This window comes from Copidosoma floridanum, unplaced genomic scaffold (genome assembly GCF_036245765.1).
Source record: "Copidosoma floridanum isolate Cflo_tuat_1 unplaced genomic scaffold, Cflo_Japanese_pri ptg000014l, whole genome shotgun sequence".
In the NCBI taxonomy this organism is placed as follows: Eukaryota; Metazoa; Arthropoda; class Insecta; order Hymenoptera; family Encyrtidae; genus Copidosoma; species Copidosoma floridanum.
Genome location: NW_028321891.1, coordinates 8,564,556 through 8,625,503, shown reverse-complemented (window position 1 = coordinate 8,625,503; position 60,948 = coordinate 8,564,556). Strand labels below are relative to the sequence as shown.

At 36.2% G+C, this 60,948-nt stretch overlaps 1 protein-coding gene across 1 annotated transcript; it reads left to right on the top strand.

Annotated features, from left to right (window-relative positions):
* Positions 1–21,386: 21,386 nt before the first annotated feature.
* On the top strand, positions 21,387–38,675 carry LOC149374770 (cell adhesion molecule 2-like). Its single transcript, XM_089592131.1, has 6 exons — positions 21,387–21,489; positions 25,308–25,516; positions 30,897–31,032; positions 31,456–31,589; positions 38,201–38,465; positions 38,665–38,675. The coding sequence occupies exons 1-6, from the start codon at positions 21,387–21,389 to the stop codon at positions 38,673–38,675; spliced, it is 858 nt and encodes a 285-aa protein (XP_089448257.1).
* The last annotated feature ends 22,273 nt before the right edge of the window (positions 38,676–60,948 follow it).

Sequence of the window (60,948 nt, the reverse complement as noted above, 5' to 3'; positions counted from 1 at the left end):
TTTTTGGCTTGGATGAAAGGATGGAACAATCTAATAACACATACCAACACGTATACGTTTGTTTGTTCACACAAGTACGCACATGTACATCCTCGTACTTTTGTGTACGTCCACAAAGGGCCCTTAAGAATACATAGTAGTTGTGAAGACCTACGGTTAATCATACAATTAAACTCTCATGCTGTTACAGCTGTAGCGATTACATCAAGCCTGCTGGAGCCCATAATACCCATTGCAATGGTAACGGTACCAAAAGTAATTGAAGAATAGAAATCCAGGCTATTCGTGGATGGTAAAATTTACTCCGTCGAAAAAAAATTATAATGGGACATGATCAGCTTCACGATTCGTGAAGCAAAAAATCAAGGCTATAAACTCTTTGTAAATCGTCTTCTTCGAGTGACTCGCTTTCTCATTGAAAAACCAATACACAAGCGCTTGTGCGTTCTCTCACGGCTCATTGGAGTTGGCTATTCGGCTTCCCAGTGAATACCGATCTTGTGTGTATCGTTTATAGCGTTCCGGTTCAAATGTGCCCAACTCGCGTTTCACAAAATCACAAAGTAAATGTGCGAATAAAATGGGAGAAAAAGGGAAACATCTATCGGTTTATTCGAGTTGCTCACATTTTGGCTTACGACTGCATCGTTGGCTTTTCCATCCATGCGTATTACACATAAATACATGTGCATGGCGCAAAGTTTTTTTCGCTGGGTTGTATTAAAATGCGATTTGATGGCTTTTGCATGGCTGTTGAATGAAGTAATCGAATCTCGCTGTGCTTCTCCAATAACTTCTAACCAGTTGTAGCTTATACAAGCGTATCTTGACCCTCGACTACAATCAATTTCGTAATGGCCAGATTTGTGCGTATCAAATTCAAATACGTATCATAGATATATGGAGTCCGCTTGGAGCACATTACTGTCCACTGATGCTAACGAACTGAATTTAGGATGTAATACGGATTGAGTTGATTATTTTCGCATTAAATGCACATATTTAGCGGAGCATCGGTGGATCCTTCTAACTGATCCATCGGTCAAGCGATTATCAAGTCTTGATTGTATGGGCTCTGAATGCATTCGTCCATCTACGTATTATTATTATATAAGTGATGCCGCAAAATTCCTAATAAATATTTACAGCTCTAAAACATGAGCATCCAAACAAGATATTTGATGATCTCCAAGGAAACCTAGAGGAAATCATATACTTCTACAGATTGTTCGTATACTTAACTGCACATACTGATAACTGCAGAAGCATTAATATTCCTTATTTAAAACCAATTTTAAAAACCTCAAAAAATACCTGCTTTTGTGAAAGTAAATGCAATTCGACGTACATGTTTTTTTTCAGAGGAATACAAAAAAAAATAGCTTGAAGGATAAAACTTTTATTTCAACGACGACGACGACAGTGGAATCCAAATCAACCTTGTCAACAAAAGCCCCTTTCCCGGAAACAAACAAACAAATCCCCCTTTTTCTGTGTCACTCGTAGAATCACGTAACCCCAAAAGCTGCCGAAATAAAACCAAGACATCACAACGGCGTGGAAGAAAACACAGAGCATCAACACGGCAGATGCGAAGCTTGTTCCACGGATAAGCATTTATCATGTATGAAATGCATTTTTGGATTTGCTGTAGGGAATTCTAAAAACGACTCAGCATCACTGCGAACAAAAATTATCCACAAAATAAAATTTAAAAATTTTACCACGCTGCAAGTTATACCACTCCATTGCTTGTATTATTTACTTTAATAAGATTGTACTTATTATCTTCAGATAAATACGAAATAAAAATACGACCTATGCAATGATTGCGTAGATAACAATGATTATAATTATACGATGCATTTTCTCAGATCTGCTTAAGTTTTTAACGATAGACGTAGGTGGACAAAAATGGAATACAGGGGTCAAAACAAGTATTTTTGTCATCCCAACTTTTTCTTCTAGTGGCAGCAATACAGTCCTTCTTTTTTTTCTTTCTTACTTTGCTCCCTAAAAAAGTCAAATCGAACCACAGTTGTGGGTACAAAGAGACATATTGGGCAATAGGACAATTTCAGGACGACGGGATGGATAGAGAGGCGCGCCGATAAGTTGATAGCTACTGTTCCCCGCGGGGCTATACATCGTTCCCTCTTCCAATTGTGTCGCTTTACCTTCATCGGCTTTCTCTTGGCTATACATGGGATTGGATACAGGCATACCAATTTTTCCTCTCGCCACACTCTTTGCTCCTATTGCGACTACGCAACGCAAAATACACTACAGTATGTTTTATTCTGCCTTTTCTTCTCGTCAGATCTGTGATTAGAGTCACAATAAATATCAGATAATTGTTATCATACATTTATATACATTTTAAGTGATATACTTGACGTACAGTATGTACAGTATGTGTAAACTTTGATTTCACAAAAATAAAACAACATTTATATTAAATACTTTCATTCTTGTGATAAGTTGTGTGCAAAAATTTTTACGTTTATTTTCTTGCTGTTTCCTAACTGTGCCACAGAATAACAGAAAACTACGCCCTGTAAACAAAGAGAACTTCGTTTCTGGTATGAATTTTCCATTAATATGGCTGTTCATTTTGTAATTAATTCACAAGAAGCTAAAACTATGACTGCAGCAGTGACAGGATTTATATTATAGCAAGATATTAAACTACTGGTTTAGGACTAGGAGCACCGATAGCGAGCGTTAATATGGCTTTACCACGATAAATGGGGTACAAAGTGATGTATTAAAATTCGTTACTACTGGTCTTTAGACTCATTTCCCCCTAAATATTGCAATATCTGTAATTAATTTGAAAATTGACGTGTATTACAGGATAGGCCTTAGTGTACTTTCATTACCAAAATGGTTAGCCATGTATTAATGAAACAGAATTCGATCATTGGGATTTTCATTTGAATATCATTCTCCATTGAATACAATCATTATTTATTACTCGCTGGAAATGGACTACAGTAATTATTAAGTTACACAGTACAATACAATTATTGTGTTTCATGTGTAGATAAACTGAAACTAGTCGATTAAAAATGCAATTTTAATCATGAATTTTCTGTGGAAAATGGTTTTCGATGATGCTTCTGACAGTCGAGTTGACGATACTTTAAATTCTATGAATTTTGATAACTGCGATACAATGAATTCTTTTCAGTCGTACTTTAACTTTGGTGTCGTGAAAGGGAGTGTATGATTTCTGGTTAAGTTGGTTATTACATTCATACGAGTAGTAATTTAACGTGTAAAAAGTCTAATTCTTACGTACGTTAATTTAAATGAGACATTATCAACCTTTGATGTATAAATATATATGTACGCTAGTCATTACACTCTGCTTCTCTTTTGTTGTCTTTGTTAATTTTGTCTGAGAGCGTATAAGTATACATTAAGATCTTAGCATTTGCTAGTGACCAGTTAAAAATTTTCTAAATTACCTTTCATGCACTTGATTGTCAAAAATTTAATAGTCACATTCTTTAAATAGATTCGGATAACAGAAAAGTAGGATCAGTAGAAAAAAAAGGACTTTGTACTACTATCTTTGATGTTCCGAATAGCTAATAATCAAGAAGGGTGGGGATTCATTCTAGTAAATCTTATTTTAATTTTTTCAAATGAAGTTAAATTTAAAAAAAAATACTAAACAACAGTTTTTTCGAACCAAAACTAAATTAACTTGCCCATTAATTATTATTATTTTCTTTTTTTTAGAGTTTACTGTTTACTCATTTCGCAAGAGGAGACAGAAGCTGTCGAAAAGTTCTCAAACTTGTTTCTCCCAGTCAACGAAAACTTCATTGGACGTGGAAGCAAAGTTTTCCTCCAAACGGAGACACGCTGGCCTCCTATTGTTCGAGGCAGTTAATTAGAGTAACTCATATTTCTCTCTAATGAAAACTTAATTGCAAACTGATTGTTGTTTCACCAAGCATAATCGTCACACGAATCGTCTTTAACAAAAAATGCAGAATATCTTATCACCTGGGTTCTCATACTGATGCATGATTTTAATTTTTTTGTCCATTGACCGATCTTACGATGAAATACAACTCCAGAACGTTTTATCAAGATTTACCAAAGGGCTTTCAAATGGTAATCACTTTTACGAGACATGTGGGAAAAATTTTCTTTACAAAAGAAATTATCATTGAACAATGTGTCCGCAACAATACCCAAATACTTGCTTTTATTTAGTTAACGTTTCAGTTTGCTGCAACGTTCAATTTTTTTCGCCATGTAGACGAATTACACGTACATTCCGTATTTTTCATCGTATTTATCAAAAGCAGTCATGAATATTTAAAATAAAATGAATCACGCTTACGCAAACACAAATGTATTTTTTAAGCATTAAAAATAACACGCGACCAGGATCTTTCTAAACTTTAAACCTTTTCCTGGGGTCGAAATATTTTTTAAGTAATTATGGAGACCCGCTAACTCAGGCTGTACCGAAGACCCAACAGGCTGTGAACGTTGCACAGTGTGCACAGGGGGTGGCATTCTCATTACCGACAAAGCACGTGCTCGCAAGGAGAAACAAGATGAGACGCATCAGAAGGAGATGTCAGCGCGTTGTTCCGCATTCAGAGCCGCACGACACCCCGTCACGTTAAAGGAGGAGCCTCCCCTTCCAATATCGGAATGACGACGAGGAGAACTGCTGCTACCCCTTTACACGTGTTACATGCATGTACCGGGAGAAAAGGGTGGGAGGGAGGAATCAGGCTTGATAGGCAAAATAGAGCCTCACCAAATTTGTCAAGACGTGATACCACCGGCGTGGTTGCACCTAACTTTTGGCTTCCCTTCACTCTCAGTCTGCTCGGTGTACATCGGCCGTTTGTCACTTGCGTGGTGCATTGCTACAATTGTTGATCCCCTGCCTCTTTCCCTCCCTCTCCACGGTTTACTGCGGTTGATGCCTCTAATGCCGTACATTATGCGTCCTCTGGCATTTTAGGGGCTACCACCAGTGCGCAATAGCGCTGGATAGCTTTTCCCAAAGCGCTGAGCTGCTTCGGTAAATGTAACCATTTGTTTCCGCGGAACAGAGAGAAGAAGGAAGGTAGGAAGGAAGAGAACAAATGGTATCTGACGTGTATTTGTACGCGTAGCAGCGGGAACGGTGGTGTGCACGATTAAAATATAATGTCTTTTCGGACGGGGTAATTGGATTCCCCCCCCTGCCCCACGTTTGTTTCCCCGCCGCTCTGCGTAAACGTGATTTAGATCGTACACGGGTCTTATTTTGTGCTGCTCGTGTTCTTCTCAGCGAATTGATTTCGGAAAAGACGATTGTGTGTTTGTAGGTGCATATTTACTTGTCAGAAGCTTCTACGCGTTTTAATGGGTTTTATGAAATACCACTGTGAGATATTACAAAGGCCAATCTTTATTTAGGAGCTTAGAGTGGTTGTTTGTCTCGAGGATTGGCTACTGTATTCTTGAAATTATCTGATTTATTTGCAATTTTCTGCATTGCCAATTTCCTTATTTATCACTTAACCTCGGCGTTTATACTGGACAGGTGTAAATATTTTAATACTCGGTCCTCTTGATAGGTAAGTATGTTTGGAAGCGCTTTAATACATTTGTTTGATTAAAAAACCAGTCTGATGGTTTTCAATACTTTTTATCAAGAATCTAATCAAATGTGACTCTCCTACCAATTTAACCTACCACTTTTTTTCATAGCAAGCGTATGAACTAAATCATGTATGGAATTTAGAAACAAAAAAATAGTATTCATTTGTTTAAGCTGAAAAAAAATTTAAAAAAAAAGGTAGTGTGCTAATGAAATACAAAAAAGTTTTATCACAAGAAAGAGCGTGTATCTCTTAAATATGCAGAAGTAAACCACATCAAAGTAATCAGGATGAAGATGTGCTTGGAATAAAGAATTTCTATTTAAACTCGGTGCTCTCTGCATGTATGTTCGTATCTCATTCAGCATAAATTAATTTGCTAGCAATAGGAGTAGGAGTATAAAAAATGCAGAGAAAGAACAGAAAAAACATTTGCAAAGGTATCATGGATGACTGAAAATTGTCATTGTAGACATTTTTCTAAAAATCTTACGTCAAAAGCATGCATACTAATACATTGTGCAAATACGTACACCACATTTTCATTCGTTAAAGATGGTATAAAATAAAAATAAAAGTCTCATTGGTGACCTGACTATGACTTCTCTTTTCGACATTAGTATAAAATATACAAACGGCACAGTCAGACAAACGTTACCACCGACCCAACATGCCTCGTCTCCTTTCCTCTATGCTTCTAACAAAAAATACCCACTTTCACCGCACGAAGAGTTATACTGTACTAGCACAACGAGTTTTTGATAAAATTCGAGAGCCCATCAGAGAGTTTAGTCACGACTTCTGTGGCACAATAAATCTAGCCCTCGTATCGAGTGACACGTTATCTCCCAATCACTGGCTATTCTTCGCATTTTACCACGTGGTAGAAAAGAAGAAGCAAAGACACGTTTGGGATAAAACGAGTTGGCTCTGTTATACAGTGACGGGAAGTGGAAGGAAGTGCAGGTTCCGAGTGGATGTGTCTGTGCTTTTTCGATGGGAAAGGGACTCGACGTACGTGCAGCACTCACCAACGAGTGGTCAGAGGGTCTCGAGAACTTGTTTAGTTCTGAGATTTCCTGTTCTTTCTCTATCTCAGTGATGAGCTGATGAAAGCTATTTCTCGGGAAATTACAGGCTGTGCAGAATTTTTATTAAAGGACTGCCGTGTCCTTCCGTCCACTCTTTCGTGCTCAGCGTCTATTCTCTTTTTCTTGTTTTCATTCTAGTTTTCATTTTGCAGTCTCATTATAATTACGTTTGACTGGAGCAACAAGTTATTTAACTGTGGGTTTTTTTTCACTGTTCAAGAGAACTTAATTCCCAGTTTAACTGCCCCTACTCGAGATCCTGTCATCTTCTTTGAGACGACCACTTCAACACTTCTTTATTGCGTGAAAAAAAATAAAAACTATAGAACTAGGATCTTGACTTAGAATCCAGCCAAAGATTATATTTCTTGCCAGACTATGGTGTGATACAGCTACAAGAGAGAAGGTAAGTACTTCCTTCCTCTCAAACCTACCACACAATAGAGTGTACTTATCAGATACAAGGTTAAGCTACAGCCACCGTGAAATTACGCTTATTTAGATGCAGGACACCACAGTCCAACTGTCCCTTCTCTTGGGAGACAGGATAATAGAGCAGGATACAACAGAAGCCGCACACTTTCCGGCACAACAGCCGAGAGCTCTTAGCTAAGTGACTTCAGTTTCAAAATAATTGTGTTTGCTATTGTATACTGATTATACAGGGTGATACGTCTATATGTGCTGGTAGTAAAAAACCAAACTCTAATCGGTATTGACGAATAAACTCTGATTCACTTTGAATCCATACAGTGACCAGTAAAATTACCTTTAGCACCATAAAATCTACATAACTGTAGTTTGTCGATAACAAAGGAAATACCATCGTTAAAATGTGTCGTGAAATTTTCGTCAAACCACGTACATCCCATTTATCCTTCACTCATTACCTTGAATGATAAACAACCCTTACGTTGCAGTGCTATTCACTACACTCCATTAAACTAACCAGTATTTTCGAGGGATGCACCCCTGCATTGAAAATTTGAGTGGCAATGGTGCTCACTTCAAGTGCCATGCCAGATGAGCTTTCGAGTGCGCTGCTTAGTCTGGCTCAGTAGCCATGTAATGGTGCACATTATGAAACTACTCGAGTAGTAAGGAAAATAGGGAGGGAGACAATTAACGGTATACTAGTAAGTATGATGCGAGATGCTGAGGGTAATTTTGTAATGTTTTCATGCTTCTACTTCATGTGGGACTATTGCATTTACTGTCATTTTTTCGACGAGTGCCAGAAAACTTAAATTATTTTTAATTTTTGAATTTTTTGGCTTAGCAGATACGTAGTAATTGATAAATAAATTTCAGTTTAAGGTGCCTCGTGTCTAACCATATGGCTCTTACACTGCAATAACTACAGTGACAAAAAAGACAAATGAATATACTTGATCCATTTTTTTATTCAACACCTTCAAATCTTATCAGATTAAGAAATTGGACAACGATGACAAATGAGCACACGCAGTATTCTGAAGAAAAAAAAAAACTTGGAAACAGTTACAGTTCATAAGTAAAACCAATCAAGCATTTATCTGTTTAATAGATGTTGTCTAACTAAGTAGTGACTGTTTCTACTTGGCACTCGTAAAGTTATGCTGACATAATATTAATCTCAAGTAGAAGCAGCGAATATTTAGTCAGACAATATCTTTCAATAGAAAAATGCTTACTTTCTTCAACTAATGAACAGCACAACGAAGTGAGACTTAAACTTATAAAACTCCAGTTAATTTTTTGCACTCTATACCTTCCTAATTATATTGGAGCTTCGTAAATTTTTCTTGAAGACTTTGCTAGTCAACATCGTAAAAAAAAAAAAAAATACCATTACCAACAGATTTGAGAGTTGTAGTAAAGGAGCTATTCATAATAACTGTGGAGCCACTATACAATATATTATAACGCTCTGAAGTTAAATAAACAGTACCATTAAGTACGACATTGACATTAAAATATCTATAAGTAACTCATCTACATTGATAAGATCATCCTGTTTTAATGAAAGGAATTTTTCATGTCAGTATTTATTAAGTAGTGTAAGTAATATAGTATAGATTTGTATATAAAAGGACGGATTAAAAAAAAGGAGCTAACTGATAATAGTAGAGAAAAAAGAGAGAGAGGGAGAGGTAAGGTGGATGACAAAGAAACATACAGCGATAGCAGCCTATAGTAAAATGTCACAGGCAGCACTGAATTGAGTGGAAAACGATTTATCACATTATAAGCGCTCGTTTGAACTCCCCTCTTCTTTCGGTACCTCTGATCTTTCTATACAACCTTATCGCTTCCTCGTATACGTGTAGCTCTTGGTATCGAGTAACTTGGTCAAGTTCCGATGGTTTTATCTTATGGAGATTAGCAATACCCCCTTTTGAGTGTTTTATACCTCGAGCCTTTCATCCGATTACCGATTTTTTTATCGTTATTGATTTTTGTTAAAGTAATCCTTGTTGTTAAAAAAACAGTTAAGGAGTCTTTGGTTCCAAGTCTCACTGTAATGATGATGCTTTGATTTCATGATTCATAACCCTTCGACGTTATTCCTTTTTATTTGATGTTACTGTTACTTAATTTTTTTCTAACTACTAATACGTAGATAGCATTACCAGTAGTTTGTATGTATATGTTTATTACACACTAAAAATAAACGATATTGTTATTTGTACTTGAAAAAATTTTGCAGACCAGGTCCAGTTCAACAAAAATCATACGTGTAATCGTCGCTCTACATATTCAGGAACACATACTTGTTATCTTCTTTCAATTTTGTTATTTTTGGCTTTGAGTTGGAGTGCAAATGAAAATGACGAATTGACAAATCAAACATAAACACATGTATTTTGCCTACTGTGTTTATATTCTACAGCGTGACTTAAAAACTAGCGTGTGAATAAAACATTCATCTCAGAAATGATTTTAAGAAATAACAGAACATATCAAAAATGATCATTTTAAGATGATCAGTGAAATTCGTCAGTTGAAGTGTATAATAAAATATTAAGTCTTTTCAATCAACTGCAATATCCTTTTCAAATATATTTGGAAAGGTATTTGCTTCTTAGAGCCCTCCAGAAAAATAAATAGCATTCTTGACTCGCTTTATGTTTTCCCTCGAAAATTAATCTCTTTTAATACCTGACCCTTTTTCTTCTCCTTTGACCTCCTTCAGGGATATATTTTCTTGCTAGAAATCCTCGCTCACTCGAAATTTTTCCGTGCGATCTCCTCTAACCCTCGTTTTAATTCAGTTCAATCTTATATCAATTTTTTATTGATATGGCCCGTAGACGGCTCCTTGGAAGGCTAGAATAATTGTATTCCATATCCATATATTTATTTCGTCACACGCATGCACACGTAGAATCAGATTCAATTTTTTGTCCATACATACATACATACATTTAAAAAAAACTTCAGGAAAATTTCTAACAATCGTGCATCGTGCATGAGTGTATACATGTTTATGCAGGTGAAAGTATATGAATGTGTATGAGTAATATATTTAAGGAAGAGTGATGATGCCTCAGGCTGTGGAAAAGAAGGAAAGAGAATATACAAAAGCACTTGCTTTTTCCTCTGGCATCGCGTTTTTTTTCCAAAAAGCTTACTCTTTGAGTTAAAAGCAAGGCCGTGCGCAAGATCGTAACAAAGAGAAAAGGCAGAGACAGAGAGAAAACAATTTGAGGAAAAATAAGTGAAGAGGAATACACAGAGGCTAGTAGTCCAGAGAGTAACTAACACCAAAGAACGAAAGGTATAGGGGGGGGGGAAAGCAAATAAACAAGAAGTTACTCTGGTAGTTTAATTAATCTATGGGTTAGTTGGTTTGATCACATATTAGATCTAGAACTAAATATATTGCTACAACATTATTAATTGTTCAGAACATCTGATGTAGTTTTTTTAGAGTACCATAAATACTTTTTAAATAACATATTTTCATTATGTTTTAAAATAAAATTATTTAGACATGCGCTACTCAAACTCTATTTACTTACAAAAGTTTTTACACTGCAATTAAATTTCACTTATTTCTTTACTATATAGTATTTCTCACATGACTGCCTGCATGCAAGGCCTGTTGGGACGAAATACACTGCCTCTTTATTTGTTTTCCATTCAAGTGTATCCAGAAATCCTCGTAGATAGTTGAAAAGTATTATAATGAGCACTTCCATCAATACCAACATTTATCTCACAATTTCCTCAATATGAGGAGTTAACGAGAACAAATCTATTAAAAAATTGAGATCGTATCCATGGAAACAAAAAATTAAATTATATCACACTCCTTCTTCAGAGTGCACTAGTTTATTCCTCACAGTCTAGCAGTCAGGAGGATGCTCTAATTTAAAAAGCAGTAAAAAATATGACAAAAAGAGAAAACGAAAGAAAGAAAGCTTAATTCTATCAAATCCAAACAAATCGAAATCAAGCTCAACTCTAATAACGACAAAAAAGCTTTAGGCTACAAAGAGTGAGGTGAGAAAAAAGGCAAAGCTGCAAAAAAAAGGCAAAAGTATCGAGTCATATAATCCAATTCCTTTCTCCTGAAAGTGGCTCCTCCTGGAAACGATCATCAACAACAGTTCCTGTATACAACACATGGATCGAGCTCATGGCAAGCGCATACATGTACAGTCCTACTCATACCTACCCATTACTGTACACCTACATACCTCTTGTCTGCTATTGAACTTGTGGTGATACCCCCTATGAATGAACTCCTCAGGAGGAGCACCGAAGCAATCAGGTATTGGCAATTTTCAAACAAGTTTCTAAACAAACTTGGTCTCACAACTTGAATGGAAGCACTGAGCCCAGACTCACTTATCCGTTTTATATGTAACGTACACACATGCATCGAGCAATGGCTATGATATAAGCACATCGCTTTAAGATGAAGTACGAGAGAATGAGAAGGATAGGAAAGTGGGTGAGGAGGAATGGAGGGACTCTCCTTTTCCTTTACCAAAAGAGCTGCTGGAGGAAGAGGAGGAGGATCCCTCGTATTCTATATTTCATCTCTGCTGCGCTTTGTTTTCCGGTCCCTCTGTTTATGCAAGCGAGCCTTTGATTTCGGCTCCCCCTTTTCCCAGTTGTGCATTCAGCGGCAGTGGTAGCAGCTGCTTCTTTCAAGCAAAGAGGGAGATGTACCCGTAAGTTTTTCACCACGTGATAAAATAACGTAGAATTGTATTCACATACCAACAATACGCGACTTGCGATGCTCAATTATTTCGTTTTGATGCTTTGTGTATTACATGGTTTTTTCACTTCCTTTATGTTGTTCTTCTCTTTTATTGTTTTTTTTCTAACAGCATAGTGGAAAGGCTCCCGGTTTCCTTAGTACCATTGTGTTTTAAAATCAGTTTAATAAATTTATATGCTGTACTGTTAAATTAGTTGAATCTATAAAAAAAGCTTCACGATTTGTTAAGAAAAACTTTTACAAATATACCAACATCAAATTGAAGTTATATACCTACACATTGACCCAACAATAAATCAATTGTGTCATCCACTGCAGGAAAAAGAAAGAAATTATTACACTACACTGTACATTTAGCTCTTTGTATACCTCAGTATTTCAGCCATCGTAAGACGAGGAGTAATTAGGTGACCTCCCACCTTTCTCAAGTTTCGTTTACCTCAAATAGTCCAAGGGCTATTAGAACTCTTGGCTCATTTTCTCCCTCTTTGAACTTTGTGTGTTCCTTGAGCACACACTGGGCTCGTCTTCCTCCTCTTCATCTCCTGTCCAGTCTGCCCTATCTTAACCATCTCCTCCGTGAACCGATATTTTGTCTCACTCTCACTTTGTTTCACCTCGATTTCATTCCATCAACTCTCCTTTTTTTTTACTCCATCTTTATCTTTTGTACTCGACCATGCCATCTACGATACACGCTAAAAGAGATCTTACATCCATGTCAAGATTAAATAGAAATTTACGCAGGCACTTTAGTTAGATCTTCTATCTTCAAAAATTTAAAATCTTAAATAAATATGCACTCAATGAGTGTCTCCTTTCTAATGGCCCGCTAATTATTCAACTTCAGGTTTGTATTCTCTACATCGCGCCCAAAGATGACTTTTTCTTCAATTTTCTTTTTCTTTTTGTTCATTAGTTTTTGTCTCGTGGAAGCCTGATTTTTGAGTGATGAAGAGATGGATGAAATGCTGATTCAGTTAGGTTCAATCAAGGAGGAATTCTACGTGAAAGAGCAAGTATTACTTATGTGACCGTCCATTACTAATGAATCTTTTCGATCAATCTTCTAACTCTTGCAGCTCAGAACTTCCGGTTTTTTCTATCAAACATTCCTGATGATTTCCGCTTTCGTCCTTTGTACAAATAATAATTAGATCAAGGATTCATACTGATGTTTCTGTGAGTGCTTCTATGTAAGAAACGACATTTCATGATGATTTTTGTTTCTTTTTTTTCAGAACATTATGCTGATATCTTTTTTGTGAATGTGTAACGTGGCAAGACAAATCTCATCGACAGCGGGAGCGTTAATCACACGATACTAATAACCTACTTTTCCTCGTGCCATTATCTGCCGTGTTATACATCAACCAGCCACCATTTGTTGTTTTCTATTATCCCACAATAAATATAAGCTACTCCTGCGAAATTAATAGCGTGATAGGATGAGCTAAAACCAGTTGAATCAGAAATTCAGATCGTATGAATAATGAAACTGCCGTGCAAAGGGGAAAGCCAGGAGTCGTAATTTTTTCTCACATGACTGCGCAGAAAGTAATTGAAAAGGTTGCTGCAGAAGCTACTTCGTTAACTGTACAATGTCGTGAGCACTTGCCAGTTCTGGTCTCCTCTCACCGTAGATACATGTTACCAACCACGTATCATATGCGAATTCCGATGACTTTGCTTGCTTCAAACGTCCCAGGCAGTGGGCGCTTCAAGCTGCATGATTTATTGTTTGTTAAGAATATTCTTGTCAAAACAGTTTCGACGAAACTTTTTTCATTTGTAGGTGGGTTGCCTTTGACCTGTGAAAGACTCCCGCTGTCCTGTTTCACGTACCCTTTCAAAGTACACAGAGAGATTTCAACGATTTATTATCAACGGACTTCAATTCTAGTTTAGTCATTGATATCAAAACCTCTGGTAAAATAAAGCTGAGCAAAAGCAATACAATCAAAATATTGAAATTGGTGGGATTAATGGTCTCGTTTTTCATTAGATTTTCTTCTCATCCCTTGGAGTTAACCATATAATTATGTTGCAGTGGTTTATTAGACGTAACTTAACTCTAAGAGAAAGAAACAGAAAAAAGTGCCCTCGGGGTACATTTCAAACTAATAGGGTCTTAATACACAGAGAAAGAAAGCCAAGAAACTTCGTTGGGTAAAACTTTTCTCACCGGACCAACTCTGATTTACCTCAATTGTATCTCGTTTCTCAAGACACACTCATCCTTTTCCTTTTTAAACAAAAGCGTGCTTACATACATAAACAAAGAAAGATAAAAAGTCGTAAAATTTATGGTAAGAAAATTTAACACGACTACTAAAATAAGAATTCACCAATTGGACGACAACTATTTGGAGTGATCAATCTTCTACCCAAGTGACAAAGGTAAATATACTCACCAGCTGTGAAATCATCCTTCGGCACTTGAAGAGTTTTAGCCATACATGCTGAATCAAAATTAATCCTAGTTTAAAGACGAACTCACCCCTTCCATCTTTAATCAAGCACGTGTTTCTCATGAATCATTAAACCTTCCTCCCTTCGTCTTTCGAAAAGGTGCCCTTTCTGCGAGTGTATGCGACTGGAAACTCGAGGTCTCTTTCCCTTTGAGACTCTTTTCCACTTCCGCAGCATCGTCTGGAGAAGTTTGGGTGCAGGAAGTGCCTCGAGATGCTCAACATTTTCGCAAGCTCACGATTTCCATAAGACGATTCCGAACGAGAACTCACACTTTACCGTCACCCCTTCACTGCTCATCGCTCGCTCTGCGATTGAATTGAAAAGGTTCTTCCGAAAACTTTGAGCAAAAACGTTGCACTCTTATATGTGTTCATTTTTCAAACTTTCAAGTTATTTGGAGCACTTGTTTATTTTTACCTCATATTCATAACGTTAGTCATTCTTAAATAGTCATTTTTTTTCATTATTTTTTTTTCAATGTCATTCAATCGTCTTTATCTAAGTAGTGTTGGATTTCTAACTGTTAAATAAGAGCTTGATTTTTTTGGAGTCAAAGGTGATACATGTTTCAGATATGTATCAGTTTAACCTTAACAATCACATCCTACCATGTTCTCCGTTTAAAGTTTATTTTTTAAGATCTTACAACATACCTTTGGTTTAACTCCTGTTCCATTTTTTTAAATAATGAGACTTTGTATTCATTCATTCTTCGTTAATGAATCAAAATAAAATTAATGGTCCAAGTTAAGGGGATTGTTTGGTAGATCACTACTTTGTTTTCTAATCTAAATTTAATGAGCGAACCGTCAGAAGTTTCAAGCAGAAAATATTCCTTATTAATTTTGAGCTTAATATTAACAATGTTTGCATTGCAAAAATAATTTATAAGTGGCCCATTCTTCAGACAAACGATTGTGATTTATGTAAATTCGTTTGATATGTAACTCTACAAGTAACTACTGATTTTAAAGTGTAGTAGTTTATAATTTATCCGTATCGTTATTTACTCACGCAATTTTTCCATCACACGTTATCAGCATTTTAACGGATACATAGTTATTTTTCACTGTAAATAAAACGAAGATACAGTTTTACACAAATTAAGTATAAAAAACGTAGTGTACGTACAGTACTTGCAAATTGAATGATGATATAGGTATGCCTTGTGCTACAACGCGACTTTGTGTACATTTCCACACAGATGGGTATCTAACTGTCCTGTTATGTGTCGACTAATGCGCATGTCACTGGACACGAATTGCCTGTACTTACTTAGGAACGCAGTCCTCCGCTTTCTCTCTCCAAAGCTCAGTACAAATATAAGCTCGTGTTTGTTATCTGGCAAACATTAATGTCTCGCTCTTTTTTCTCCCATTCAAAGTAGTGTATGTACGTTCCAACCTTTTTTTTCAGATGTACAGTCAACTAGTGTGCAAAAACTAGATGGGCATGCTTGAAAGGAAAAATATTTTATTTTGTTGCGAACAAGTAATTGGAACTATGGGAGCTTTATTTCTCTTCTTGCGCACGTACTTTTGAAAAAGCAACCTTACCATCCTCGATAAATCACTTTGATCGCGTGACTTGTCTACGTTATAAAATTAAAAACATTAAGTCAATCCAAAAAAAATTCCTGAGCTCAGAGTCGGAGTCATCTGCTGTATGTTTGGGATCGTTAAGAGCGAATTATAATTGAAGCTTATAATAATAGTTGTTATCAGTGGTTCAGTCTACGTTTGTGACATATATTTGGTTATACCGTAATGAAATCCAAATATTTAAGACTTTAACTCTGTCATCTGGTTACAGGCACAGTCATACAAGTGAGAAGTAATTAGTACTATAGACTACCACTGAAGTATCATATGTAGAGGCCAAAGTTTTTTATGCTGAAAATTCTGCCAACGCGTACTTATACGTAGCTTGGAAAATAGATATCATAAAATCTCACGCACGAACGACTGGATAGAGTGCGAAGCTTTTATTACCACAATCCACCTCTTTTTCATCCTTGAACATGACAAACAACGCAAAAACGGGGCGTGTATATTTACGGAAAGTGAGTTTACGTCGGAAGAGTTTTACCGCATGTATATACGTATAGAGCTGTTTAAGGGGAGAAAAAGTAGAAGAAACAGATTTCCAATTCTTGGATTATTACAACTTTTTTATCTATGTTTACAAGTCAAACTTGAACGGTTAAGACAAATAAAAGTGAGAAAAAAAAGTTGCTGGGAAATTAGCTCGACCCGCATGCGAGTGGAACAAGCGGGCAAAAGTTAAATAAAAGTGGGTGGGGGAGTGTGTGGAGGCGCGGCCACTTGAGAAGGAAACGAGGGAACAAGTACGAAAGAGAGAAATGGTGTTTGCTGCTGCAGGTAGTGGACGGTGACGACGACGAGGAGGTGGAGGATGAAAAATAAAATAATAGAAAGAGGCAGACTCCAGTGCACCCGAACAACGCGCATAAACCAATTTAAATTTTCACCCCCACCTCTTGTTATGTACTTTTGGACATTTTCGGGGGTGCTGCTCTGTTCCCCTTTATTTTCCGGGCTACTCCTCGTTTTTCCTTTTATTTTCACTTGAAAATGGAATCCATTTGCCCGGAGCTAGGCTGTACCGGCATTTTTATCCGTTTTTTTTCCAAGGAAAGGAAGTTGGGTGATTTTTTTTCATGGGATTATATTTATATTCCTTGCAGTATATCACTGTAGTGTAAAACATAAAATAGGTACGTACTGGGATTTGTTTGCATAAGATAAAATAACGAACGTGGAAAAAATGGGACGTAGAAAAAAATGTCATGTGCTTGACCTTCATTGATACTAATTAGGCATTGAGAAAATTAAAATCTTTTAAAATTAAAATATATGATTCGTTTGAAAAAAAAAAAAAATAAAAAAGAAACCATGAAATAAAAGACTATGAAAGGAGCAGTCACGTGGCTACTATGCATTGGTACTTCTTTCAATATATGAAGGAACTTTACGATTTAAAAAAATTTTTTTTAAATCTCGTGTGAGAGAAAAAGAAAGAGAAGTTAAGGCTTGAAGCAGACACATACACACCCACACCCCTACAATTAAATAAGAGAGCTCGGGGAAAAAAGGCCAGTAAAAGGCATCAGAGTTAGGTGAGAAGGGGTAAGTCAGAACAAAAGCGGACTCTCAGCACCAATATTGCTGCGTCCTCATCTACCCCATCCACTCCGTTGTTTTGCGAAAATGCATTTGCGTTGCAGTTGTTAACATTCGCTTCACATGTTATCACAACATATTTGACATCAAAAAGATAGCTTAAATAAAAATTCATCCCAGATAGCTCAAAGAAGTACAAAGAAAAGAATTTACGTGCTCAAGAGGTCTCATTCCATTTCTGTAAATTTTTCCAAAAAATTTTCTCATTCTCGCAGGGTATGCATGTGTTTTTGAACATTTTCTCCAGTCCCCAAGACTTTTTCCCCGCAACTACAGAGTACGTGTATGCATCTGTGTGTCCAATAGCCTCGTCGGAGTCTCGAAAGTGTGCGACACAAGTGCATTAGAGGCGCGTGTACCTGCACTTTTGGACGGAGCAAAATGCAAGAAGCGGAACAGGGTTGAAAGAAAAAATGCAAGAGCTCGAGAGGCTCTGCCGCGATTTTGGAACAATTGACGCGGAAAAGCGGGGATGGTGGGCGCGGAGAAAAATAATAAAAGAAAAAGAGACGCCGGAGGAGAAGAGATAAGTTGGCTGGCGAAGCTGGAAAGAAGCGGAGGAATAAAAAAAAGGAGAGTACCCTGACAACGGGGTTGTATGATGGGGGTGGATGATATTATTTCAGTCCGTAAAAAAGAAGGGAAAGAAGGAAGAAAAGTATAACGAGTATAAAATATGCGTGAGGGAAAAACTGACGGAAAAATATAAATATGTAAAAGCTCGTCAATGTATTACGAGACCAATGCGTCAGGGAAAAAGAGATTTGTAATTTTCGACGTTTGCTCATATACATTGGGGATATTTGTTATTTCTCAAATTTTATTTTGTAGTACCTGCAGTTGTGCTTAGCCTTGAGGACAAAAAAATTTTGGACAGGCAAAAGCTCGTTTCTTCCTTCGCAAGTGTCCTGTGCATAATCTGATTATGCAGATATACACGCATGGAAAGATTCGTTTTTCTTTGTCACTATCGTAGATTACATTTTTCTTCTATTGCAAATGACATCCTATTTGTTCTGTTTTTTGCTTTGAGAGGGATTAAGCACAAACGACGAAAAAAGAAAAAAAATAGCGCAGGTGGGGAGCTGAATTTTGATTCGGGACGATTTTTCTCGGAGAGGAGCTTTTTTATGCTCAACGAACGATTGAACGTCAGTCGAATGCTCATCGATAATTCGAAAACTTCGACCCCAACGCTCGTACGAGCGCGTGGCTCGTGTTTCAGATAAGCTGTCAATGCTTCGCATGCGAACGATGGCTTCATACTCTTCCGGATGATAAATTTTTCCCTTTTTTTTTCTTTTTATTTTTCAGACGACAGAGCAAACTTCAACTATTTAAAATGGTTGCAAAGCATGAAAACGTCGATGCATTTTTCAAATTTTTTATTTTTTCAAATACATATTTTTTTTTATACTTGATTTTTTTCAAGTATGACACGTAAAGTTTTTATGCGTTTTTCATAAATTACAATTAAAAAGGACCGATTTTCTAACTCAAATAAATTACGTACATGAATTCATTAAAAATACGTTGTACAACACCACTCCAAGCAAAAGGGGCTAAAACTCTCCCTTAAAAAATCACTGTTGATAACTACAAAAACATATTTTTAAAGAATTGTGAGGTGATATTATCTTGACACGTGATATAATTATTCTATACTATTATTTTTCAATAGAAGATTGTCTCGATTCCAGATCTATTTCTCATATATATGAGTGCATATGGAGTAGTAATTAATACACCATCACCTGTATCTTCAAATGACAACACCCTCACATATTTTAGTTGCAGGAAGTTGATGGTAAAAACATGCAAAATCGAATACAAGTCGTTCAAGGTCATTTTAGAATCAAATGTAATAAATCGGTCTTTATTATAATTTCACACACTCGTATGTCAAGTTCATGTTAAGTAAAAGGTCAAAAAGAGAGTATACACATTTTCTTCTCAATAACCGTGGACGTGAGATAGTTTAGTTCTAAATTTAGCTGATCCAGTCTGACAGATGAATTGTACTTTATTTGATTTTTTTCACTATATTATTTTGTAAATAAGCGTCAGATAGGACAAAATTTCCTCGAAACTTATTTCTTGTGTAAACAAGCAGTCTGCTCCAAACTTCGTTATGCAACGTTATATGGAATTGTTTGAAATTACCCAAAATGTCAGTAAGAAAACAGGAAGTCTGAAGTGCAAAGTAAAGAACACAGAGAAACTTTAGAGACTGCCCGTCGAGTGCGTGGACGTGTAGGTAGGAAATACTAGAAACAAATGAAAAGCGGAAATGGTACAAAAATGGGACGGATTTTAAATGGTTTGACTAGTATGGAAAACATTTCATCGTAAAAGTTGAACTTTATAAAACTTTGTGAACATACTCATTGGAGTAGTTGCGAATTTTTCTCCAAAAAGCAATTGTTGTTGACCACGTGCATTAGTGTAAAATACTTGACAAGAAAGGTTCAGATGCACTGATAAAATTTTCCAGGTAGAGAGAAAAAACTTAACTAAAATACGTACTGGAAGAAATCCAAGGCTGTAAAATAAACGTTATATGCATAAGCATGTGACGAGAAAAAAGAAGTTTAAAGGAGCTCCCATTCTAAAATCATTGTAAAACAAGACCCAATTACAATCAGAGAATTATTATTTTTAATTTTTATAAAAGAACTTTAAAGCCCAATAAAAAAAACTTGATACAAAAATTTCAAATACACTACAAACGTTGATATTACACACAAGTTTGAGGAGCATGTTTAATTTTCATACATCACACCGTGGAAATTTCCTGCGTCGTCGACCAGCGCAGGCTCGTGGAGCCCCTGCTGAGCAAAGGATAGTAGGGGAAGTAGGAATTGCGCCCACAAGAAGCCACCCACTCCTCCTCCACTCCCTCTGCTGACACGAGAAGTGAACAAGAGGGGGAAGAAAGCTTGTGCGCTCTCTTGCTCTTTCACGCAACGGAGGGGCTTTCAGGGGCCGAGAGGCTATGGTTTTTAGCGCAGTTTCTGCCGGTGGCTTTCCGTTAGTGGCAGCCGCTCGTGCATGGGGTTGCCACGTCTTTTTTTGCAATTTACGCTACGAGCGTGCGCGTCAATTTCATTTGCAACCGAAATGTAATACAGTGCGCAAGATAATAAATAATGGGACATTAATAAAAATATTTACATGGATAATTACAATTATAACTATAAAACATGAAGTATTACAAAAAAACAACGACAAAGGACGGGGAAAATATTGTAGTGATGGATGGCAATTCGGGCCTAGGATGTCTGACCACACGATGACTGTTACTACTTGCACGCAGCTGCACCTTTTAATTGCGCTAGTAAACGCGTATGAGAATTTGGATACAATATCATGCATAACGTAGCTCATAGATCAAGTGCAAATGTTCACATTATGGCTGATGGTGCCCTTTGATATAAAAAACTACATAAAATATCATGGAGGTGGAAAGCGTGTATAAACGAAATACATCAGTCAAGAGATCATACACTGCACAACCTTTCGCCAACCACTATGTTTATCCATGTTTAATTAATGAATGTGTATAAAATATGAAATATTAGAAAAATATTGAATGTACAGTGCTCTTACGTAGTGAGTGATACGTGATAATGTGTAAAATGTCTGCAGTGTTCCCGAAATAATGATATCCAAGTGTAGCCATCGTTCGCCAGCTGTCGTAATAGTAGTAAAAGACAACGAAGACGACAAGGAAGACGCAAGGGTAAAGAGACAATAGGTATAAGCAGAAGAAATGAGGAGCAACTTTGGGACGCTATTCTCCATCAACATAAGTGGTGCGAGGAGAATATGGCTGTTGTCGCTAAGGCTGGTGCTTTGTATTACGTGGCTCTCAGGTTTGTATTAGAGACAATTGGAGCTAAGAAAAAAACTCAGAGAACCTCCTTTTCTTCCTTCATATCCTTGTTGTTACATGAGCCTAGTGCTGATGGGTCTACCATAATTACGGTAAATCAAGCCGGACTAGCACCATCACTCATGAGCTTTTGTTTCCCTGTATCTTTGATTGAGCCACTTAATTCCTTCTACTTGGTACCTGTACCACACTACAGTGTTTGTCACTTACATTTTTTTTAATCCTGTATCAAAATGTATATAACTAAAAAAGTTTCTTGACAAACGCTACCGCATAATTTGAAAATGGCAAACAACATAGCTGTTCTCAATTTCACGTAAATAGCCACATCAGGAGTACTTAAGGTATAGCTCTGCAGCATGGATATTAAAACATGTGAAAAAATGTAGCAGATAAACAATCTTATTAGATCACTCTTGGGCATTTTAAATAAAAAAGTAGACGTTTGTCCTGTATCATTTTTTTCTAGCAAATAGTTAAAAAGGGGACAAAATAGATCGCATGGTATGAGGATAATGCTTTTTGAGTTAAATCAGTTTTTAGGTCAGTAGTTTCTCTAATGAGAAAATCTCTAGATATTTCTCTCACGTATCTAGGACTCAGGAGTGTCTAAAAGAAGTAAGGGAAGAAATGGATGAGGACAGGCTGAAATTAAATGTGATTATACATTGCTCCTTTCGTCTTTTTGAATCCAGGAGTTTGGCAATTTGGTTTTATCCCGTTGCTCCTAATAAGGCCATTGACAACAGGGGGGGTATATTTTTTTACGTCACGATAGGTGGGGAAGTAGGGGGTAGTAGGAGAATGCGGCTAATGAATATCATCGTCGTAACTGGTTCTGGCACGGATTTCTCGAGCAACGCAATTTACACGAGTGACCTGAATATCAATTTCATTAAACTACACGTGTAAACACAGATGCGGGGGACAAACAATTACAGCATACTGTGCAGCCCTTAAACTTCCCCGCAACTCCCCCGCTGGTGGCTAACTTGGGTTCGTTTGTGAATGATGTATGCGAGATCCGTGGCTTGGCTCACGTGACTAATAACACACCCTTTGCCAGCCATGTAAATGTAAATGAGTTTTGACATTATTGTTTGCCAAGTATTTTTACTACAAACTTATACCATTTATTACTTGAGGTACTCGGCAAAAGAAAAGCCATGGTGCAATGGGCTTTTAGTTTCCGTTAATTACAAAGTGGTTGCTTGAAACTCAACAGTATTGGGTAGCACCTGAAACAATGGTACCAGACTTACGAGTGTACGTTTTACAAAAATAAAAAAAAAAAATAGAAAAAACGAAAACAATTAGAATCACTCCTACGAGCACACAATACTATCATTAAGGATTCGTTCAGCCATGAATTTCATTTGTTTGGAAAAATGAGTACGTAGATGTACAAAGCAAATAGTGCGAACTAATATCACCAACAGCATATTACGAGGTTTATGTGTATGTTCATATATTTTTTAAACTAACAACCCTCGTGTTCCTCTAAAGTTATTCCTCATAAACATCAGGCCTCGTTATCTGATTTGCCGGCGTGTCGGCAGCTCTCGCCCCTCCTCCCCCACCTTGTTACCATACCCCTGGAAAGTTCGTAGGCTCACACATGTGTGTGCACACATCATAAATACACGCGCACATATATATATATACACACTGGCTGCACGCTTGTGCACACAAACAATTACTTATACTCGAGCCAGGCTGTATAGGCTTAGGATCTTATGTGCAGACACATGTGCCTACGTAATGGTGGGTAAGGGTTTGCTTCCATGCATACAGGTGACCCCAACGCGGCATCGTAGTAATTTACGTACGGAGAACTAGTTGTTGGTGTATAAGCATGTTTGAATTCTCAGAAGTTTAATATTGGTACGTACGTGCCTCTGTTTGGCTGTGCGTAGAAACTATTGGCGAGTACCTACTTCTTCGACGTGTGGGTACGTTTGTTTATACGAATATCGTACTAAACTTAATATCAAAATGGCCAATCCAAAATGACGGTACATCTTTTTCACTACATCCCCACGAATGACCCTCTTTGTACGTATACCAGACTTCAATTTTTTCAAGAGTTTTTGATGCTATAAGGTAAAAATACTTTTGTTATACTTCAAGATTTAAAATAAAGTGACACATCAAGTGTGGAGTGTGAGAAAAATTTTTTCAAATCAAATGGCTTTAACTGAGTTTTAATCGACCGATACGCTTAAATAAGTTAATTATCGATTTACTTTGAGTCATTTGATATGTATGTAAGGGCTTGAACAGTAGACTGTAATAATTTAATTCATAATATTTTCAATTCTATTCTTGACACTTGATAATGTTGTTGGGTTATTATAAAAGGCTCATGTTTGGCTTCTTTCAATTTATTGAAATGAACGATTGAAATATAATTTATCGAATCATGAAAGGTGCTCGTTATGTCTATTGTGATTCATTCAAACTCGTGTTTTTGATCTGCTTATAAATATTTACAAGCACATTTTACATTTTACGTTAAATTTTTAAATTTAAATCAAGAGGGAGAAAAGAACTCTGCATGTAAATAGAATTAACTTGATAGTTTGCGAGAGTATGATGGACCGTGATTTCAAAAAGGAGCATCAAATCGAGCGTCGCTGTACGAAATATCGAGGATTTAATAGCTAATTCGTAGCTCGACTATTACGTGGACTTACACAATATTTATTGTTTGCAAAGTGGGTACCATCTGACAAGTCAAATTATAATTTTACCATTGTTTATCGTACACTTATTTGGGTAAAAAAGCTTTATTACGTAAATTAGCAGTGTAGTTCCAGTTTATTGATATTAGAGCTCGTTTTGTATGAAAAAAGAACTATTGTTACAAAATGATGGAAAAGCTAGAATATAAAAGGAAATGTATCCAAAATGATCTCTTGGTCGAGTTATTAAGTTGGGTATCAGTAATTTTTCAAAGCACATATGTTCTCCCGAAAAATACAATTAAAATGTAATGGTTGTACCTTATTTTGGTACAAAATTTATCATTTTCAATGGCAAATGTGGATTAACAATTTTTTCAATCTACATAAAGAAGTCATCGGTTCATTATTTATTGCATTATTCCATAAAATCTCCATAAGAAGACTTACTGCTCCTAGTATAAACAGGACACCTTCAAAAAAAAAAAGTTTAATAAAATGGCAGCGTTTTTCTTTTTGTATTTATAAACTAAAAGAGATTATTTCACTACCCAAGTGGTTACTTTTTTTATCATACAAAAAATATGCAGATACAAAAAAAAACAACAATCGTGCAATATCACCCAGCTGCAGGTATAATTTGTACAACGTAAGAGCCCCGAAAATTTTAGTTGAAAAGTTGAAAAACAAACATGACATACTCTTTTCGTGAAAACAACACATCGTAATAGTCGTAATTTCACTTTTGTATCCCATGCTGGGTATTCATTGTAATCGTAATAACTTACTCTCTGAACTTTTTGTACGGTCAAATTAAGCTTAGAGGACTTGAAGTGAGTGAAACAAGAAGAACGCAATAAAGCGAGGTTTTGCCTTTCTCCTTGTCCTCTAACTTTTTTGGTAGCAAACAGACATTTACTTGTAACGACACGTACATTTCATTACTAATGTATAACACGGAAAATGCCAAACACGTTCTTTTCAAATTCAAAACCTTAAGCACAAATTGGAAAAAATAGAAAAATATTATAGAATCTTATACTGTGGCATTAAAGCTGCCATATAATAAAATATTTTAAAAAATAAATCAGAAGTTTGCCTTTACTTTTTACAGGTGCAGTGGAGGGCCTGATGATGACGAACCTGAAGATACCCACGCACGTAGTGCAAAATCAAACTGTGCGGATGGAGTGCGAGTTCGACTTGGACGGGGAGCCCCTGTACTCGGTCAAGTGGTACAAGGACGGCAACGAGTTTTATCGCTACGTGCCAAACGAGCGACCCGACGTCCACGTCTTTTCCCTTCCTGGCGTCAACGTCGACGTACGTACAATCCATACTATGATGCTATAAAAGCTTCCCTTTATTACTTTTGTTATTTTTGCTTCCACATTGTGATATCATCCCGATACCTTCTGTCCCCTGGCATTTTCTCTCCCTCCCTCTCTTCCATACTCTTTTTTTATGCAGCCACATTCCCCGAGTTTCTTCCCCACAGTGAGCTTAGGGGGTTGGACGAGGGGCGCCACGAGGAGTAGGAGTGGGAGGGGCTCTACGACGTGCGCTGTTGTGCGAGCTTTTATTATGCAATGGGACAGAATAATCACGTTACATATTTTGGTCCAAAGAGAAAACTAGAGGAATAAACAACGAATATTTCAATGTAGTTGTCTCACTGGAGGATTTAGGGGCCCAAGAATTTTTGGTTTCTCGCGATTTTTTCTTTGGAATGCATATTTATACTGAGTGGAATTAAAATTCGACCCATAAGAGTAATGCGAAGAGGAGAGATTTGGACACTGTGAAGTTTTTTAGTATTTTATTATTTTTGTATGTATTACCACAAAGTGTATACTACAAAAAATAAGAATCGACGCTGTTTAGTGCATGGGCCATGACTCAGTTTTCATACCAAATGCTCTTCAGATAGTTTGTTTTATTGTATCAAGTAAATATCTAAACATTTTTAGGTTTTCTACTAAAAAATTATGTTATATTTTAAATAAGAGACATGTTTACCTGATGTTTTAATCTACACATTACAATATAACTTGACAGCAACTAAAGCTTCGTTACTTTTTGAAAAAACCAAAAAAATTATTTTAACATTCATTCATCATTCAAGAGCGCAATAGCTTCAAAGTGTGCTTAAAAAAGTTATTCTACAGTATATATTACTTTTGTTGGGGTTAAGTGCACGTTACTTTTCATGCTTTAAATTCTTTATTTTTACAAGAAAAAAAGGAAAAAAAATAAAGCCTTGTTCGCCACGACTTTGAAAATTACTCTTCTTTCTTCCTTATGGAGCTTATGATGCATCTCATTAAATGAAATAAAAGCGTTTCGATTAATCTCTCTCTCCCTCTGTCTGTCTTTTCTTCGAGGGGATTTTTTGTGGAGCAGTGTAAATATGTATATTAAGCAGCTCAGTCCTCAACGTCACTCCTACGAGTGAGAATAAGAATAGAAAGACAAAAGGTGGAGGATTTAAAATAATAAAAGCAAGTAATCTTGACCATACTTCTCAATGCGGATTATTGTCACTCCTAAAAGTTTTAAAAAAAAATTCACACGGAAAGTGGGCTAATCAAGGCTAAGGCTTTTCTCGAGTACCGAAGTGCTATACCGCAGTACTTACTTCGTCCAACTATTACAGCACGAGTAGCACCACTAGCAGTAACTCCAGTTCTCCGAGAGTTAATTTCCTTTGTCTTGGAAAGGAGGCGATGCGTTTGGGGCAAAGGCTTGGAATTGAAAGTAATTTCAAGTTCCCCGTCCCTATATGCACTCGTACTTGTTTTAATTTCATACGGAGAGCTCAAAGCCTACTTTCCTCAGAATTGCCAGAAAAATTCATGAGCTAATTTAAGGCTACATTGATTTTTAAATCTGTAAAAAGTCACCAAGAAACTCATGACCTGAATTATCTCTCTCTAATTTTTTTTTGAACTCCAAAAAGACGTGTAATTTAGTTTTTATGAATTTCAAACCATAAATGGGATGGTAATATATAAAAAGTATAATAATTAGTTTACCTATTTCAAAGAGTAATTTGATAATCTAAGCTAACAAGAGAATTTTCAAAAAATTTAAGCAAAAAAATTTTCCAGAATACATTTAAATGTAAAAGCATTCTGAGCTGTAATATTATTCTGAGTTTCGATGGATTTAATATATGTATATATATATATATCAATGAATTAAGTACGTGCCACAGAGTAAAGAATCTGACACAGCTAGCACATGTACACAAAAGGAAACCGCAGAGGTATGGTGTTGCTTTGGCCTTCTGTTTCGAAGACAAGGGACTTTCCACCCGTAATCGTTAGGTTTACACATAATGACACAAACACAACAGCTAGGAGCTATATACAAAAGGAAACGATGGATCGAGGATAAGGGACTTTCTGCCCGTATAATTGTTTGGCGTACATGTAATTACGTGTGGAAAGTAAATTTTCTATTTCTTACTATACCTACGAATGAAAACAATACATACACACACAATTGCAGTTATTACCCTCCCTCATTCCAAGCGTCGTCTTCCCCCTTTGTGGATGCCACTTTTAAGTAGAAACGTAAGCAACTGCAGCGGCATAACCACCTTTGATTCACGTACGTGCACTTATTTACACAAGAGGCTGTGGTATGCCGAAGAACAGAGACAAGCGTAGAGAGAAAGAGAAATGCACCCACACACACTACCATAGAGCAACACACTACAGAGAGTCCTAAGCGCTATTTTATTAAGGTCTGACCATACGCGGATACGTACTACTGCTCTTGTTAATTTTCTGCTTTATACAGAACGAAAAGAAAGAGAGGGCGTCAAAGAGATTTTTTGCAACTTAAGGGGTAGCAGTTAGGGTATGACACTTCATAATCAATTCAAAATATGAGTAGATAGATTGTCTATTATATACTTGAAGATCTATTAGATCGATGTGAATTAATTAATTTCAATATTGCACACGTTGTGCAAGAGCAAGCAAACAATAGGCAAACGTATGGCATTCATAGTAGCGATGATAGCACTGCACAATACGCTCATAGGGCCATTTTTGTAACATTTTTTGATCTTAGAAACGTACATTACAACGAGTAACAAAATGACATATCTTCGCACATTGTGAGTAAGCAAGAAAATTAAGAACGATAAATTCAAAGTAAATTAGTAAACTGTAGGTATGGGTTTACATTATTTAAAAATATATTTATAATTAGAAAAAAAGCAAATTAAAAAAACTTGTAGTTATTTTTTTTATACATGAAGCATATCGGGAGAAAAAAAAATTGAAGGAAAGAAATCATAATTTTAAAGTCTCGTATCATATATCGACCCTATCCTTTTCAGGAGGAAAAGATTTTTCTGCATATAAAAGGAGAAAAATCTCCACAGACTATATGAAATTCTTTTTCATGCAGGCCAAGACTCGTGTCATATATTCAGACGCTGACACTCACTCCAGCTTGAATGTAAAAAACTTGTCACACTCGATTACTCACATCATTTTAACACAAGACCTCTACATTCAAATTATTTTCTTCTTCGCAATATACAGTAAACATGACAAAAATTTTCTATTTCAATTTATTTTCCATAGTTCAAGTGTTGATTCACTATAATGTAAATTCAATACATCAGCAATAGAAAAATTTAATTTAATAAAATGGCACATCAGATAAAAATAAATATTTCCTGAATGAGTTTTAATCAATTCATTTTGTTTACGAGTTTTTTTAACAATTAAGTACATAAACTGAAAATGAAAATAAAAACACAGAGGCACTACAGCTGAGCATCACAAAAATCCATGCATTAAAATTACCATGTTTACAAAAACTTAATAAAAAAGTAATCTTTACGTGAAAAATCCATACAAACCCTACACTTGTTCACCACGGTATTGGATGTAAAATCAAGTTATACACGCATGCGGGGAGAGAGAAAGAGAAAGGGAAAGCTAGACTATCTGCAGTGCTTTAAAAATTCGTTACCTGTAGACTATTTTTATCTGTTCGCCGTGTAACAACACTTCTAGTCCTCAGCAGCGTCTGTAATGACCTCTCGTACCATTTTCATGAAAAATAAAGAAGAAAAAACAACACAAATGAAACTCCCTTGGCAGAAGAAGAAGTATAAGGGTTGGTACTGAGCTGTACGAAGCAATAATGGAAAAAAGTTACGATCGAGCAGTAGCAGCAGCAGCAGCAACGGCAGCGTTTGCAAGAAGGAAAGAGTAGCAGTGGTGGGAGAAAAAGAGCGCAGTTGGGAGGTAGAAGGCCAACGGCGAAGGAGCAAGGGAGCCGAGAACGTGATTTGATCGTAAATTCTTCGGGAACCTTAAACGTGCGCTGAAAATAGAATGACTCGTTACCCGGTTAGACGCCCTCTCCTTCTCCCTCCTCCCTGTCTTTCTCTATCCTTCCCAAAAAACTGGGGGCCCTCAGATTTCCGCTTTTCACGCGTGCACATGCTGTAACTGTGCCAAAGGATAAAGAGAGCAGCGCGGAAAATCGCGGTCGCGTCCTTTGTTCTCGCGGTGAAACGCCTCTCCGTCATAATTTCCCGCCACAGCTATGCTTTCATTCTTATCTATGAACGTGACAGGCTGAGGGTCAACCTCTCGCTTTCACGTGCTGGATAGGCAAGAAGATTTTGGGACATGATTTATTAGTTCATTCGAAATAGAGCTATTTTGCTCTACCTCTTAGCTCGAAGCATGAATTAGTGTGAAAATTTCGCAACAATACTTGAAAGAGCTCTAAAAGTTGATGATGAAGTTTACACTTATGAATAGGAACTGAGACTTCCTTTCTGTTTGTCAGGCTCAAGTTTGTGTTGAATTACGTACCAAATGACTTACTTCAACGTTATGTCAGGCAAATATCTCTCGCCTTGTTGCATTTGTTAATTTTTGTCTTATATTAAATTATGTAGGACCATTTCCAGTATAAAGGAGCCTTGGTTACAACTGGATTTAGAACTGTCATTACAGTACTTCGTCTAAATTATCCTGGGAGAATGTGTATAATTTTACAACATGAAGTTGAAAGCTTCTGGTGGAAATGCCTCAGTGCAAGAATTGGATTCGTACATAAAACACAAACACAACACGGAAATGCAATGTCGCTCTGATATACGGATTGACAAACACTGATTTCTATCTCGTCCCAGTAAAACATTTGAATTTAATTGAGATTTTATATCAGATTTAAAGTAACAGCTTAAAACATTTTAACGTTCTAATGGAAAATGGATGTAAAGTTGATACATGTGTGTATTTTTATTTATAAATACAAACCATGCTATTATCTATATCTTTGTGGTTTTGTTTGAATTCAAAAAAGTATAATAGCAACTTTAACTAATAATCCTTCAAACCCACGTATACATAAAAGGTGTTTTTTCAGGTTTTGAAATATCAATGTATTTCAATTTTTTATTACATAGCACGCAAAGACTATTGCCCCAAAAAATACCAACTAAACTTTTTCCCCGTGAACGACAGGTGCTGTGGATTTTTAGAAAAAAATCGAATGTCATTATTTGTAAATAGAACTAGGATCCGATTACTTCTTTGTGTTTTCTTTGATAATAAATCTCCGAAAAATATAATCATCACTTTTCCACCCAATAACCACATTGAACAACCCTTCCTCTCTATCTACAGCTAAATGTATTTTTCTTTTGATTTTCCAGAAATACAGCTCCTCGGAGCGATCGGTCGTCATCCACCGAGTGAACCTTGACAGCAGTGGCCGGTACAGGTGCGAGGTGTCCGGCGAAGCTCCTGCCTTCGACACCATTTCGGACCACAGCGATTTGGTCGTTGTCGGTGCGTGTACTTGTCCGTTATGGCGTGCATTATACTTTATTATAAAAATGCAAGAGGAAAAGTAGGCCCCACACACACGCGCGTATTTCAACAGATCAGATGCTCAATCAAGATTAATCTTATACATTTTTAATTGGTCATATTCATTTGGCACAAAGTACACGTGCAATGCCTTGTTTTTTTTCCTTCTTTTTCTCTCTCTACAATCTGTCACTGAATTTTTTTTCGACCACATCAACCACGGTATTGTTCAGTTTGTAGGGAACTAAAAATTACAACCCTAAAATTTATGTACAATTTCAAACCTTCGATACTTAATATTTATACACACGTCACACTGACACCTACACTTACACGTGACTACAAATTTATATTACACGTATGAGTGTACTAAAGTACAGTTATCTTAACTCTTTTGAATAGTGCTGCCAAAGGATGGGCCGAAAATTAGCGGAGGCAAGTCAAAATACCAGCTGGGCGACCTGGTGCAAATGAACTGCACGTCAGCCCCGTCGAAGCCACACGCCACTCTGACGTGGTACATCAACAACATTGAGGTGAGTCGTTTATTAGCCAGCACTCCATACATCTCTAATCTTCATTCTAAACGAGATAACTTATGGAGAACTGAATCTCCCCCCTCCCGTAAGTGAGAGACAAAGACCTACTTTTTAAGAAAACATTATAAATAACGTACATATGGTTGCGTACTTCATCTTTCATTTTTTACCAAGTAGGAGTATCATTTGTGTGATCGAAAAGCTTTTGATTATTTACTATCCATTATTGTGATTAATTGTTGTAGCTGTCGATTTGCCCATTAGCATATTCACTGCTGCATTAATCACTACAAATGTAATTTATAAAGCGTTGGATCGACTACGCACGTAAGTGAGAAGCAGAAAATTTATCTTCACCAACTTTTTGATTGATTGAAAGCCTGTGTCCCCTAAATTCTACTGTATAGTCACACGTAGTGTGTTGTTTACTTAAATTCGTTTGACAAAAATTCATTTCTTGCATTACTTCTTTTTATTCCAATGGCTAATTCTTTGATATGTTACGAGCCTAGTTGAAGTTCTATAGTTTTCAGCAAATATTCAAAGCTTATCATAATTATTGATAAAATAAAATTTGTGAAATGACAAATACTTGCACAAAAGACTACAGTATTATATGAACCATGAAATCGGAATAACTAGACGATGAATAAAATTCTTGCATGTTTGACACTAAAACTTGGGGATGCAGCTGGCCGGCCACAAAGTCCTGCTTTGAGTAACAATGGTTGTTCAGCTTCGTCAGCACCACATAGCAATAGCATAAGCCTAGAAAGTACACACATTGGCTAAAGTGTGCACATGAGCTAACCCCCCTCCCTCTAGACCCCAAAACCAGAACGCGCCAAACCCAGAAGCGGTGGAGATTAAACTATTTTCCAAGTGAAAGTTTGCCACATACGACCGCGGTACACACAAGGCTCAAAAGGAAAGTTCCCCAATTATGGAATACATTTTCGTCCTTTCGCTTCATACCTCTCCCAAACTTCTAAATCCCTGATCGGGACGCTGAGTGTGACTTTTATTACACTTTCTACGCTTGGGAGAGACTACTGTGAAGTCGACTGCGCACAGATTGAGGGGTTTATTGTTTTGTTTTGCTTGAAAAAATAAATTAAAAGTGGGAAACACAAAAATAAACTACATTGAGTTTGGTGAGATCTAAGAAATAATTATAAGTCTTTTGAACACGTCGAAAAGGGGAAGGCTGTCGCAAGTTTCTGGTTGGAAAGTTGAGCAACCCTCAGAGAAAAATGGCCAAAACATACTATCAATTTTTTCCCAACGCTGTAAGTATAAAAAAAAAAAAAAAACACATAGTCTTTACTCCCACCAAACGAAACATCCTTGTGCGATCTGGCCTTCACAACAAACTGACCCCGCTTTTACCACAAATGTATCATTTTTATCTTTGAATGGCAGTGACGTGTTTGGACCTGCTCTGATTAGCAATCTAATCTCCGAAGAGCTGGTTAGCCAGCATACATATATAAAATAGGTACACATAGATGACCGCATCCGTATATACATACGTGGTCAGGTATGCATACTTTTTTATTTTACCTGGCTCTATTGACACATAACGTATCCATGTCTGGGGAGACCTGTTTCTCATTCAACCACGTAACCTCCTTCCATTTTCCTAACACTCTGACAGCTCTTAAAAAATTCCTACACCAAAAAATTTAACACTCTATGTGTCGTGACCTCCTTTTACCCTGATACGCCTGTAAAGTATGTGGAAACAAGAATAATACAAATAGAGAGGATCTAAACCACACAAAAAGTCTCGCAGATATTATACGAATAAAGGACAAGCACAATAAGTGCCATTCAAAAGAACAAAATATAAAAAAACAAAGAGTTAACAGTTCAGGCTGAAAAAAACTCATAGGTGTGCACTGGTGCAGCTACTGCGCTCACCACTGGACTTAAAGTCTCTCACCCTATATATTTGAAAATTAATGTTACGGAGCGCTGGAGCGCCGCTATATTGATTAATCAGCTGTGTACTGTACTGAAATACGACCTACCACGAGCCTCTTTTTCTTTCTTCCCAGAATTTTTTTTTGCTTCTCTTGGCTCTGAAAAAAAAGTGACTTACTTTGTATGCTCTTTCAACTTATTCCCCTTCATTTGCCACCAAAGTCTCTTAATTTCCGTGTGTAATCTATTTTCTTTTGTTTTTCGGAGTTTGTCATGTCTCTTTCTCACCCATCCCATCCTCTGCGCACTACAGGGAAATAGACTTTTCTCACGTGACGAGGGACACGTGCCTTAAAGAGCAAAGAAAAGTAGGATGTACTTATACACGTCCCCGACAGTTGCCGGAGTTGGGCAGGCGTTGGGCAGCTGCTCAATGAGATTTGCGCGAAAAGTTGGCTCGACGTCGCTGTACTTACTGGGACGTTGGGATGTTGCCCTAAGCAGATTTGGGAGGGAAAAAGAGAAAAAGATGAAGTACGTGCACGTTTAGGGTACATACGTCATTTAATGTCAAGTGTGTGGTATACTTACCACCTTTAGCTGAGAATCTTGGCGTTAGTTGATGCTTTTGTACGTCTAATGAGACCGAAAGTAATTTCGTTCACAAATGGAGGAACTTTCTTGGGTTTTTCTTTTTTTTTTTGTGGTACAAGTTTTTATGTCTAGCACGTCAAAAGTTTTTTCTTTTCTTTTTTTTTTTTTGTAACTAGCATACATGTAATATCGATAATAATTACAAGATAGGCCCTATGCGTTATGAGAGAAAAACAAGCACTTTTACACAACCGGCAACACTTTCTTCCCTCCTACTTTTTCCATGTACCATTTTCTGGACGACGCAGTTGTATTATTATCTATACATGCCATCAAACCTTATCGACGCCACATCGATCAGACTTACGACTTGCGAAGACAATGTGGATGAAATTTAAAAAAAAACGAATGTCCCACTAATTTATTTGCTCTTTCCTAATAACTATGCTACATTAATGATACACGTGGGCCTACCCTACGCATACCAATTTTTTTTTCCGCAACGCGCGATCGAACAATAATTGCAGGCCTCGAGTCGCGGAGCTAAAAACGACACGCGAGAGCCACCGATGCGTAATGAATCCCCAACTACCCCCCACCCCCATTAACACTCTGGTACGGAAAATTGGCGCTCCACATTCGAAGCCTCACCCTCTCGTAATAAGTGTACACACGCAATTCGCTACGACCACTGTCTGACGATGAGTCTTCGTTAAGCTCTCACGGCTGGTGCGTTGGGTGCAGACGCCATCGTACGACTGTGTTATTAAAAAGATAAATCATGGCGTCAGTCCTCCAGCCACATCCTTTGGCATATACCTGACCGAGGATGTACTCAAGAATCCAGATCTTCTTACCTGTGCTTCATCGATCGGCTGTATGTAGACGCTTTAACTGAATAATAAATGATTTTTTGCTTGAATTAAGTGTGTCGATGAATAATTTTGAATGACTTTATTAAAGGCATTTCGTTACTCATCATAATTTTATCATTTCGCATGAAAAAATTTGGTACATAAAATGTATTGCAGATAGTTTTTCACTCGTCATCATCTTTTTTTTTTGTTTTTGTCTTCCCAATAATGAGGGCTTAGCGAGGATTTTTAAAAAGCTGTTCCGTCTATCATTCGCCCACAATCGCTCCTCCATCTCCTCATCTTCAGCCTTCATTATGCATACATGAATCTTCTTTCCCCCTCGTAGCGATGTTACGCATCGTGCACACACGCATAGGTGGCTCACGAATGCAGCTTCCGGTTCTCCTTAGTTTTTCCCACTTTTTTCGAGCTCATATGAGGTTTTCAAAGTTCATTTAAATTTAGAGTGATTCTGCTGTGTCGTGTAGTGCAGTGCATCCACCAAGTAGAAGGGTGCCCAGAGTTCCTCTATCCTTTTCAAAAATTACAATCACTGCAATAGTTTACTTTGGAAAAACTTGTTTCTTCTTTTCGAGAAAGACTTTTGAAGGAAAAGAAAAATAATGAAAGAGAAGTTCATCGACTGTAAGGAGAAACAATCAAGTTTTTTCGGTGCCAAAAATGGAAAATCTATCGTCCCCTTTCACTTTCTCCATCTCTCAGAGTCTACAGCCGAAATCGATTGGTATCTACCGACTGAAGAGGAAATTTATTCGTTTGTCACGGAAAAAGTTCGCTTGGTCATAAGCACCAGAGTTCGAGAGTAAGTATTCCGAGTGATCGTTTTAATTCATTGCCCAATAAATATTTTGATCGCACTGCGTGAGGCGAAACGATCGTAAACATCACAGCAATTCAAGCGTTTAGATGTACCCCTTTAAAATTTGTATCATCTAATTCTATGATTTACATCCTACGTTCTTATGAACACCAACTCATCAATACTGAGAGAACGTAAAATAACTACAAGACTTTGTGAAATCTATAAGCAAATAACTTGCACTAGCACACCATTTTTACGTGATCAACTTTTATGTGCGATCAGATAAATCTATATATCTTGTGTATAACCTTTGCCTCCCACACAAAACTCGTGCGATCTCGTAAAAATAATCTCTATGGCCTCGTATCTGAGCATAAGTACTTTTTTGACAAATATGTACATTTATTACATCCTTTCCTGGTAATACGAAAAAAAAGGAAAAGAGATAAGAGTGAAAAATATTTTCAAGTGCTATTTGGATAATGATGTGTCTTGTGTGAGGCTAGAATAATCTACCACAAAGCTCCAGGCGAGTCTCTCTGCAGCCCTCATAGAGTAGAGAAAGAAGGCAAACGCAAAAAAATATATTCACTAATGGCGAGTCCCTGCTGCGGAGGTCAGAGGGAGTATAATGTCTTTATGGGGTACAAGCTCCCTCTTTGCCTTGCTATAGATTTACGGCCACATTCCAAAACTCTCACCCCCGGCTTTTTTCCACCCCCTCTACTCTGCTGTTGGTTTTTTTTTCACAGTTTCGTTCTTTTCCATGTCTTCTTGTACCTCTATATTTCTCCCAATCTGTAGTATTCGTCTTTTTTCACTCTCTCTTCTGTATGAGGATTAAAATCGTTAGCACCGGGGTCTTTTTACACAAACGATGCGGAAATTAGTTCGTAATACCCTTACTAGAGACCAGAGAATAAGATAACTAAAAGGTTTCGGACTAAAGAGCCCTTTTTGTCCTTCCTATCTCTATTTTTTCCACGCTACTACCCTTACATCAGAACAAATTTTTTTTTTGAGGTTGCAACTACACGTTCTGTCCGTGTAATACTATTTTAACGAAGAGAATTTCCGAGCTCGAAAAAATGTAGTTAATTGGAGATACTATTTATTACTCAATTTTAGAATGTGTCTTTTTGTGTTGGAAAAATAACAGTCGATTAATGCTTAGTAGTAATAATTTTGATGTCAACAGTCAGACTATCCTTATTTACAATAAAAATTTATTTGGTTTTTTATAATTTTTTTGTATATATTTTTGTCCGTACCTTTGATTTTAACCTTAAATTACATATAGCGTTTTTATTAGGCATAAAATTTTCAATAAAAGGGTCATGAGTCCGTATCTGTATTTTAAATTCAAATCTTTTTTATCTGTACCATTTTTATAGAACGTTGTTTTACGAGGGAGATATGTATGACCAAACGCATAGTAGTTCTACTCAATCTTAAGCCAAAACGTTCAATTTTCAAAATGTTTTTTCTAATCGTTAAGATTTATTTTTCGTTGTGGAGCATAAAGTTTTAAAAAGGTTGTTTGTTACATAAGTAATACGTGGCTAACTAAACTCTTGGTTATACTACTTAATTTGTAATATAAAGATGCAAGCAGTACTGGGCACAGGGTTTCAAATATCTTAAGTAACATAAGAAACACGCGTCTGACTAAACGTATCGTTATATTACTCGATTTCTAGTTCGCATGTTTAGTTGTCAAAACGTTGTTTTTTGCAATATAATACATTATTTCAGTGCATCTTTAAGCATAAAGCTTCAAATAATTTACATGTTCCAAAAGAAAAACTTACCCAACTATAACTTCAGTGACATTACTTAATATCTGGTTCTAGTACTGAGTAATTAGTATTTTAACTCTTTCTTATGAAACAAAAATATTTCGCTGTCCTTCTTCGGATGTAAACACCTATACCGAGCAATTAAAATGCAAGGCAGACCTGTCTGACCAAACGCATAGTTGCACTACTAGAAACATGATTTGGATATTAAATCAAACTGTTAGTTTTTTCAACGAAAATTTATTACGAATTATTAGACAAAAACTTTCAAAGCTTCGATTTTTTACTTGTAGAAGACATGTCTGACCAAATACACAGTTGTACCACTGAATCTTTGGTTTGCAGTTTCAGGGATCATAAAAATAAATGCTTTCGATTCAGTGTCATATAAAATCTGATTTTTTTCATGAATTTTACAAATGAAACAATTTTACTATTTGTAATGTACTTAACAGAGAAGTACTTTTAAATGTCAGACAAAAATACCTGTTTGCAATCAAATCAGATCTACTTCGTCTACATACCCGTACATCAATAATAATGCATACAACGAAGATATGACCCATATATACTGCATAACAAACCATCGGCAATTTTTCTGGGTCGTAGGTTACGGATAACAAGACGGTTGGTCCCCGCAGCCACCAAATGGACAAGAATGGCCTGGAAATCGAAAAACTTGGTCTGAAATTCGAGGTGAAGTCAAGCCACTTCCTGCACGGTGACATCCACTTCAAGTGCATCGCCACCATACCGCTGGTGTACAAGCGTATAGAAAAGCATCGAGTCATTGACGATGGTAGCTTATTCAAGCAGCCTCTGGAAAGCCGTGGCACACGAGCTCAGAGTCACTTGAGGAGCAACTACAACTCAGGTAGGTGTATGTATGTGTTTAGTATTACGTGAGTCGATTGTGCTATAAAATCTGGGCTAGAGAGGAGCGGTGGGGATTCCCTTTTTTGTTTTTCGAGGAAGGAGAAGTTGCTGTGATGTGTACACAAAGCGGAGGCAGTGGCGTTTGAGCAAACTGCAGTGATTTGACGTCCGGGGAAATCTCGTTTCTGTTCCCTCAGGCATGACGTGAAGTTTTTCTTTTCCCCATTCATTTCATCTTAAAACCTGCCTTAGTCAGAGAAAAGCCTTAAAATTTTCGCTGAAACTTGAGAAGCAGTTTTAATGGAATTTTACAAAATTTTTTTTTTTTTTCATAATTTTTACTTATTTACAAGTATAAGTGTACATTAAATGATACAAGTTCTTACAACAACAACAACAACAACAACAACAACAACAACAACAACAACAACAACAACAAAAACTACCCCAAAATATCATGTTTACATGCCATTTACTTTTATAAGACTTATTTTACATTTTAATTTTTCGATAGTCTCAAAAAGTCTGCATCTTTGTAAATCATTCATATTCATTTACCAAGTAATTAATATACAGATTAGTTTACTACCAGTGACATTTAACGTGGATCTTTGGCATCAAAAGAGATACTAAATAAGGAAATATTGGAGGGAGGGTTCTAATACTACTGTTGCACCATACTTGAAGTAAAAAAATGTTTTTCGAATAGTTTGGCTTATTTCTGCTCCTTGTAGCTCCCTCTTATCTCACAAAATAGTTGTATTTTAACAGTCCTGAATTTTTTTCTTTTTCTGCTACCTCTCTCTCTTTTCTAGCCAAGTTTTTCATCACATTAAAAAAGCGAAAAGTTTCTCATCACACAAATGTGAAAACATAAATTTCCACTCCCAACCAACTAGACTCTACTTTCGACGAAAGATTTTTTTCTAGCCATACTTATACAGCTTTTTAACTGTTGCAGGGGTAGGAAACTACGCATACACTGATCGAAAACACACTTTTTGAACTTTCTCCTTTGGTTTATAAAGTTTTTTCGCTGTTATATAGTTATACGTACATGACTCGAAAAATAAAAAAAACAAAGGAAGGAATTCAACATTTTTCAAGCAAAATTTTTGTTTTATTATTCAAATAAAAAAATCGACCTTTCATGTAAAAACTTTTCGAGAATGAAATTTGGTTTTTCATATATACTCTATACTTGCATGTTGACTCATGAGATATGTAAGAACTTATTTAAATTTTTTGGGTTGAAATGATCACAGGCGTAATCTTGAAGTCCAAATGAACATCATAAATTAACACGTATGTGTTAACGAGATTATAAGTGAAGGTTGTAGAGAAAAAAAAGATTCACAATTTTATGGTAGCTACCGTATAATCAGATAATTACCCGTAATTAATTCCAAATAACCATCTGTAGATATAGTTGTAGCTACACCCTGTAATACATGTGCACGGAATTGTATAACATGTGTGCTTTTTCTTCTTTGTGTTTCAGCAACCAAAACACACGTTTTGGCTACGGAAATGTTGTTTAGTATCCTATCGATCTTCAGTGCCATCCTATACATACCATAATACGAGAAAAGGTGAAAACGGCCGAGAAGGATGATGATGTGATTGAGGATGTGGCATAATACCTTTACCACTGCCACTATTACGTATAGATGTATGATTCTTTATACATTTACTACCAAGCTGCGCCGCTTTGTGACATGATTAGATTAGGTGTGTTATAACTTTTATTACACGTAAGAACTATGTTTTGCGTACAAAGGACGGAGAAAAAAAAAGAATGAATGGAAAAAGAAATCAATACAGAAGTGAAGACAAGTACAGTTGAGCATCATAGAACACGAAGTAAGAACTTTTTCTTTTGTATTTATGTGTACGTACATACATTCATTTAATCCTGTGTATACGGCAAAAAAGGTTATTTATAGCTAAACTTGTTGCCCAACTTTTCACCTCTCAAGTCTCTCAATCATAAATAATGTATAGATACACCTATGACATAATATTAAGTCCATTCTCTTACTTCATAAAAGGGTTTTTTATTTAGCGTCAAGTGTTTTAGTATGAGATAAATAAGTGTCTTCAAGCGATACCTATTTTCCGTTGATTAAGTCGCATCTGACAATTTTTATTCCTGTTTACGTTGCTCACCAAACATACGATACAAAGCAAGCCTCCCATCTCATAACGCTTTAGTCTACATCTATTTTTTTACTCAAGGCAATTTCGAAGCATTTCTGTTGGAGGAGATTATTATGTAAAGATACAAAATCAAATACTTACGAAAAACTAATCAAAATAGATTTTATTATTGTTAATTTGATTGTTGGATACCGATTGAAGTCTAATAACATACTAAAACATAAAGTAAAAAGAAAGCGAGAGATTTGAGGGGGGAAGTGGTGGAGTAAAAGCTATTCGCCGCAAAATCATCAACAATTCACGAGGTTTTCCCACCCACCTCCGCGTCAGAGACATCAGAGGTACCCTTTCCCGATGCACAGAGCAAAATAAAGAGCAGCAGCAGAAAAGCACAAACTAGGGAGGCTCTTACTTGGAAATCCGATACTTTGCGTGCCAATGCGCGTGAGAGAGAAAATCTAATCAAGTCGCAACTTTCGGCAAAGTAAAGCTGCCGTATACACTTGCTACGTACACGTGTGTGCGTGTGTTTTTGCTACTTGATCCTTGCTATACGCCACACAATCCTTTGCAAAGTTTTCGAGGGTAAATGTGAGGCTGAAGTACATTTACATACGTAGGCACGTAAATTGGGATAAGGAATATTTCAACTGCTCGAACTTCGAGAGGATGTACCATCATGAGTCGGTGTGCTGAGAAAAGCCAGTTGTTGAATCTGATGCTGAACGCGTTAATTAAGCCATCGGATTCTTGAACTTGTATCTAAGGGTAGTTTAATTATTTTCAAAGATCAAGTGAAAGTGGAATATCAAATGAATGTAGAGATTTTGAGTCGTGCAAGAAGAGTATTTTGATTCAAGGGTTAAAAAGACAAATGATTAAAACCTTAACGACCTTAAAAAAATTAAAAAATTAAATAGTCTACAAAAAACAGACAAATTTTCAAATTATTTACAAATAAGTTTATTATTTGTCTATTTTTTTCACAAAAACTCCTTGGTTATTCCAATATCATAGCATTAAAAATTATTAGACTGCAAACACGAAATACTATTACATCTAACTTATTTCCTGGAAAAAATAAATCATTTTTATGTTAAATTTTTAGAAATAAAAAATTTGTTTTTTTTTGTTTTTATTTTCATTCCATTTCCGTAAAATCAATCAACGTTTGAATGCATAAAGATGATTCCAAATTAAGTGTACCATGTTGAAGTAGCCATGCAGACGAAAACACAAAGGAAACACTATAAATGGTACCTAAATTTCCTTACAATTATCCTAAGACGTAAAATTTATCAAAGTACTCACCCCAATTTCTGATTTGTCTGAACTTCTTCAACTTACAGTAATACTTGTTTATAATTCCCATAAGACGTGTGAAAAATTACATTTTTTATACTGTACACTCGAAAATCTATTGTTATAGTCACTTTATTAAAAGGACGAATTTTTATTATTTTTTGGTTCTCGGTTTGTTTGTTTGCAGTGATTGACCTGAAAGCGACGGTAGACATTTCGGCCACCTACGCTGCATAGGCAGTAAATCATCGTCTCAACAAGGTAACATGAATTCAGCTGGAATTCGGTAATTTCATAAGTTTATGTTACTTTAGACCTTTTGCTAAGCTCATACTGCAACGATAAGTTATTCTGAGAAATGGAGTTACATAATCATAATTAATTTGTATCAAGTTTTAGTACTTCAATTCTCACGTGCATAATCCGAGCAAAGTGATATTAGTTTGCGACCTTAAATGAAATGTTGAAACAATTGCATAAATTAGATCTACAAACTTGCAAAACATCTTGTCTAGCTAACCGTTTGGATTGAGTTTTACCATCATATGGACTCAATATACACGCGTCTCTTTCCACTACTGACTCCTCTTTTTCCATTTTTCATCGCGTTTAACTTAAGTTTCCAAACGAATTAAGTAGTTGCTGCAGCTGGTTAGCAGCTTTCATTTTAAATATTTTAAAGTTTCGTTGAAAAACAATATAGTTATTGTTGATCAGAATTTTAAAAGACGTTACAATATAGAGTCACGGTACATTAAGCTGTTTTTTACTGATACAAGAAGAAATTATGTACATAATCATAAGAGAGAATATGATAAATGGTTTAAATTATTGTAATAATGTTTATTTGCGTGCAAGAGATAAAATCATTAGAGTAAGCATCTAAAACAGTGAGTGTTACAGTTATCTTCGAATCAGTACCTGAATGTCACATCTCAAATCCTTGAAATGAAATAATTATTTTTTTGACTCCCCGATTAGCGACTTACCTAAAAATCACTTGATTCCGTCTCATATGTTGCTTCCACCTTACAAAACTATCTTAAAATACAAAGAAATAACAAGAAAGTATGGTATTTTTGTATTAAACCATGGATTATAATTATCTGTGGCTGTAATGTAACACATAAAAAAACTCTTGAGTGAAAAGTCTTTCGCCTTATGAAATCTAATTTATGGTTTACAGTATCATGTTTAGTGATAAAAACTTTGTAAACCTAAAAATTCATTGTAAATAAAATTTAAGGTTTTTTAAGGAAATAAAAATGAAAAGTTGAGCTCTTGTGAAAGTGTAAAATTAAAAAATTTACTCTTTTTGATAATTCAGCTCATTAAATATCAGTTTGAAGGTATTGATTTTTAAGATCATCTATGTAAGATGTTTGGTAAAAACTAATGTAAAATTTTAATTGTAGTTATTTTATAAATTGCTGTTTTTATTTAAGTTTAACATGTCATTAGATAATTGCATCATTTACATGCAAATACATTTGATTGTTTGTAATAATTCGTGTAATATTTCGTAAAAAATTAATATATTCATTAAACTACAATTGTAATGTTGAAAACTGTGATACAATATAATCATGCGATGTGCAGTAATTTACGAACGAATGGAGTTTTATAAATTTGTGTAGCAAGACAAAAAAATTCGAGCTGTATTTGTGATGTGTTAAAAAAATTAAAATTTACAATGTGATGGACGTTTGGAAAAGACATTTCGTTGAATGTCAATGATGTTTGAGGTTATACTCCTGCTTTTTTTTTAAATGTAATATAAAAAAAAAATATACTAAATATAGAACTAATAAGCTGAGTACAGAGCATTTTCTTAAATTCAATTGATTACTATATTGTACAAACGAGATGAGATGTTTTTTTAAGCAGAGTAAGGAATTAATGCATATAACATGAAACTAATAATATTTCAACGTTCGAATAGACCATCACGATTTTTTAGTTTGTACTTCTTATTGTTAATAAATTATGCTTTCAGATAAATATATGAGTGAATTTACTTGAAACCCTTCCATTAGTCCCTTTTAATTTTTTTCATATTGAAAAAAGGAAAGTGCATTGGGCACTAAAAAAAATTCAAACAAATGTTTTAAATTAACAATACCTTTAACAAAAATTAAAAGGCTTTTGTTGTTTTTATTTTAAACACCGTAGACGAAACATTTATCTTTCACTCCGTTCCTCTCTTTTTTCCGTACAAAAATGAATGTCCAGCTCGAAATACTTCATTTCTCGAGCGAGAACCTCACAACTTGTACGATATTAATAACGCAGGTCTTATCTGTGATATTCAACGCGTCGGAGGAATGATATTCAGCACTGCAGCAGCAGTAGAGGAACCTACGTGACGTCACTTCTGATTTGCAGGCAAAGTATTAATATGCATTCAAGTATACACGCGTCTGTATAAGAGCATGTGCATGTGAAAGCTCGGCACTTTAGTAGTGGGGACTAAAACTTTCTCTCTCTCTCTCTGTAAAGTAAAACCACACACGAGGTTTTATCAGAGTTTCGGGAGGTTTAGGAGCGCAAAAAAGGGGGACGATTCGAGAGAGTTGTTGCCAAAATGTTGCTTGAAAAAGGGTATATAGAATCATATGATTTAAAAAATTGGGATAATTTTGTGAATTTCGTTTTATTTTTTTTTTTCTTTTGTTTTTATTCAATGTTAATCAAATACACGCGAAATTTTCTCGTACCAGACATTCAATTTCTTTCAACGTAACATTTTTCTAAAATTGCAAATTTCACGCTAATCAATATATCAATGGAAAAGTTTTTAATTTTAGCGTGGTCTATAGACAACTCGTGGATACCAAAGTTTTTTCTGGCATCACACTCCACTGCATGGATAATTAAATTGCTTTATTACATAACTTCTTGAAAAAATGGTGTTTTCCGAAAAGGCCTTTGCGCATCTCAACTTAATGAAAAAATTGTGATGCACATTTGTACTGGAACTTTGTAATTTTAATTTCCCCGTAAAAATTCGCCTACCTTATAGTCTTTTGTAGAGCAAAGCGTATCCTCTCACGATTTTTATGCCCTCACACGAACGTATTTTTTTCGTTAAATAAAATTTATTAAAAATTAACTTAAAATCAAATGCTTATTGCAATCATAATTTGTAAATTTTACTTATTTTCTTTGGCATGCATTAATTTAACCAGACCAGCCACTTGTCCCAGTAGAGCCCGGACAATCAAACGAAATTAAGCGTATCGAAAGCAGCATCCACCGCCCTGAAAATCTCCATCCTCCGATGTTTATCGCGCGATCCTTTGGCATCAAATATCAAGTCTCATTTTCCCCAAACACTCCGTCCCGACCTTCTCGTATTTAGCAGCAGAACAGCAAATGCTGCTGAGCCGAATTTAATCCGACCGTATCGGATTACACGTATACGCGTCCAAGAATATAAGAACGGGCCAATCTGATTCTGACTCATCGGGCTACAAGAATGGTACGGTAACGACACTGTTTGCGCCGATAGCTCCTACCCCACGGAGTAGAGAGAGTGTGTGGGTGCAGCTTCGAACCGTTGGGAGAGAAGATTACCTACGTTGTATATTCAGTGAAAGGTCTTACTGCCTTGGTGTTGGTGCTTCATCCCCTCCCTCGATGCTCTTTCTTCGCGTCTCCTCAGCGACCACGGAGCGATGAAAGAAAGGCAGATGGAACATTAACGGGAGAAAACGGATTGGTTGTCGATGCAGCCGTGAAATGCGTTTCGCCACCCTCTACAGTTCCCCACTATAGCTCGAGAATTTACTCGCTATGGTGCACACAGATTTACGTTGTTATCCACCTCCTTTGTATCGATACAAATTACGCGCAAGTGAAAGGAAAGATGGTTGTATAGAAGAATAAGTGCGAGTGTGTTTTAACTGTAAATGATGCACAGTATACGCTAGCTTTTTTTTTCATTATTATTCTCTCCATCTCTCGTCGACGAAGCTTGAAGGATTTGTGACTATAGCGTACCTATCTTGCAGCTCTAGACTCCAAAACATGCATTGCCAACTAGCCAGGGCGAAACAAATTTTAATTAAAGTCCCGCTGCCTCGCCCAAGTATACGAATTTTACCACCCCTGCCTTTTTCCAGGACTAGCTTTATCTCTTTTTCGTGATAATAACACCACACACAATCAAGATTTCCTCGGCAGATGCTACTGCATTTAGCTACTTTTCACGAGTTTATAGCTATTGCGCATGCATGTATACCAGTGAGACTTTAACCCTTATAGTCGTAAGTAGAAACATAAAGTACGGTTTAGATCTGCATAATATAAATTGTTAATGTTAAAGATCCTTGCCAAAGTTAAAAGCAAAATTCGCTCTTCTCTTCGTACCCTTTGTATTTGGTATGTTTTTTTTTTTTTTTCATCCATTGATAACTAAGTAATATTGAATATGAGGGAGAAACGTAACACCAGTTCCAGTCACCGTAAAAGTATTGCCTGTCTGATGTATATACCTCACTGCACGTAGTAATTGCGACAAAATAAAGTGAAGGGGCATCTGAGCAATTTAATTAAAAGAATTTCACCAAATTCCTGAGAACAAAATCGCCACATGAGAACTCGTGCTGGCTTGACTGGCTGAGGAAGAACCAGCAGCAGGAGAGCTGGCTTGGCCGATTTTAGGAAGACGTGTAATTAAACCAAGTGAGAGGAAGGACATAATATATACCTACGGCCAGACAAAGCAAGAGAAAGGGAAACTGAATTCCTAAAATTTTACGTGTAAGTATTATACACTGCACGTGACACAGAGAAGGAGTTTTGGCAATTTTTGTTCGCTTAATTAGGTTTTCTTACGTGGCAAGATGATTTATATTTAGCAGCACCGCTGATGTATTAAAGTTTCTCTAAGCTGTTTAATTACGGTACTTATCCTTATGATGGGCACTTTTACTACATTCACAATGATAATTGTGTATAATATAATGTAACCAGAAAATTAAATTTTATTTAATCTAATAACGTATTGTTCGTTCTTTTAACTTCCAATACCTCATCATGGTAATGAAAGTTATTTTGATTTTCAAACATTTCGGTTATCTGATCCAAATAAACATGTTATGAATAACCGTGCATACATTTTACAAAGGACTATGTTTTCTAATTCAACCACAAACTCACCGCCCACTGTCAATTTGCAGAGTAAATGTTGGCAGGATAGTCGTTTCTCTCATACAGAACCCCAATAACTGATAAATTTACTGATTGGCTCAGTAAGGCTACCATTTCCAGTGATACTGCTTTACGCGCTTATTTTTACCTCCATTCAATTCAATGATAATTGATTGAAATTTTCATCAGTATGCATTATGAACTATAGACATCATGTAAGATTAGAAGCTTTATCAACTTCTAAGAAATTTCAGAGCTCCAAAAAAATATGTGCTGGCATGAAAAAAATAGATGTCCATGGCATTAGCTTCCAGCGCAAGAAACGAGAGCCTGTGATGCTGCATTAACAAGAAAATGTAGTGGATGTCAGACAGCTGGAACGGAAGAAGAATCAAGCACATACGCCAGGTGCTGCGACTGTAAAACAAATAGTTAATCATTTACACGAAGAGCCAACCATTAATTACGACCATTACTGCGCTCTTCTTTCACTCCTTGGCTGGTGTTCTGGTGGAGAGCCACAAACCCAGGGCTACCCGTCATTGCCTCAGTCTGTTGGTTTTTTTCTTTTTTACGCGAATACAAGTTTGGAAAATTGCAGCTATAAAGAAGGAAAGTAACGATAAAAACATAGGAACCGCTCATGCATTCGTTTGTTCCCTCAGAAATTTTCAGTGGTGGTTTACACACATTTGTTCAAGAAACAAAGTCAGGCAAGGATAGATTATTTTAGTGTACATAATCCAAATCCACAACTTGTAGATGAAAAATGCAATATCGCGCAGGACACCAAACATGTATGTAAGTGTTATGGACAGCCGATCATTTAATTACTAAAAAAATTAAAAGGGCGTCTGAACATACGTACTCTTGTACTACTTGAAAATCCATTTGTGGACATTGTTTCCCGTAATTAAGTGAACTTTAAATTTTTATTCTTAGATCTTCTTCTTTGTTCCTTTTATCATGTGCATCACTTAAATAATAATCAACACTAAATATTTGTATTTAAATGTCAAGGGACCATTTTTAATTTATTCGTGAAATACTGAGTCAGTAGGTACAAAGCATAGTTTTTGATTGTAATATAAATACACTATGTAATTAATCATTTTAACTTTTGATATTACAAATATAATTGTCTATAATAGAAATATGTATTATTGTAAAGAAACAACGTAATCTTTAACGTGTGCCAATAAAATGTCATACCTACATAACTCATAAGCATACTTTGAAATGATTTTGAGAACTCTTTGAAAGTCCCCAAGCCTCCAATTATCACTTTATGTTTAATTCAAAATTTCATAAACTAAAAAATTAATTTTTACTAATCAAGATTTGAGAGGTATTTACTCTTCATTTCTAAGCACGACTAGACATGTTTTTCCAATAACCCAATAACCCAATTATCACTTTATGTTTAATTCAAAATTTCATAAACTAAAAAATTAATTTTTACTAATCAAGATTTGAGAGGTATTTACTCTTCATTTCTAAGCACGACTAGACATGTTTTTCGATAATTAATATTACCAATTGCAAAAATGGCTTATAAACTCTCACCAGCTACTAACTTTTTTTTAATCTAGCTAATACTTTTTTTTGAAAATTGTCATACAACCATTTAAGTTACATAATATTCATTAACTATAAAGTTTTTATTGAATTATTGCAAGAAAATTCATTCATGACTTGTTAATGTTTTTAAATTATAACTAATATTTATTAATTTCAAGTTATGTATTCATTATTAGTTTTCCCAAGTAAATCATTCATTTATAACTAGTAATAAAATTAACAAATGAAATTGTGAGATATTCTAACAGTACACGATAAAAAAAAAGGCCAATCTGATGATCCATATCACTTTACCCCACGGACTTTTCATGTATGACGGTTCGGATGATGTACGACGTACCATTTTTTTTTCGATGTTTTAATTTCGAAACTCAATCACTGTCTTTCACGCTTATATACCCACTCCGGATGTGCTCGCGTATCAAATATTGACTCTATTTAAAGTTGAAATTACGCTTCGGTACATTTTGTGAAATTTATGATCGATTGCATACTGCTGTTCCACGTATGGGATACATGCATATGAAAAAGTGGAATTGAGTGATGTCAGTTTCGTAGCGAAAAACTGATATTATTTTAAATGTCAATGTTGGACTTTTTTGTCGTTTATTTCAAGCGAGTAATAACAATTCACGTAGGACTATTTAATGTAATGATAAATGTTTTCTGTTGGTAAATAAATTTTACTACCCGAGACAGTTTTTCTGATACCCCCATTCAAATGTATTATTTCCAAAGATCTCGCAATCTAGTTAGCTTTTGTAACTCGTTGGTTATTATTCTTTTTAATGGAGATACTAATGCAGTGAATACTTTTTGCATCCAATTTTTATTAAAATTTTTCAGTGAGAGCTGTCAGACAAATACTTAAATAAGTTGGTTGGGAGGTCAAGTTTGATAACTTTGCTTATACTTCTGTAATTGTTTTAGTATTACTTACGCACTAGTAAAAGTGATGGTGAAAGCAAAATAATAAGTACAAGAAAGAAAAAAGAAAAAGATAAAATATTTACGAAATAATTGACTTTACAGCACCTTCTATGTTTAGACCATCATATGTGTCAATCGTCTGGGAAGTCGTATCTTGAAATATCTCTCGTGAAATAATAAACGCTTGACCAACCTTGCAAAGTTACCCATCACGGCTGAATGAGTTTTACGAGAATCTTATTTTCGTATCAAAACGTCCAATTATAAACAAGACGTGCTGAAGAAGAAAAAAAGTAATTTCTTAAATAATATCCAAGCAACTTGCAAGCTCGGAGTAAATCATAGGAAAAGCTTTAAAGTAATTACGCGATAATCTCTCGAAACTTGTAGAAGAGAGAAAAAGGGGGGGAAGACCGGATTCTTTCCCTTTAGACTTGGACTAATTTATTTTTGTGCATTTAAAATAGTTTATATTAATTATTTTTTCTGGAAAGTTTTTAAAATTTTTTATTATATAGTAAGACATTGATAACAACTTTTTTTGCAAGAAAAACTATGAGGCACACTATTCAAGCATCAAATTGACTAAAAAGACATGCCTATTTCTTCCTCCTACCTCCTTTAAGGATACAGCACCAATTCCCTGGTCGACTCTCTTGAATTGTTTGAATTCAAATTCTCGGACGCCAGTTTTGCAAGCCAAAGGTATGCACATACGCGTACCTACAAACACGTGTTATTGGAAAGTTGGACTGTGATGGGTGAAGTTGTGTTGGTACTTGCAGTCGAGTTGAACCTTTGAACGAGGGTGAGAGGGACAGATAGGTAGAGAGACAGGATGTACGTACAGGAAGGAAATAGGAACTTACTAGCTCGCCATTAATGAACCAACCGATCATTGCCCCCGGCCTGGACTTTGCAGACGTGTGGTTGAATTGCATGACATCGTGTACTTGATAGTGCTGCCTGGACCGTCGGCAGTCCATTATAGAGTCCCCTTCTCAAGCAGCGCTGCAAAGTTAATTTATTTAGATGTACGTACATGCACAAACAACTCAGTATTTTGTAATTAGAAAAATTGCAGCTTTCCATTACTTGTCCATTTCATAATTAAAAAAAATAATAATAATAATTAAGTAACCCGTTGCTATTTAAGCCCTAAAATTCAACAAAACCTTTTTTTCTGCAGCTTTATCTTTTGTCATTTTGGTGATTTGTTTATTAAAAGAATAGACAATAAAAATAAATAGATAGATGATGTAGTAAAAGATTCCTACATAACTGATGACAACATGATCAAAATAACAACTCATCTCATCATTAGCTCAGACCAATGGACGTCACCCTACTTACCTTCAATGTCAGTGGTTCAATTATAGCACAGAGCACTCAGCTACAGCTCTTGCCCCCCATTTGCTGACTCAGACATTGGATACGTGGGTACCACGTCATACACACGGATAAGTAACGTTAAGTAGCTTTGAACATATATTACAAGCCAGCTTGGAAGCGGAGCAGCCCAGTGGGTACATACCTACGGGGCAGTCGGACGATCCGTACCTATATGTCTTTTGGTGGAGGCCAATATCAATTAACGTGCACGCGTGCATTGAGAGGCGCATTGTTAATTAAGATTCGATTCGTACTGATACCTTCTCACACCTTAGAGTGGGGTGTGCCACCCTAGCATTGCCCTCTCTCTCCCCTGTAAGTAGTGAATTGTCAATTCCAAGTTGTTCCACCGGACGACCTATAGCGCGACATACGCCAAAGATATGGATGGACATTGGGCCGCGGATACGTACATGGGTACACTCGTACACTGTACAGCGTTTTGGTTTGAATGGAAATTGTGGTTGTTTTTAATGTCCAAATGCGTGCAATATCAGTTATCAATTACCGTAATTGTGATGGATTTATAAAAAGTTGAATAGTTAATTTTGTCGAAATTCATGTTGTATCATTTTCTGATACACATACCAAAGAGACAACTTATTGTTCAACTCAATATTGTCTTTCCTCGATTCCATGTATTGCAGCAACAACTCTTACGTCCAGTGTACCACCTATCCTTGATACATTCAACCAACCAACCTGATAGAATCACCCACACCCTTATTTGAGGATACTGACATTACTCCGATACGGTTCAGCATCCACGTATGTATATATAGATAAACAACTAATACGTATAGGTGCAATCCCACCCCCACAAGTATATTCACACACAACATGCATCTAAAACATGGTATACACACACACATGTGCGTGTTGTATACGTGGGAGAGCTGAGTCTGGCACGAGTTTAACTTTACCCTTTCGAGGGATACATGCACACAGAACTGACGACGACGAGAGAGATACATTTCTACCTTCCAAAACTCATCAACTCGCGCGCTCTCTGCTCGCGGCAGTACAACTTTGCCGTAAATTGATTAACTTAATAATATCGATCGCAAACCTTTACACAGACAGCTCGATACCACCCTACACGTAATTCCAATGTTTGTGACGCTTTGAAATTTCCCTCCTACTAACGTGTGAATGTAATTCTTGGGGAAAAAATTAATGCACGCTTGGCTTTGGTCGAGCAATGGCTCACCCTAGAGTCAAGGCCCATAATTTGTTAATGGCACGCTAGTTGCTGCATGCGGTTACGTGGGCGCATAGTGCACGCTGGAGAGCTGTTCGGTTAAAAGCGTGGGTGTATATGTTTATGCACAAGTCGAGTTCATAATGTACGAACAAATTCGTATCTACTGACACTGGCATTATTCGTGAATTCGATTTTGGCTCTTCTCGCGCGCACATTACGGGTTTTCATGTGTACGTGATGGGTGGTGGTTATTGTTCATGTGCTCTGGTCCGGGCCTCAGTGTGTTGGTGTCGGTGCATGTATACGCGTGTTGGGCTCGAAATTCGTTCCGATGAGTTGTTATGCGCTCGAGAGAATTAATTGGGTTCACGTTATCCGCGTAGAAATACGTACGTATGTATGAAAGCGATAAACTGTTTGTTGGGCAAATCCTTCAATTGAATGCGTTTTCGTGTCCGTGCAGTTGGCTCTTAATTGATGCGCGAAAATTCTTAATTAGCCGGATTTTCGTTCGTACGGCTGTTGATTTTGAGTAATTTTATGCAAACATTAAACGTTGAAAATCTATGTTCAGTTTTCGAGTGTTACAGTATTATCGGTTTAGTATATAAACCGTATGTAACGTTTCATTTTTCATTTTTGTTCTTCTTTACTTACTGATAAAAATATTTCAACCCTGAGTTTAATGAGGAACAACAAAGAAATTACATGTTTTCTCAACTATTTTTTTTTCGATAGTAAGTGGTACACTAAACACGCATATTGGACAGTTTTTAAATATATGATGTAATTAGTTTATAATAATTCAAAGTTCAATTCATGTTTAAACTGATGTCATGTGGTATGACGACAGAACTTTTGGATTTTCTAAAATCTATTCAGCTTATGAAATTATATTTACATCATAGCTAACCTTGTTCATGTTTAGTCAAATAACGTCTTAACTTAAAGTTTTAAGTAACATCACGTAAGGCAATAAGTCTTTGAAAATTCAGAACCTGACGTCATGATAATTATTACAGAAGATCGATTTGAATTTGAAGAGATGATTAATTATTTGTAACGTACTCATACTGTATGATTAAAAAAGTGTTTACTTGTATTAACTTTGATGTTTGACCTTAGGAGTGGAAATTTAATTACAGGGTCTTGTTGACTTTTTATAGACATTGGAATTACAGAAGTTCACTGAACCTATGGTCCTTAAATGGTTACAACTAAACGATAGTCGCTCTGAATATGTTCATACAACTATAATAATTTGTATTTAATTTACTATCTCATTTTTTCATGACTTGATCATCGATAATAACATGAATTTCCTTTTCTAGTTTTTATTCTCATCACTTCATATATACCTCTATTTTATCGATTTTTTTTTTCAATCTGACTAAACAGGATAGGATAGTGTGTTCTCTTTCAAATTAAATTTAATGATAAAAACTGAATTCATTGCTTCATAAGTCACACTGTTTTACTTAAAACTTTATTTGAGCTTTCAAACTTTTGCCCTTAAAAATTTTGCAATTGTTTGAAAAAATAATCAATCCAACTTTAAAAGTAAAAGTTTAATATTTTTAACACTCGAGTCGATCAATGCCACAGTTCTTATAAAATGTAGGAAAAAAGTATGCACAGGAGAGAAAGAGAGAATACGAATCAAAGTTTTTCTTCACAAAAAATTAGGTACTTATCAATTGAGCTTCTTCTCTTTCCTTTGAGATATTACGATGAAAAACTAGTAATTGATTTGCTGTAACTATGAGGATGCGAGAAACTTTTATTGAAAAGTTTATCAAAACGTAAAGAATAAATAAAATATCTAGACCAAACCATCAATCAAACTAATACTTTTCAGTCTTCAATAAAAGGAACAATCAAGTAGGTTTATTTAATAAGCACTGGCGCTAATTCAAAAACTATAAAAGTAGAGTAACAGTACACACTTTTAAGAAATTCTATTTTGTCATTCTGACTTATGTAGTGTGCATTTTAATAATATAATTGCCATGCAAAATAATGTACATTCTAATGAAATGTTTAAACATCGTTTTCATGTATGACCTAATGTAATCTTCGAATAATTAGATCAAAACGTTTTCTTTGTCATACGTAAGTGCTGACCCAATTCCGACGGTTGTATACTTAACCACGTTGCAAAAAGTTAGTGTTAAATTTGCCGGATTTCTCTAGTGCGCTCAACCTACTTTTTAAATAGCTTTTGCCCTTAAGGTACGAGAGAGAATCTTGTTACTTCTTTTTATTCCTTTACAGCAAAGAGAATAACTCGCGCTTTTGAATGCAGGTATACGCTTGCAATTTATTTTTGTTGTTGCTCCTGAGAGACAGAGCAATATAAAATTTTCTTACGCAACACTTAGTTGGTTTAATTTATTATGAACTTAGCAGAAAAATACCGACTCGTTACATCTAATTGATCGTTCAGTTAATGTTACTTTACACGCACATGCACGCCCACGCATTGTCACTATCAAACTATGCGTCGTACTAGATCGTTTCCCTCTAATTATGACGATCCCACGAAATTCTTTTCAGGGGAATGAAAAACACTGAAGGGCCCGTTCTACTTTTTAGTTTTTTCGACTCCCCAAAAAGAGATGAAAAACGAAAGATGCTATGATAGGTGCTCTTCTGGGAAGCACCAAAAATGGGTTGAGAAAAAAAAACAGAAAGAAGACTCTTTCTAGTTTAAACATGCGTGCACATGCGATGATGCAAACTGGAAAATCATCAAGCGAGGTGGCCCGGATGGACTTGCTTCCACGCCTCTTGACTCAAAAGTCTCAACTCTCGGCCCCTCAGGCTCACTAATTCCAGATACGTAGCTTTACCACGTGTGTATGTATAATCATGTAAACTACTGAGTGCACGATATGACGAAGAGAGCGATAGTGGTGAAAGGAGAGAAGGAGAGAGAGATAGAGCCTTAGGGATATAGGAGCGTAGCAGCAGACGCTAAGCTTGGGTTCTCTCTATATTTACACACGGTATAACCACCACTATCTCTCCATCTCTTCTTCTCTCTGTAACTTCCAACTAATAAGCCAGAGAAACGCGTATTAATCATACCACATACACTATGTACATATCTACGTGCGTATGTACGGTTGGAGAAGCCCGAAAGCAAATACATTTGTATAAATTAGCGGACGCTAAGGCTACTCGGGATTTAGTCCTTCCTCCCTTGATCCGACTTTCCACTTGATCCAACTTATTCATTCAATCACACCGTAATTGGCTGTGTCTCCTCTGTTTGCTTATCAGAGGTGCATATATTGGAATGTTGCAACTTTTAGCTACGAAGATGTACATCTTTTGTACATCTTTTATTTTATTTCATTGTAAAACTAGAGTAGTTACAACGATTTTTCTTCTTTTTATTTTTATTTCTGTTGCACAAGGAATTTTGCGTGCACGCAGAATCTAGTTTACGAGCAAGATTAAAGTGTACGCAAGGCTTTCGACGCTGTTTGCTAAAGTACTTCAATCCTCAAGACGACGCATGATTTATGAAAGCTAGCTGTATGCTTCTGATGTAACGTATTTTTCCTTTTTTTTTTCGCAAATAACGAGAATCGAGATATTTTAGTTATTATTTTTTCCGAAAACTGGGTACAAGGCGACTTTTTAGGATTTTATCTCCACCTCCTGTCTTTTATTCTCTCATAGCTTTGATGCCAAGTGTGTGACTGTGGTGGATCTTATTATTAGTTCAAAAAAAATAACAACCATTCATGATATTTGATCTGTAATTAACCCAGTTTCTTTCATATGCTTGTGAATTTTTTTGTGTGGACAAACTTGCCTGTTTTACGCAGGTATTGACCAAGATCTAGCAAGAAAGCTGGTTTTCCAGACGTACTATTGATCGATAGGATCGTATTTTTTTCCAAATGTAGTTTAGACATTCTGAACGAATGGTGTAACATGTATCTATTTACTATTTACGTGTAATAATAAGCTACACCGAGTGGTCTGACTATACACTGGCTGTATCTACTTTAAGTTTGCTTTTTCTCTCTCACAGGCTATTATATTACATAAAAATTTACTTCAGACTTTTTGAAAAAATGGTGTAACATGTACATATTACCTTTTTTGCTTGTGATAATAAGCTTCACAATTTGGTCTGACTATACGCTGACTGTATCTACTTTATATTTGCTTTTCTATCTCACAGACTATTATATTACATAAAAGTGTACTTCAGACACTTGAACGAACGGTGTAACATGTATCTATTTACCATTTGCGTCTAATAATAAGCTACACCGAGTGGTCTGACTACACACTGGCTGTATCTACTTTAAGCTTAATTTTCTGTTTTGCAGGTTATTACATTACATAAAAGTGTACTTCATACACTTTGATTAAATGGTGTAACATGTACCTATTAACTTTTTGGCGTCTAATAATGAGTTTTACTCTTTGGCCAGACCAGACGCTGACTGTAACTACTTTTGATCTGCTTTTCCGTTTCACAGGTTATTTTATGTACTGCACTTATGTTTTGCACTTATGAGTCAAATTATCGCGTATTGACAAAGAAACAGAAAATATCTGAGAGGGTACTCTTGGTGAGACGAAGACACAACTATACAATAAAATTTTTATTCTGGGTGTCATAAAATATCATTTCAAAAGGATCGGGAGTAGAAAAATAGACTTACTTTTATTATTTTTTAGATCACGTCGGCAAAGTTTTGCGAATTTCTCTCACGTGATCACGGCCCACTATGCTGCAGAAAAGGAAAGGAGGAACATTTGTGTGTGTGTGTGTATGTGGGCGCGCGCGCGCGTGTAAGTCTGTGTACGTCGGCACGTACGTATGGAAGAGAGAAAGGGCCTCGGAGATAAAGGAATTTATTAGGGCTTTGACCCGATAAGCCCTTATCTACTGTTGGCCCAGCGGTTAACGAGCAAAAACAGAAATCTCGTTGAACGCTTTATACGTGGATACTATATATAATCAACTCTGCGCTTTCACGCTCGGCCTTTATAACTCGAGTACGGCATGCCTTTGGTCAAAAACATTTTTTTTTTCAAGTATCAATTTTTGGCCGCATACTTCCTGCTTCTTGCTCAGAAGTTTCTATTTTTATTTTATTGTTTCATAATTTTTGTGAAATGGCATAACGGCATCGAAAAATTAAAACGTGTTTTGTCTTTAACGAAATGTTACTACCACGCCAACTGTGGTTAAGTAGTAATTTAAATGAAAAATTGAAACTTCTGGAAAGCATTTGCATTTCAACCTTTTTTTCATGCATTTGTAAAATCTTACAGCAAGTACAGAACAAATTCTGAGCATGGTCACTCGTTCAGGTCGATATAAAAAAGTTAACAAGTATCAAACGTAATATGCCAATGAGATAAAATATTACATAGAGAAAGAAAAAATAAAAGTAAACAAAAAAAATCATGCAGAAGCCACAAAATCTATGTTCGTGTAAGAGACGAAAGACAATCCCCATTTTGCGGCTCGGTCTTCTTCATCATCGTAACAGAAAATGAGGCTATAAATCGAGTCAGACCAATTGTGCCATCCAGTTCTCTGCCATCCTTATTGTTCCTCCCATCATAACATCAGACACGTAATTTGTAATATAGTAGGAAGGTAAGCTGCTCTCATTTGTTTCATTCCTGCGTATTATCGACGACTGCGGCACACGAGTAGTTGAGGCTCGAAAACTTACTGTACCGCTGCCAAGTTTTCTTCTCTCCTTTTCACCTTACACCAACAACTTCTTTATTACTCTTCGTTGCTTGTGGTACTAATTTGTATCGTATCGACGAATTTATCGGATAAATCGACCATTTTTTGCGATGATAGTATGGTTTTTTTTAACGTTACTCGCATACTCTCCCCACCTCAATCTTAACGCTCCATTCTTATTTTTGGAGAAATGATCCACTGTATTTTCATACAGTTAATCTCGTTCCACTTACTAAGCACCGTATATTCCTCCACCTATATCCGCAAATCGCTCCCTGACCACTCTTTACGTTCATTGGTCACGAAAAGACAATCACCATACACGTAGAAAGCCCATAATCATAACATGTTATGATCAATTTGCAAATTACGACTTTAGATTATACTAGACAAAGCATGCATATTCGTGGTAACCACGAAATAATAAATAATGAGGAATTTACAATTACCATGAATTTTGATGGTATGTGTACTAAAACAGACAAAAGTCTGTTATAGATATGAGAATAACATATGCAGCACAAATGAAGAATGATCGATATTTTGACCAGCAAAAGTTATTTTTGGTCCAGACAGATCTCCAGATAGGTAAAAAAAGTGAGCCATCGCAGTTCCAGTCTTTTGCTCTCTTTCTCCCCCATAAATTACAATAATTCAATTAGAAAGAAAAATTCCAGGGAATTCTTGGAGTGACAAGAAGTGCGGCCTCGCTGTATATTAAATCTTCCTTCTCTCCCATCCTTCATATCTGGGTTTACCTACCTATACCTCCAAAACTCTCCTTTTCCAATAATCTTTTTCACCCCAGCTCCATATTCTGCCTCTAAGCAAAAATGGGCGAGAAATTTTCGAGCTTTCTCTCTATCCCTGATGTATTATCCTTCGCACAAACTCTGTCAAATTCATACGTATATAGTACGTACGAAGAGAAGAGACGGAGCTTTCAGATGACCTACTTGAAAATTGTTTTCTACCTCCTTTTCTCTCCTTTCCTCGAGTGCTCTTCAGTTCCACGTTATACGTAACTTTGCGATGCCACCTATTGAGTACTCTTTAGCTCATACGATGCGCTACTAGCGAGAGAAATTTCGATGCGCACAATGTACTAATTCAATGAGGATTGGTACATCAAAGCTTTGGCGTGATGCGACGGTACTGCCAGTAAACAAATTTTACCACCCCTCCACTGCTTTGGTCCAGAGGGCTTTTTTCTTTGATTTATTTTTCTTTCTTAGAATCGAGGTAAGCATATTTGTTGCTGGTGAAGATGTTACATTTTTGCGTATTTCTGCCCCGTCAGCCAACTTTTTCTTCCCATGGAGACGATGCCGATGCCACTGATGGTGCTAATACAGTATACTTGTGTTACTTTTCGGCAAACTTTTCTCGAGCAGAGTTACCTTGGCTTCTCACGACTTTCTAGCTTACTACCGAGTTTTAAGGGCTTATTTATCGATAATTCATTGTGGGCTCGAGTGACGTGTCCTCGAAAATTTTTTTCACTGCGGTTGATTACACGCTGTCTATGTACATGCTATTTTTCGTAAGCTGTACTTACGATAACTTGAATCCATATTAATTAAAGAACAAATGCTCTTTTGCCAGATCGCCGCAAAAGAGATTCCGTGTCCAACCAGCAGCTCACTTGTCAGTTTGTGACAATAACACAATTTTTCAAAGTGACAAAAACAGAAAGAGCACGTGCAAGCTTTTTCAACCTCTCGCACGTATTTACTCCACGAGCCATTATCACACTCTCGGCTCACTTTCCTCCCGCTTTCCCCTTTTTCTTACGCTAATGAGAGAGCTAATCGCAATGTGCATTAAATAAATCAACTTAGCATCGCTTTATCTCGCGAATTCGCGCTTCGCGGAGCTAATGCATATTCCGTTCGCAATGGGGAGAAGGAGGCCGTTAAGGAAAACGATGCCCACCACCAAAGTCTGATCCGCAGTGAATAGTATACGGGGTACTCTGCTGGTACTGTGCCGCGTGGGACGAAAACTTACTCCACTACCACTACGCCACGGGACTTATCCTAATCCTTATCCTGGCGGCTTTTTACACATAAGGGAGAAATGTGCGGGTTTTCTTCCTCTTTCTTGCAACGAATCTCGCTGTACTTGAATAAAGTTTTTATTGCTGATACTGAACCAGAGAAGTGTGCATCAGTGAGCCAAAGTTAGAGGTTTTGCTCGCGCCAAATTGCCCTCATTTTCAAGCACTATTGGTAGCAATGGAAGATATTTTTATTTGCACGTATATATTGGGTACTCCATCGCCTTTTCGAGTGGTTCGTCGACACGTGTGCGTGTGAGTGGGCGAATGGAATTCAAATCAATGTTTGATTCCTGAAATTATAATTTAATTCTTGGTGTCACGATGAATTTTTTACTTCATTGCTACTGTCCCGTTTTTTAGCTTTGTTCGAGCCGAGTGAGGAGTTTAATTTCAACTGGATCAAATAACGAGGGGAATTTACTGTGATTACCTTTTTCGGGCGATAATTTGCAGTGGACAATTAAAAAAGAGACAGGCCGTATAACTTTGCACCGATTACTGAAGAATTATTGGATGTTTGACGTGTTTCATTGAATATTCGATATTATTTGATGGCTTTATTGTTAGATAAAAGAGAATTGGAATCATGGAATCAATTATTATTTTGCACGTGACAAAAATTATACTTTGAAATCATCACGCAAAGGGAGTAATATTTCACTCTGAATTCGACCTTTTTGAGTCTAAACATTTTTAAGTATTATGCTGAGAATAAACTTCGTAATGAGTTTAAGGAGCACATCTAGTGGAAAATGCAATTGGCTGCACTGAAAGATGGATAATAACTTTTGGCTTCGAGATCCGTTAAAGGACTCTAAATTCTCAAGTTGCTAATTTAATCGATATCCGATATTTTTTTCTCTCAATCATCAAAATTGTATGTTAAATTTTTAATCCCTTCCATACATGTCAAGTAATACACACTGATAGAAGTAGTAGCTTTTGATAATAGATGTAAA

Excerpts from the sequence above, each read along its gene's own strand:
- LOC149374770 (XM_089592131.1), top strand. The coding sequence starts at position 21,387 with ATGAGGAGCAACTTTGGGACGCTATTCTCCATCAACATAAGTGGTGCG. Across the intron at positions 21,490-25,307 it reads TTGTATTACGTGGCTCTCAG|GTGCAGTGGAGGGCCTGATG; the intron begins GTTTGTATTAGA and ends TACTTTTTACAG. Across the intron at positions 31,590-38,200 it reads GGTACATCAACAACATTGAG|GTTACGGATAACAAGACGGT; the intron begins GTGAGTCGTTTA and ends TCTGGGTCGTAG.